Consider the following 72089-nt stretch of genomic DNA (forward strand, 5'->3'; position numbering starts at 1 on the left):
ACTTTTCCTAATGTTTTCTCGACGTCTGTTTCGTTTCTCTTGATATAGATGATATATTATATTGGGGGTATTTGTTAGAAAAAAATGATCTGAATGCGTTCCCCCTGCAGCATAAATAGAAACACACTGTTTGGAGGCTTTGTGCGTCTGTTTCCAGTTTGTTTGCGTCTCCTCCCGCAGATGTCGCGCCTTGGCCACTGAGCGGCGTGGTTACCGCGGGCTGACAGCTGAGAACAGGGGCCCTCTGCCTTGGACTCAGTTTGAGCAAGTTGAGCGCAGGACAAGCAGGCAGGCAGCTCTGCAGTTTGATGGGCGGAGGAAGGCAGGGCCCAAAGGCACTGCGGCCAGGAAGCGGCTCGAATTGCACTGGGGTACATGGGTGGGAGGAGGGGGAATGACACCCACTAGAGTGAAGGAGGAGGGCGGTGTGTGTGGAGACGTAAGGAGGAGGAAAAAAAATCGAGTAAACCTGACAAAGCGTCTGAGAAACAGTGTGAAGACAGTCGGAGGAAGAAGAACGAGAAGGAGCCGCTAAAGACGCTCTTTTCCACCGGGGGAGAACGCGCATGGATGGATTTTATGACACTTTTGCTTCGGACAACTACCCTCTTCTACCTTTCCAACATCGTCCCGCGTCCGTAGTCTCTGCGAACTTTCTATTTAGTTGACAAGTGCGCTGCTCCGGGAACACTGGGCATGTTCTGCGCCCTGGAAGAAACTTGGTGACGGGGAGGAAAGTTTTCGGAGGGGGACAGCGATATGGTTTTCAGAGCTGTTTTCGAAGGATAAGGCGTGTAAACTCGGATTGCTTTGCATGGCACTGGACTACGCGGCCAGTCGGGGTTGGAATATATCCTCTGATCTGAGTTGATGCCGGTTGATTGTGGAATAGTAAACTGAAAATAAGGCAGCGCCTCTCAGATTTTCTTTCTTTTTTTTTTTTTTTTTTTTGCTGCATTGTGGTGTTGGAGACATTCCTCCCTCTGGATTCAGCTCATGCTCTCTCCTCCCTTATCTGTGCATGCCAAAACACAGATCTCCACGATTTTAGTCCTCACTGGTAAATATTTTTTTCTGTTTACGATAAAGCTCAGCTGGGAAAAAGTCTAGAGCTCCCTCAGTCTCATCTGTCAAGTTTTCTGCGGCGTTAGTAGAAATGTTTTCTGCGTTTGTTATTTTCTTACGGCTGCATGAAAACAATAATGATTTAACTTCTTACAGTTAGAGTTAAAGACTTTTCAGAAGTCAGAGAAATCCATAAAGTGTGCCATTTGTGTCTTTCTGTAATTTACATCTAAAATGCTGCTTTGCGCTTTATTTTTTTCTCCATCTTCTTTATATGTAAAAGTTACTTTAGTGAAATGTCCCCTTGTTTGCTTTAGAAGGCGAAGAACCACACAGCACCTTGCACCATCTCTTTAGGGGCCCATTAACAAGTGTCCTGGTAATTTATTACTTTGCTTGATTTTCTACATCGCATTTATGGTACCAATTACCCCGTGACCGCACTTGTTTTTTCACCGCTTGGTGCCGGAGCCCTAAATCACTGAGCGGCTCCAAATGAGCCCCATTGTGGAAAAAAAAAGAAGCCAACTGATTTGAATTTCAATAGGAGTTCAATCAGTGCCAAGAAATTTCATTCAAAGCCCGCAGTTTAAATGAAGGCTGCGGTCATGTATGGAGCAAAGTTCCTCGCGTGCCCAAATGTCATGTCATCAGCAACTTTAAAAGTTTTGTAATGAACAGCGCTTCATATCAAATTCTTTAAACCTTTTTCTCTTTAGGTTTTTTTTTGTTTTAGACTTTTAACAAAAAAAACCCTCAATATATAGGCTATATATATGTTCCCCCCCGCTCTCCCCCGTTTATTACTGTTTATATTTAATAGCTAGAGAACACTATTTCTTATTGTGCTCCAGAGACCTCAAATGATGTAAAAGAAATGGAGGTTTCTTGGTAATTCTGCTCCCTATTCGTCCTGCAGAAGTTTTTTAGACGGTGGTTGATTGATGCGCTGATTGGCTGCATTCATTATTCATGTGTGTGAGCTGTCACTGTGCGGAATTTGGTGCCTTAATTGCAAAAAAAAAAAATCCAGCCGGTGCATTTCTCTATAAAGTTAATACGTCTGAATAAATTCAGGGACGCACCTCGGCATGTCATGTGCGCAGCTCCGTGTGGCCCCCGAGGGGTGAATTAAAGATAAATCAGCATGTGGGCTCTTTCAGCGTGGCCCTCTAAAAGTCAAATTACAAGTGTCTTTGCGGGTGAAACCAATCGATACGTCCAGCTGGAGGAGAAAGGAGCGCGGGGAAGCGTGACTTCAGCAAACCTCCAGAGACTTCAACCGCAGATGTCTGGCTAAACAGACTGACGTGTGTGTCCCAATATTTGCAATATCGCATTTCAATTAAAGCTGTGCTGGTCGCATAATCAAGTCACGGGACTGCGATAAAAGCCATTTATGTATACAAATAACAGATGCGGCAACAGGTTTGGTGCATCTGTTGCGCACCAGAATAAACGATAATTTGTTGCTTATCCTGAGCCATGCACTTTTCAAAACATGTTAAAACTCATCAGTAAAGGAAAGATTGTAAGATTAATGTGTGGAAGAGATAAAAATGGTACAAGTAATGAGCAATTTTCCACATCACATCTGCATGAAATCAAACTGATCTTTGAGCTATTTGACAGTTTTGTGACTTGTAAGAGACACAAACTGGTTTGACTGTGAACACAATACTTCCACAGCTAACATGTGTGTTGATTGGTTTCTCTGTAATATATTTTAATGCATATAATTATCTGAAGAAAAGGTAGATGCAGGGCGGTTGTGTGTCACCTGCTGCTGCCTCACAGCTTTGGTATGTCTGTGGCATGGCTTGTTTGACAACATTTTGAAACACTGTTGGAAAAAAAAATAACGTAAGGGGGAAATGGTGCTGAAACAACTTCTTTGACTTCAGATTAATTATCTTAATTTATATATTTTCTTTTTTTCTGTTTTTTTGCCGCCTCAATTCACACTTCTGTCTACCTCTTCAATCGTCACTCTGCCTCTACCTTCCCTCCACTCTTTTCTCCTCTCTTCACCTCTCAGCCCAGGTGATTGGGTGAATTCCAGTGAGTGACAGGCCGACCCGGCAGCAGTTGATGGTTGGGCGGACCCCCTCAGATGGGATCAGTGTCCAGGGGGAGGTGGAGAAGGGGGATATGGGGAGCGCTGTGCCCCACTAACGGGATGGCCTCTTGGGCCTGGCTGCTGGCCGCCGTCCTGCTGTCCCTTCTGACCGTCAGCGTGGCCCGGCCGCCCCTCACCGCCACCAAGGAGGAGGATGCCACTCTGGAACCTGAAGGTAAGCAGCAGTAGGGGTGCAAGAGGGGTCGGAGGAGGGGAAAAAAACATTTGTTGGTTTTGTTTTTGGAGAGCAGGTGAAGGTCTGCCAAAGTTGTGAGAGTTGTGGTTGAGTTTTGTGTCATTAACTAACACTTAAGTGGATAAAAATCCACAACTGGCCTACAAAACAATTAGAAATTTACGCCATTTCAAATATATTTTATATATGTAAATATTTCAAATAACTTGGGAATGAATTCTCTGTTCGGAAGTTTTACTGTTTCTACTATTGTACATGTTTTTGAGTTTGAGCCCTTTAAGTCCATTTAAACTTAACTAAAATCTTACATGTAGAATGAATTGAGTTCACATACATTTTTGAACTAACTTTGGTATGGCGAGCCTCTTGTTTTCCTCCCTACGAGGTGTGTGAATCACACTTTTTCGTTTTATTTCTCTTGCTGATGTCTGTGCCAGTTACTTGAGTGTTAAAGCCAGATTTGTGACCCTGTGTGGGAGGACAAGGGAGGGCTGTGAAGGAGGGTGGGACAGTGTTTATGCTGGCATTTCTCACTCGTGCCCTTTTTGCCTGGAAGGAAGCACAGAGAGTGAAGGAGAAAGGAGGGAAAGAGTCCGATTTGCAGTTCTAGCCTTTGCTAAAAAAGATTGTGTCGCGCCTTCATCCCTTTTTCTGCAAAGTTTGTGCAACAAAAATCTTTTAAAATCAACCTTTTATGAGAGGCCATCTTTTATTGCAGAAACAGCTTTTTAATTTTGGTTTTATGTTAAGCTTTTCTATTTTCTTTGTTTCCAGTCTTGAATTCTGGTCAGAGACAAGCTGATTAGTTGTTGTGATGGATGGTAACTCACATACCAAAGCCCTTTTGTTCTCAGGCTTTAATCAGCATGCTAATTCTAAGTTAGGCCAACAACAGAGCATCACTTTTTAAGCCACCAACCCCCACCTTCTTGTCTACACACACACACACACACACACACACACACACACACACACACACACACACACACACACACACACACACACACACATGCTGTACCTTGCCTTGCCCTTCGCCCTGGATGTCAAGTATCGTTCTTACATACCTTGATGAGAGGCTGCCGGAGCCCTCCTCCCCTGTTGTTTTTGTTGTTCGGTCTCAGGCTGTTTGGCTCCAAACCGGCGTGTTCGAGACTCCACATGGCCGGGATGCCACGCTGCACGGCCACAGAGAGGACACCGAGTTTTCCAGAGTTATACAATCCTCCAGGAAAATTCTTAGAGGATTTGTGCATATTTGACTTCTCCTTTAGATGGAGAGATTACAGAGTGCCGGGCAGCGGTGAAGTCATGTGACTACAGATTAAGTGGCTAGACCTGGAAAGGGGGGGGGTCACATGATGAGGGATAGACAGTGCACAAAGAACCTGGGCTGCTTATGTGATTCTGAATCAGTTTCCCTGTTGCATATGGACAGCACAGATTTATTTTCCTGCAGCTGAATCAGTGTGTCCTCAGCTCCGGTTGTCTCCTTCCGCTCACAACTCCTGACTGACCTCACTGGTGTCACCTGTAGGACACGGATGTTAGGGAGACAGATTGGCTGGTCCTGCCCTCTATGTCCTAATAACACCCCCTGCAGAGATGTAGTGACTTAGCACCACCCCCGCCCCTCTAAATGCCCTGCAGCCCTGGTCACACCGCTGCCTTCAGCAGTGGGAGCAGTAATTGCTGTCGATTCGTCAGATTGCATATCAGTGTTGTCTCTGTAGAGCCCACGCCTGCACCCCTGGTGGCCCTGGTAGTTTGTTTACCTGTGGCTGCTGTAACAGAAGAAGCGGAGCGACCGCGCTGGTTAAGGCCTTCACAACCACCCTATTGTTGTCGCTGTAGCCACTTCAGTATCTATGGGAGTGTTTACCTTGTCCAGGCGCTCTCCGTTTGCGCAGTGATTAAAATAGTCTGACAGAGCTGAATAACAATGCTACTAAACATAGGTGTGTGTGTGTGTGTATCTATGTGTCTTTAACATTGGTCTTTTCTGCTCTGTGGTCTTTTTAGGCCCCTTTTTTTGCATATGATGTAGAATAAATGTGGCACCAGGCTGAATGGGAGTGCACCTCATGGTTTGGCTGTATTTTCCTCTAGTTCCTGCCAAACTCTGCTCTTCAAAAAAAATATGCTCTCATCAGCATGAGGCAGCACTTCAAAATAGTTTTGTGGTTAAAAAAATAAAGGCTCCATTATGGGTCAAGGATGAGTCTTTCATGTTTAGACGGACGGATGCTTCTCAACAGCAGACAGGTTTTACTCCTTGAAGAGTCTCCGGCCACAGTTGGATTATAATCACAATCTTGGCACACTGATTTATTTGCTCCTCCACTTGTGCCCTTGTTATGTCAGATATATAGGCAGCTTTTATTAAACAGAAGAGAGATGGTTGTTTTCAGCATACTGTGGGTTGTTAGTGTGTGTTTGTGTGCGAGGTGAGAATGTGAAGGGGCTGCAGGCTTATTAGCTATCTGCAACACTGTGCTATCTACACAGTGGGAGTACAGTTGTAAAAGTATAAAAGCGTCAGCTGGCAGCTTAATGACCTGGAGTGTGTGTGTGTGTGTGTGTGTGTGTGTGTGTGTGTGTGTGTGTGTGTGTGTGTGTGTGTGTTTCTGAGTGTGTGGCGATGGCAATGGAACTGAACTCCAAACAAACCCAGTGTGACAGAGGAGGGGGCAGTTGGACTGAATATACGGCTTTCACACAATTACTTTTATTAGCCTGCCGTTAGCTGGTTTTAATCTTGAACTTCTGAGCGTGTTGTTTGCCTTGGCCGAGGTGCCAGAAAATACCTCGTCGCTCCAGTGCTCACGCTCGTCCGATAAGAGACCCGTGAAGAGCTGATACCTGTGCCAGCTTGTGCCGCAGGTCTCAGTGGACTGTCCGGTTTGCAGCAGGAGGCGGGCGGGAATCTGAGCCAGGACGGGTGGGGTGGAGGATGATGGAGGGAAAAGGAGGGAAAACACTGAAGAAAACTACTGAATAAAACAAAATGTAGATGAAGAAGCTACAAAACAAAACCAGAGGGATTGTCCTCCATGGAGTTGACATTTTCAAACTCATACAGATCCTCAAATTCTGCGATATTGCAGATTTGTTTTCATTTTTAGAAAAGAAACATTTTAACTTGATGCTGTTGCACCTACTGTACATACACTTTTAGAGTCGTGAAGTGTTTAGGATAATAGATCTGAAAGGTCACTGATTTGATTCCTGCATTAGCCCTCAGTGTGTTATTGTCCATGACAGTTAGCACACTGCTGCTCTCTTTTCTGGAAAAAGATGCCACCTATAAGATAAATATAAATACAGTAAAGCCTAAACAATTAGGGAATTATTTTATAAGGTTATCAAAACAAAGGTAATAAGCAGCTCTTATGATAATCTATTGATCAATTCAGCCAGTGAGAGTAGAAAGTAGAAATTTTGGTTTTATGGCAGATTAACTGACGATTATAGTAATCAGTAGTTTGCAGTATTAGCAATACAGAAGAGAGGATAGTCTTCTGACTTAGTAGTACAATCTCAGGATTTGTAAAGAAGCGAAAACAAAGTAGCACTTCTGAGGGTCAACTTAAGAATATAAGGGGTATCCAGTGGGTTAAAGGGGTCGGGTGGGGTTCAGGGAATGACCCAATGAGGGGTAAAGGGGGCTGTTGCCATGGACGCCAACAGGAGCCAGTTCATGGAGCTGCTCCTTTGTCACAATAAAAAAAAAAAGCTAAGGAGGGATTTGAATGTGAAAGGACATCAGAGACAAAAAAGCGGAGAAAAGTCCTGGGATTTGACTACGTGAGGAGGTTACAGAGGAAAGAGGAGAGGGGGAGAAAAAGGAAGGATAAGGAGGACAGATAATGTGATTTGGCAATGTGTGTGTGTGTGTGTGTGTGTGTGTGTGTGTGTGTGTGTGTGTGGTGGGGGGGGGGGTGATAGTGCCTGTTGGTCTGCATGCATGCATGCTGAGTGTGTGCCTCCGAAATGGCAGTCATTTCATTTAGCACGGAGAAGTTTCTGACGATAGACTTGCAGACAAGTGTCCCTCTCTGTGAAAGTAAATATATAAAATCAATAAAAGAAAACTTCAGGGCTGTCATAAACTTTCATGCTTGGCTTCCTCTAACGTTGCTGATGCTTGGCTCTTGCCAGTGTGACAGACAGAAAGACAGACGGCCGAGCAGACATGAAGGGGACTCTGGTGAGAATCGCTGGGTGCATTTTGCTGCAGGCACTCGGGCTGCGAGACTAATTATTGCCAGTCAAGATGGTGCGAATGAGGACGAAGAGATTGCGAGGAGAGGACGGGCTGAATCTATCACACCTGATAGACACTTGTAATAGCCGTCAGAGATGGAGAGGGAGATGGATTTTGAAATGGAGATGTGTTCTAGGACAAGAGAGGGAAAATGATAGTAATGATAGAGGGTGGGGAAGAGGAGAAAGCTGTTTGATAGAAACTGAGAAAAGGTGTTTGTGTGTGTGTGTGTGTGGATGATTGAAAAGCCCTCCCCATCCCCCATCCCTGTTGTGTAGAGGGGATGAAACTCTGCAGAGATGAAAAATCTGTATTTCAACTCCGCATGCGTCCATGGACTCTTGTAAAGTCTCTTCACGTGGAACACAGTATGTGTGCCGCTGGTTACGACACTCCTGGTGTGCATGTGTATGACAAATGCCTTTTCTCAGTGTGGACAAGACTCCTTTATGTCCTTAGGTGTTTGTGTGCGTGCATGTGCTTGTACGACACAGGTTCCCATGAACAATTGGGCATGCTGGAGGTGTCAACAGGTTTGGTGAAGGGTCAGGGTCAGGTCAGCAGGGTCAGGGGGAGGGGGATGGAGAGGGCCAAGTGGAAGGGGAGGTGAAAGAAGACAGAAATGACGGAGCAGCAGCAGGAGGAGGAGGAGAAGGAGGAGGAGGACGAGGAGGAGGAGGAGTTGATGGAGAGGGACAGATGGACACAGCAGAGATAAGAAAATGATGAGGACAGAGCTAACACCTGCATGCTATCTTTTAATCAGACACACCATTTGGAAAAATCCCCCCATCCCTTCCTTTCCTTTCCTTTCTTTTTGTACTTATTTTCCCTCCTTCCATCTCTCCTACTTTACTGGAGCTCTCCTTGCCCACTCATGCATGTGTATGAATATCATCTTTCTACGAAGCATTTCAGTACCCCCCCTTTCTCTTCGGTGTGCTGACAGATGCTACAGTCTCTGTGTGTGTGCGGTCAGGTGTTGTGTCGTTACGTCAGCCTCATCGAACATCCCTCTGTCTTGAAGTTGTCCATACCCACACTGCTTTGTATCCTGGTAGCTACAACATCTCTGAATCACTGAGTATATGCCAACTTAAAGAATACGAGGGGAAACTAAAGCCAGTAATAATGTCAAAGCGAAGGCCTCCGGTGCGGAAAACCACGTCGTAAAAAGGTATCGGAGACAGTACGCCCATCAATCAACACATGAGCTCCACCTCTCATCAGACCACACACTCGGTCCTGGGTGGCGAGGGAGGGGTTAATTATTTCCGGTTCGAAGCAGAGAGAGAGGGAAAAAAAAACAATACATAAACTGTACGTATGTGTGTCTACTTGCCCAGGGGGAATGTTTAAAGGTCTGCACACATGCCTCAACCGCTGGCTTGTGGCGGAATGACTTTCCCTTCCTGTCGAGGTTGGAGTGTGTGTGCAGGTATACTTTACATTTAACACACATAGGGAACACAGTGGCTTATAATGGGGGCGGGATGTTGTTGAACTGGTGCATAAAGGTAGAAGAACATCTGGGAGTGCCGCTGCCTCTATAATTAAACCTATCAGACTTCAGCTCTACATGCAGTCCCATCATCACTGGCTTTTTTTTGTATGCTTTACCATTGTTGCTACTTTCCTCCCTCAAATCTTTTTAATCCCTCTTTTTTTATGTCGTTCTCTCCCGAAGAAAACGGACACACACACACACACATACACACACACACATACACACACACACACACACACACACACACACACACACACACACACACACACACACACACACACACACACACACACAGAGTTTTGGACATTTTTGTACTGCTGTAAAGAGGCAAACTTTCTTTTTATCTCAGAGAATGGTTACAAAGAGTTTTACGAACTATCTCTGTTTGAGCTGAGTGAATGTACACGTGTGTGTGAATGTGTGTGTGAAGTCTGCAGAAGCCTCAGGCTGACTGGAATTGGCCTCGGTATTCACGGCAGAACCCAGCTTGTATTTCAGGCAGGTTTTCCCCCTCTTGCTCAGCATTCAGTCTCAGTCTTGGGTTTTCATGTATATGGATAAAATCCATCCTCACGTAGAAGTGCAGTCTCAGCTATAGTTATTCAGAGTTGCCTTTTATATATTGTACAGTCACCTCAGTCTGTCTGTGCAGTTGTACAAGTCAGAGGACACGGCGTACACACACTCACAGGCAGACTTGGTCTTCCTCCCAGAAGTGAAGGTTTTATGCACTTTGGGAGCAGAGCGCTGAGTTTCTTGCTCTCTGCCTTGGCAGGCAGATCCTGTGCAGTGGTTGTAGATCCTCCATGGCTGTTTTGTGAAAGAGAACACAAGAGATGGAAAAATAGAAGTGTCCGGCTACCTTCAGTTCAAGGTTTTAGGTGCAGTCAAAACCAGAGAAATACCCCCCACCTCCATCCCGCCCCCTCTCACTTTGCCTGCCTGACAACCGTTTCCATCCTGGACCTTTCTGGCTGCTTTCCTTTCTGATGGGCAGACATGGAGTTGTATCACCTTTTTTTTGTTTTTTCGGGCTGCAGAGATCTTTCTGCACTGCTCATGTACTCACCCACACACACTGGCTGCCTGGCATCTACACCAAGAGGGGATGGGTGGTTGGGGAGTGATGTCCAATTCTCGACTGCTCGCAAAGCATACATTTTATATATATTTTTTCTACACATACTGCTCTGGCCGTAACTGCATGCACTGAATCTATAAATGCCAATTCCACTGCACACTTCGTAACGGAACGGGGTTTCCAAGGTTTCCACTTAAATCGACTGACTGGGAGTTTGTGGTAATGACATGATGGTGTGACGGTGTAAAAAATGGGCCTCCTCTCTTCTGTATTGCTACTACTGCATAAATTGATTTAAGTGCATCCATTTGGGGGTTATGTGGTGTTTTGTTTCTTACACTCTGGCTTGTTTCTTCCTCTCCCACCTCTCTTTCCTCCTCCCTGTGCACCCTCTTCCTACTTTCAATTCACCCCAACCCTCCCCGCCCCTCCTTCAACTTCACCCGACTCCTACCTCCTCCCCATTTGCTCTGCAGAGGCATCGAACAAATACCAAATTTCTAAGCCCACGGTGTGCTCAGTGCACCCAGGGGAGGTGCTGAAGCTGAGCTGCCCTCTGCCGCCGACTGGGACCATCACCTGGACCAAAGACGGCAGTTCTCTGGGCACCAACAACCGCACGCTGATAGTGCAGGAGGTGCTGCAGATCCGTGATGCCACGGCCAAGGATTCGGGCCTGTACGCCTGCACCAGCGTGGGCAAAGACACGGTCTGCTTCATAGTCAATGTCACAGGTGAGTCAGGGAGTAGGCAGGACAGGACAGGAAGTTTGGACATTTAGGGTTGGACTGTGTCAGGAGTCCAGGAGGAGGCCATGGAGCAGATATGGTCAGGGATGAACAGCCTGAAATTTGTTCTTTCTGGTGTCTTCTGAGAGTGTGCGTGTTAAATTACAGTAGTATACCACCAGAGTAATAAAAAAATGGCCCAGAGTGTGCCAGCATGCAAACGTCTAAATACAATACGGACTGTGTGTGTATGGGTTGCGAAAAAGGGTGGCAGTAACTGTGGTTACTCTGTGCAGATGCCATCTCGTCGGGGGATGATGAGGACGATACAGAGCGGTCGGAGGACACTGGGGCGGATGGAGAGCAGATAAGTGAGTATGGGAGGAACAAAAGAGGGGATGAATGAGTTAGAGATGTGCTTGGCTCCCTCACCAACTCCCACAGATTAGGTGCACTGGAGCCAGACAGTTAAACCAGAAACCTGTAGGTGAACGGATCTGACATTGTCCACTCTGCAATCACTTTCTCTGACTGTTGAATGTTTCTATCATGAACTCAAACCTCAAATTCCGAGCAGCCACTGCAATATACAGCAGCATTTGGGAGATAAAGGGAAATATAATGAAAATTTGGAAATTAAAGCAAAGAAATGCACAGCCAATCATTGTGTATGTCTCCATTTTGATACACATTTTTTCATGTCAAAATAAACCATGATCATTTTAAAGTAGTGTATCTCCTAACATTCAAAGCTTGAAAAAGTCCTAATCAGGGGCTTTAAAAGCTCGGATGCGCAGTGCTTTGAACAGCGGTCTCATAAATAATGAACACTCCCTAACTGCTTGTCAGAACATAAGTCTGGAAAGCTGATTGTGATAGCCAAACACTCACAAAGGCTCAATCCCAAAGCAATATAATCTACTTAGCTTTGTCAGTGTTTATTAGTGCAGTTCAGACTGTGCGATTACGATGGAGGAAGGACACAAAGCGGATGGTCTCTATTCTTTCGGGATCAGGAGGAGACAGCTGTTAGCAACACCAAAACTAAAACATCAAACCTGCCCTTCACCCACATCTCTGCTAGTCAGTGCCTTACCATTCCTGTCTAGGCCTATACTGTGAGATTTCACAGTTTGTGTGTGTTTGTGTGTGCCTCCCAGGCTAGGTGCTCCAGGGAATACAGGGATTCCTGACATTCCTGTAGCTAGTGTCTCCCAGGTAGTCAATCAGCTGGGCTCATCCATTATGAAAGACGCCCATCTGGACCTAGTTACCCACCTGATGGGCCTGTGTGTGTTTATGTGTGTGTGTGTGTGTGTGTGTGTGTGTGTGTGTGTGTGTGTGTGTGTGTGTGTGTGTGTGTGTGTGTGTGTGTGTGTGTGTGTGTGAGAGTGAGAGAGAGAAAGAGAAAGTTTTTACCCAAGTTTGTCTATGCATTGGTGAGCATATGGGGGAGGAACGTGTTTATGCAGCCACATGCTTTCACATACACACTCACAAAAAAAAAGGGGCTGAAGCAAAGATGAGGACTTCCACATCTTGTTAAAATTCTCCACACGCATTGCGTCTCACTGTGACTTCTCCTCCTCCACTTTTGGGCTGACTGTAATTGCCTGAAATCCATTAAATATGGGGGAGAAAGAGGAACTCAGCAAGAGAAAAAAAAAAAAAAAAACGGGGGAGAGGGAAAAGATCCAGCCATTCTGGTGGTAATAAGCTGTTTGAAAACAAAGGCAAAGCTGTTCTGGCAGTACAGTTGCATTTTCTCTCCGTGTGTGTTTTTGAAAATTCAAAACCGAGATTATTATTAAAAGAAAGAGGGAAGAAGAGGAGGAGAGGGAAAAAAAAAAAAGAGGCAGGGGGGGAGTGGGGTGTGTTGGATTGGTACCAACGCTTCTCGGAGCATGGCGTGGAGCCTTGGCCTCGGGCCGAGGCCTGGAGTGAGGAGGAGGAGGAGGAGGAGGAGGAGGGTCCGTGTGGGCGTGGGAGGGAATGGGAGTGGAGAGTGTGGGGTGTCGTTTTATTTTTTTTCTGGAGCACTCACAATGGTTTGGGCATCAGGCCACTGCAAAACAGAGCATTTTGATTTAACTTTGTGCCGGAGATTGAACGACATAAGCCATGGAAGAAGTTGAAAACGGGTCCAGAGTGTTTGTCTATCGTCAGCAGTGGGTGGTGTTATTGAAGGAGACATGGAAGAGCCTCGACCAGGGTTTGTGAGCAGAGCTGTGTTCAGGGTGGGGGGGGGGGGGTGGCACTAATGTCATGATGAATTTAAAAAGCCACGCGGAGCTTTGATTTTTGTGTTCAGTTATTGATTCTCTGTCCTGTTGACAGTTTTACTCATAAATATTTTGATCTTATCGTCATTGTGCCTCCAATTTTATCAAAGCTGCACATATTAGGATTTTTACAGAAGCACTGACCCATCACACCAGCAAAATTTAAGATATGACTAAAAGATAAGACTCACAGCTAACACACAGTTTATAGAAAACTGTTCAGTCTGTGACTCTTGACTGTTTAACTTGAAGTGCAATTTATAGAATAAAGCTTTAATATTATAAAAAAAAAAAACAAAACGATAAAGACTGTCATGTTATGAGAAAAATGTAGCATAGGGAGTACATTTTTTGAAAACCCGACCAATTTTGTGGAATATTGAGGTGCGAGGTAGCAAAGTTGTTATTAAAAAAGTAAAATTGTTTCCAAAAACCTTTCAAAGGCTGTGAAAACCCACATTCAATCTTCTTATAGTTTTACAACAGTAATTAGGGCCCGAGCACGGAAGTTGCGAAAGCCCTGTTGTTATTTTAATATTTCATTTAGTCTGAGATCAGATCACTTATTTAAGCTGGGTGGGACAGGATTGGAAAAAGGTGACCAATCAGCAATGCCTGAATCAAAATGAGATGACAATTAATAGGTTGACACCTAATGTTTCTTTGACTGTTGACATTTATTAATCAACATTTACTGTTTTTTCGTATGACAAAACCCTGCCATAATAAAAGGTGGGGCTAGTCTTAAAGTCTGAAGTTCAAGATTTCCTCAATAAAAACTTCATCATAGATTGCTGTCCTGTGAAAACCATGTCTCCTGACAATTAGGCAACATTAATTTGTCTGAAAAAGTGTTTGTGTATTCAGATAATACAAATAATAAATTAAGTTGCCATGCCAAAGATGCATGTTTTTTTTACAGGACAGACACGGTTTAAACTATATAAAACCCAGCACGAGTTCATCCACACATGAACAAAGCTGCCTTGTTCAGCTTGCATAGATGACCAGTAAACAGAAGGATATCCCAGCTTAACAAGAAACCATTTCAAGAATGAAATACTACTTTGGGACACGGATGAATTTTTCCTCTCCGGAGGAACTTAGAGAGAAAAAATCTTGACTCATAGCGCCAGGGTTAGATAACCTCAGCTCACCCCAGGCCAGCTTAGGATAAACAGCCGTGAGTGGGGATCCGGATGCACGGGGCTTTGGGGGCAGTGGGGGTTCCTGGAGGCCACAGCAGTGGGCCCTGCGAGAGTTTGGCTTCATCTGGAGAGAGGTCTGAGGGTCGTCTCGTTTGAAGTGCTGCCCCTCCGGACAGAGAGCATGGGAAACAGCTCCGTTCACCTTTCATGCCCCCAAATCATCCTCCAAACCCCGGATGCCATTGTGGGGTCATAGGTCATTTTAGGAGAGACGGCCTCGCGATGGGCAGGTCTCCACCTAATCTGTCTCTGTCTGAACGAACGGAGCGATGACAGGGAGAGTGGACGGAGAGAAATGGAGCGGACTGAGAGGTGAAGATGGAGGAAGAGAGGTACAGATAGTGAGAGTGAGGAGGCAGGAGAAAAGGGGGAGTGACTAATTATAGTTTGAGCACTTACTGCATGCATCCATTCAGGAAGGAAGAGCGATGTTTACTTACTTTACTATCCAAGTATGCTCAACTCGTCCGGTCGTGCATGCCAGAGAAAGTGATGGGAGGTGTCTGACAGCATGCAGATTGGACAGGCGCGAAAGAAGACGCTCGAATAAAAACACTCTCCCGGGACATAAACTTATGTTTGAAGTTGACACTAGAGTCAGCAGTGGTCTTATCTGTGGGTATTCCCTCCGCTTCTTCGCCTATATGAAGAGGAAGTGATGGAGTGGAAGACCGTTTGGGTTGTTGTTTGACTTTGAGTTTCTCTTCCCCTCTGAGTCCCATCTGCTTAGGCAATCATACTCCCAGGTGCAGAGAGAAAGGACGGGTGGGGGTGGGGGTGTGTGTGTGTGTGTGTGTGTGTGGGGGGGGGGGGGGGTGTGTGGAGGTGGAGGAACATCCAGCTGACTGAGAGGGAGAAATTTGGGGGGAAAAGAAGAAGCTGGGAGAATGGACAAAACACAAGGAAGGTGACAGATTTCAGTGGGATAAATGTTTGGTAGTTGAGCTTTGATTTTAAAAAAGAAAAGAAAAAAAATTCCAGGCAAAAGTGTGCGACGGGAACTCGAAAATCCTTCGTTAAACGTGACATTCATTTTCTCCCCCTGACGGCACATAATGATTTTCCGAAGGAGCGATAAGCATCCGTGGCCCTGCCGTCCATATCTAGCCAAGTGACGGGGCAGATAAACAGGGTAGCTATGGTAATTGGAGGAAGTGGAGGGAGAAAAAAAAGCTGCTAAGTGGAATGAAATGAAATTGAATGTGATGGTCTAGTTACCCTCTTGGCAACGCCCAGGCACATTTTCTCCTCAGAGCTGATGTTTTTTTTTTTTTTTTTTTTTTATCCCTTTGCAACACCCCGTCGAGCCTACGAGGGAAAGTGTGTGTTTTTGTTTAACTGTGTGAGTATGGAGCTCTGGGTTGTGTTATGCAGACTGTTGGGTCAGCCAGTGTTGCGATGGGGGGTAGGGTGGGGTGGGGGGGGAGGGGTGTCTGGGAGTGTTAGGACTGGTTCAGGTTTGGCTCTCCTGCAGTCACGCTTCTACATACAGTATATCTGCCTCAGCCAGCCTCAATGCCCTGCAGCCAAACTGTTAATACTGAGGACATGATTAGGAAATCTCACCCTGACTGAACACCAACTGCTCTCCGGTTGCAGGCGCTCCGTATTGGACCTCATCAGCGAAGATGGAGAAGAAGCTGCATGCGGTGCCAGCTGCCAACACAGTCAAGTTCCGCTGTGCTGCGGGAGGCAACCCCCGGCCCAAGCTGCGCTGGCTTAAAAACAGCAGGCCTTTCCGCCAAGAGGACCGCATGGGAGGGTATAAGGTAGGATAAACAGTAATACATCGCACTTTTTTTTTTTTATTACGAATGTCAACTTCTCTTGCAATTGTTTTGACTGCTTTCTGTGCGACAGTGCATTTTGTGAATGTTTTTACGAGGGGACGTCAAGCCTCGCTCCTTCCAACCACTCTCCGGCTATCCTTTCACCCCTTTTCCACCCTTGGCTGGACAGACGGGAGGAGAGTAGACAGAGGAAACGAGAGCAGGGTTTCTTGCTGTGAAATTGGAATTGCTCATCCGTGTGCCTCTTCTCACCAGGATACTTTGCAGAGCCTCTCACTGTAACTTGAAATGGTTCTTTACTCCCCCAACAATTAGGAAACGTAAGCCGGGGACTGGCGGGTTAAACGCCCTCAGACAGTAACGTATGGAGAAAGTAGGTACCGTCAGGGTGGAAATGAGTTCAGAATGTTGCGGTAACTCAATCAGGGAGAACAGGTCGCACTGGCTTCGGTCAGAGACGAGTGTGTGTTTCCAGCTTGTGATTCTATTGTCATGACATGTGATTTACAAACACTAGTGCTGAGCTGGTTGACGTTTCAACTTGGTGTCTCTGTTAACACATTCCTGCTTAAAGAAACTGACTAAAAATTAAAACTAGAAATGAACTCTCTGATTCTGGTTTCGTGTTTAATGATTATCATTTTAATTCTATGTTAGTTTCAGAGCTTTCTAAGTTATTTGTGCCCAGTTCTGCTTTGTCATGGGAGGATTAAACTGCTGTGATTTGTGTGGAAAGGCCTGTAAACAGTTACAACTATCTGCATGTGAATTCCCCACCTGTGACAAGCTAGTATTTGCATTACATTTAGTTATTTTGTTCATAAATTCCTCTCTTCGTCTCTCCAGACAAGCAGCATTTACTGTATATGCTAGAACCGCACTGACAGAGTGGAATAACAGCTTAAACAGACAGTTATGAAATTCATTTATGAAAAAAGCCAGGGATGCTGAACGAGTCCGAGACTCCTGGTTAATGACTGATGTTTTTTTTTGAGGAAACGCATCTCCCTGCCAGGAAAGTTTAGGAGCAGATTATGTTGATGTAGCTGCTAATGTCGCTTCCCTTTGGCTTTCAGCGGGCTCGGACACAAAACAGCCCGCAACGAGACGGAAACGATACAGTCAGATACACTGCAGACAGTTCGTTTTTCTCCTTTTTGTCAACAAGCGTGGGACAAAAGCCGTACCTGAGCCCAGCCCTGTGCCATAATGTCTCCTTTGTGTGAAATGTAGGCCTATACAAGCAGTAGCTACAGTCTGCAGACGGAAACTCTATTGTTAGCTCACACCTGTGGATTCCACACACAGGTGAAACTATCCCTGCAAATAATTATGAAAAACTGCGTGTTTGAAGCTACAGGTGTGGTTTACGACATGAGATGGCAGGGACTGACAGAGGACCCAGGACCCAGGATTTTTCGATTTTACTTTTCAGAACTCTCAAAACGACCCCAAACTAATGATGTATTCATCATTAATCTGCAGGAAAAAAGAGAATATTCTGGTGTTGGGAGTCGTTCTGGTGGGATCAGCCTATCATCAGCCTCTATATTGTTTACCAGCACACTACATCACCTCTCCTCTTTCACACCTCCGACCAAATCCCCCCTGTCATTTTCTTATTTCATTGTTCTCATTTAACACCAGCTCTTTATGTCAATTTACTGTCCCTCTATATTTATTGATATGTGTATTATATGAATGTTTCCCTCCACTTATAATAAGAAACCCCACTTGTACCCAGGTCCGCAGCCAGCACTGGACCCTGATCATGGAGAGCGTGGTGCCATCAGACAAGGGCAACTACACCTGCTTGGTGGAGAACGAGTTTGGGTCCATCAACCACACCTACACCCTGGACGTAGTGGGTCAGTGCTACGCACAAAACACACACTCGGACTGTACAGTACACCTGTGAGGCTAACAAAGAAAGAGTACAGGGATGGAGGAAGGGGAGACCAGCAGAAAGAGTTCTCACACAGTGTGTGTGTGTGTGTGTGTGTGTGTGTGTGTGTGTGTGTGTGTGTGTGTGTGTGTGTGTGTGTGTGTGTGTGTGTGTCCTTTTTGATTGCGCAGGTGCACTGTGGATGCAGGTGGAGGTCAAGGAGAGCTGCCAAGTGTGTGAAAGCTTAAGATGAATATGTCATCAGTTTTAATGTCATTTTCATTAATTTAGGTTAGAATATTACATTTTCATGGAGTCCTGCTTCATTGTGTTCAGTCAAATAATTGAAGTGTTTTAAACTACTTAAAACACCATCGGGGTGGAGGCTTGTCACACGAGGCTCTGACAGCTTTGCAAACTTCTTTTATTTTCTTAATCATTCATGCTAAGCTCCTCACAGCTTAATTTCAGACAGTCTGTCTATTTAAAGTATAATGTCACCCAAATCACAGAAAAAAAAAAATCGTAATTATCTTAATTGAACTACTTTTACGAAAGAAATATTTCTCGAGCCCAACTGATACTGGATTTTTGGGGCTCAAATCAATACTATTGAGTAATAAATTCTAATATCAAATACATCGGCCAATATTCTTCTGACTTATACTGTATATACATTATGTATAAACACAGTTTTTGCAATAATCCCCAAGTGGTTTTAACAGAAACCTTTGACACTTGTTTCAAAAGTGGGGCAAGGTATTTGACAGTTAATTCTCCACACTGACATTAGTGCATCGAAAGAGTGAACAAAGCATCTTTTTCTATATTGTGTTCTGTTAAAAAAAAAGAAAAAAAAAAAGGGTTTGTTTTGACACATTTCGCCCAACATATGTGCCGATACAGATATATCTCCGATAGGCCAATATCAGCCAAAATTAGCAGGTTGGTATATTGTTTGCGCTCTCTTCATCAGAAAATTGATGACAATTATGTCAGGAAATATCTATATATATTTGGTAGAGGTTATTATTTATGTGAAAATAAAACAGAGTTCTTAAATGCAACTATAATCCTAGCTAATACAGCAGAATCTATTTGTTTGGTTCGGTACCACATAAAGTGGAAAAATCTGGGGTGTGATTTGGATTAACTGACCCTTTAAGGCTGATTCATTGAGGTATGACGAAGACTTAAACCGGCAGCGGATGGTCATTTGATGTCACTCTCTGAGGACACAGAGTGCTGACCTCAGCACTCTCTCAGCGAGTTCAGAGTCTACTCAGTCAACCCCCTCTTTCTGACCTTTGGAGTGCAGAGAGAAAAGAGTGTTTTTCTGCTCGGCGTGCAGAATCAATAGACAGCGGGGACAACAAGGAGAGTGTGATAAAGATAGTAGATCGATGTGTGCTTGTGTGAGAGCGTACACCAACTTTGCTCTCGATTTTGATGCGGACCCACTGTCCTTTGGCCTCTCTTGAACCACACTATAAGCAATTGGTACACATCAAAGTTGATCTGACACAGTTATACCTCCAAAGCCTGGTCAATAAACCACAGATAAGTAGGACAGACATGGAGCTCACAGAAGGATATTCAGGGGCTACCGGTCATCCATGCATCTTTAGTGTGTCTGTATGTAGAGTAATTCCAGCTTTGAGCAGACTTACTGTTATTACATTCCTACACTGTTTTGTGTGTTTCCATGGCAATAAGGAGTATTATTTTGATAGTATCAGATGGAGATTGAATATCTGGCAGTTTCTGCACAAAATAAACATATAGCCACATGCACACAAACACATGTAGGCCGCCACATGCTCCCCAACTCAGGCCCCTTGCTCACCTCCCTCTGCAGTTCGCTAAAGCTCGCCTTCAGACTGCATATTTCTGTTTTTGTTCTGTTTTATTGCAGAGTAGTAAACCCCCTCCACGTCTGGCTCCGCCGCTACTGCCCCCTGCAACCTCTTACTTCATTTTGCTCCTTTTTAGTGGGGTGGACAGAAGGAGGGGGGGAGACAGAGAAAAGGAGAAGAAACAAGAGACAGAAAAGGCTACTCTTATCAGGTTTTTTTTTTTGCCCAAATGACCTACAGGATCAGCCATTAAAACCAAAAGAACCAGACTGTTCTGGTTCAAACTGGCCTCAGGAGAAAGAGGCCACAGCCGGACATCCACGAGTGGACAAATGAGGAGTTAAAACAGAACTCTTTTCAATCAGAGACGTGGCACTTTTGTGGGTAGCCCCACGCCGTCCTGTGCCATACTGCGTACTTCCAGTGCCTCCACCCCTCACTGACCCTCAGGTCTCTGTGTGCCAAGCCGCCAGGTTACCCAGAGTTCACCGGTCTTGCATGGGACACCACGGAACGCCCCCGTTGTGTCTCCTGACGCTTCTTTCTGCCTCCGTCCCACTACTGCTGCCATCAAATTACTCCACTAATGACTTAATTGATAAATGGATTTAGTTTTGAAACAGGTCACTACATGTTGGTCACAGCAAAAAACACGCCAAGGTCTGCTATTTAATTTCAAATTATTTATGTTTTGGGGACTTTCCAAAAGTGATGCAGGATCCCACTGTGTGAGCAGATTTATGTCCCCATAACATGAGAAATGCATGTAACACACACACACACACACACACACACACACACACACACACACACACACACACACACACACACACACAATGTTCCTTTTTCTAATTTAAGAAAGAATTGCTCCACTAACTTTTATTGTGTTGGGTTCTCTCCATAATCATGATGTGGCCCATTTTCTCACACCACACACACACACACACACACACGCACGCACGCACGCACGCACGCACGCACACACACACACACACACACACACACACACACACATTCTGTCATTTGGTCTGAGTTGTCAGCTCTGCAGCTCTGAACGCTGTACCGAAGGTTTGAATACATTTTTTATAAAGCGGCAGCTCCAACAGTCCTCTAAGTTGCCAACATGTCTTTCTGTTTACGATTGTTTCAGTTTTTGAAACCGTTTCAAGGTTGACTACTTTTTTCCTTTCGCTTGTTTCAGGAAATTATGTTTTGGTAGGTTTTACTAAGAGAGCACCGGGCGGACGATTGTTAGATTCGAGTCGATCACCTCTCTCTGTCCGAGTAAAGATTTGAAAGGGTGACATGTCTTGTGAAAGATAGAGGAGGAAGAGGAGAGAAAAAAAAAGGGGGGTAAATAAAGAGAGACAATACAATAAACAAGGCAAACCCTAGGAATGTGCAGAAAGGAGGAGGGAGAGAGGAAGGAGGGATGGGAATCATCTGATGTGACAAATTTCAGAAAGATGGAGGAGGAAGACAGACAGAAAGATGTAAGGAAGAAGTCTCTGCCTTCTAGTTTCTGCACTCTCCATCTGTTGGTCCCTTTTCTTCCCTTCAGTCACCCTTCTATTTTTTTTTTAATTTATTCTATTTCTCCCTTTTTTAGTCGTCCTCCTTAAACCCTTCCTGTACTCTTCATCACACAGCCTCACCCTCTGACCCTCACCCATGACCCAACTCTAGCCCTACACACACACACACACACACACACACACACACACACACACACACACACACACACACACACACACACACACGCACGTGCACAAATCAATTCACTGCACCTACCTTAAGGCTTTGTTTTGGAAAGGCACTGCAGAGCTCCAGGCTGAGTGATGTCATTATGTGTGTGTGTGTGTGTGTGTGTGTGTGTGTGTGTGTGTGTGTGTGTGTGTGTGTGTGTGTGTGTGTGTGGTGCCAGCGGGTGGTGGCTGTCAGTGTGGGGGTTGTGAAGGCCGGGTGGTGTTTGAAAGGGGGCATTGTTCCACAGGTCTCACTCTGTTTCGATACACAGCCAAATGTTTGCTTGTAAAAGAATGCAGATAGTTGGAGATGTTCGGGGGGTACGATGAAGGTGTTTCACTTTTCCAAGACTGGTGCAGAGTTTAGCTTTTGTCTTTACTCTCTGTTGATGCATGCACCCCACTTTATGGAAGTCCTCCTCCACCTGAGCTCTTTGTCTTGTCGAGATAGATGCTGCCGCCACTTTGTTTCACCTTTTAAAAGCCTCTCATAGGAACAAGGCAGCGCAGTCCTGATTTCACCTGTCAGAGCTGCTGGGAAACCTTCACACTCTCAGCACATGAAGTTCTGCTTCAGCAAAAATAAACCGTCACATCCTAAAATATCAGATTTGACGAAATTATTTTTAAAGGGAACATTTTTGAGACGCTTCCTGAACTTTTCCCTCCTTCTCAACAGAACGCTCCCCTCACCGGCCCATTCTCCAGGCAGGTCTCCCGGCCAACACCACCGTACACGTTGGGGAGGACGCCCGCTTCGTCTGCAAAGTCTACAGCGATGCCCAGCCTCACATCCAGTGGCTGAAACACATCATGCAGAATGGCAGTCGCTACGGCGCCGATGGACACCCCTACGTCAGAGTGTTAAAGGTACATTTGTTTTATCCTAAAACAAATCCTTTTTTATTTCTCTCCAATATTGCAGCTTTTTCAGGTGAATTTCTAAATGAACTAATAAAATTCCCTACTCTTATGAACTGAATGTTTTTTTTTTTTTTTATCCACGCTGGCTCTTGGTGGTAATTCCTGCTCCCCCCTCTCTCCAACAGATCCACAGCTGTAGTCATGATGTGTCTTATGAACACTTTTACCTGATGTTGATCTCTAAGTGTGTGTATGTGTGGATTGCAGCGTTCAGGCATTAACAGCTCCGATGTGGAGATGCTCACCCTCACCAATGTGACCGAGGAGGACGCTGGAGAGTATATCTGTAAAGTCTCCAATTATATAGGCGAGGCCAACCAGTCGGGCTGGCTCACTGTCAATCCAGGTAACCCTTGAGACCCGACCCACCTACCCTCCCTCCCTCTCGGTGTGGCTTCCTGGGCTGCTGTGCTGTGGTGGTCCTGCTGGTGGTCATGGGGCTCACAGACTTAATTTCTCCTTGATGTTACATCTTTGTGTTTCAGCTGCAGAGACCGGTGCCGCCATGGAAGCACTGGTCAGACCTGCACACCCAGACACTGAAATTGTCACAGCTTTGCTTTGTCTTCCATTTTTACACCTCTTTCTGTCTTGCAAGCTGTGTCAAGGTGGTGTGTAGTGCTGCAGTGCTCTCCATGCTCTGTGTTTGTTCATGCATGTGTCCAATCCAATGTGTGGATTAACCTCTTTTAGCAGGTTCTTATGGTGATGGGAACCTTTTTGGGTTTTTGTTTTTGGTGTACTGGTTCTATTCTCTCATGTTTTGGTGGCATTTGGGCCCTCCTCCCTCTCACCCCTGGGAACTCCCAGCATCCTTTCCTCTAGATGGGACCTCAACGATGGACGCCATCCAGATCCTCTGATTACTATCTTGGTGTTGTGGGTCTCATTTTTATTTCCTTTTCTCTCTCTGTTCTCCCCCATCTTTCTCTGTGGCTTGTCCTACTCCCTGTTTCTTCTGTTCTTTTCCACTTTTACCTCCCCCTTTTTCTCTTCCTTCTCTTCCTCCTCTTCTCCTCTCCCAGACCGCAGGTGTTAACACCACAGATAAGGAGATAGAAGTTCTCTACTTGCCCAATGTAACATTTGAAGATGCTGGGGAGTATACGTGCTTGGCGGGTAATTCTATTGGGATCTCCTATCACACTGCTTGGTTGACGGTGCTTCCAGGTATATACACTCGTATACTTTCCTCTCTTTTCCTTTTTTCCTTTATTATTCTTGTTTAGAAAGGCATTTCAATGACCTCTGTGGAAGGCAAGTCCTCCCCCTGGAGTCCGATTCACACAGCTCCAATATTAGATTACTGCGATGAACCTGCTTGGTCAACATCCAAGACAATGTGATGCAAGCCGGGAGCATATATTCTACAATATTATCTGGATTGGGGAGCTGTTGAAAGCTCAGAGCAGATAACGGGGTAGTTTACCAACGACTTATTATAACTCTGAGACGGTAGTGGAGCTCCCAGAGCAGCTCAGGTGTCTCCAGACTCCAAAAGGTGGGCAGGGTTTGTCTCCCGCCTTCTCTTTTCTTTCTTCCTGTTCTCTCTTTCCTGCTCCTTGGGGAAAGTCTTTCAGTGCCACACTTAAGTTCTGCATGTCAAAGAAATCTGTATTTTACTCTCCACCTCCTCTCTGGCTCTGATAAGTGGCTTCTTTTAAGATCTTTATTTCTCCTTGAAATAGAGATCGAAAGGTAAAGCTCAACACTCGCTTCACGTTGGCTTGACTTTCTCAGTTATCAGGGCCAAACCTCTCTGCCTCTACACAGTGAATGACTGATGCATGTGGATGTTTGTCCATTTGTGCATGTCCTCATTTATTGACTCGTTTTATCCTATTTCTGTCTGTTGCTGTACGTCTGCTCTGTAATTATGCATAGCAAAGGATCAAATACATAAAACTTTGTGTCAGTGTCTGCACAAGTTCATTTCAGGTTAAACAGGCAATTGTTTCTCTTCAGGTTCTGGCCAAAAGTACATTGGGCTTTAAATAAGATTGATGTGAGAAGTTGACTGCCTGCTGCCCTCAGCAGATAGCCAATATCAAACCAACCCTTAACGTTGTAACACGATAATGGCTTTGCTTGGTCTGTAAACAATACAGAATAATGATCACAGGCAGGCCACTTCCTCTGGGAGTAATATGCAATATGTATTGCCCTCGATGAGCTCTATCTGCACTGCTGGCGCCTCCGAGGCTATGACTTCTGTGTGTGCGCTGTGGTTTTTGGACCAGTAGAATCGAGGCACACAGGAGAAAGGTTCCTACATGTTAGCTTCACCTCCAGCTGGCAGACGTGCCGTTTGGTTGGCCGTGCTGTACAAGAGCCTTGTTTGTGGTCTCGAGGGCTATTGCATTATGGAACAGTTCGTTTCTATAGCACACACAAAAACTCAGCCCATTTCCTCGACAGGAAGTTCAGGCCATATGCAACCACGAAGGACACCGCTCTCCCTTGTTTGCAATCTAAAGTGAAGCGCGTATTGTTCCATCGTCCGTGGGTGTGTGTTTGTGCTTGTGCTCGCGTGTCTCCAACATTAGCACAGCATGCAGACATACGCAGGCCTGGTTGTTCTGGCTGAGTCAAGATTTTAAATCTGTTTAGACTCTTGAGCCCTGTTAGAGTGAAAAAGAAGCAGGTGTGTTGGTGCCCTGGGAAACAGAGAGAGACGAGGATACTACAAAATAATTTCTTTTAGTTTGCCTGCCGACGGTGATTACATTTACACGAGTCACCTCCAGAGCATCTGTCTCTGTGTTTGTCTGTCTAACACCCATGTGTGTGTGTGTTTAAATGGTGTGTATGTGTGTGTGATCACTGACAGCCTTCCTTTACCTCTCTTCGCCTGACCTCCATCTCACTGATGTTCCTTTATTTTCTCTCAGCCCTTGAGAAATCCCTGGGGCCCATTTCCCCAGACTATGTGGAGATCGCAATATACTGCACGGGCGTCTTCCTCATCGCCTGCATGGTGGGCATTGTGGTGGTGTGCCGCATGAGGAACACCGCCAAGAAACCAGACTTTGGCGGCCAACCGGCAGTCCACAAACTGAGCAAGCAGATCCCCCTCCGCCGCCAGGTAACAGAAAGTAGATAAAGAGTTCTAATGGCATCTAACACCCCTAGAGGAGAAAACCACACACTGCAGACATGCAATGAGACAGCAAACTCCAGATAATATGAGAGTATCATCAGGAACAAATATAATAAAGATTGCATGTTTTATACATTTTTAAAAACAATGATTACTTGGATTTTTTTTTTTGCAGACAAGATAATTCCACACACTGTAGCATGGACCATTGTGGTATTTTAAAGAATCTACCTCCAGCCTCATTTAGTTGTACATTTTTGTGCATGTTAGCACTGCTGCCTGATACTGCAGCCAGATTTCTTTTTTTCCTGTATGTGAGCCATGGTTTTCCCTCAAGGGAAACCAGAAGGTACAAAAAGTGTTGGATTACATTCTGCGGCGAGACTGATTCCTGTGTGAAGGTAAGGTTAGGGTGGAGAGCAGAGAGATGAGCCCCGGGGACAGTGGCGAAGCTGAGCGATTAACACATGACCGTTGTTGCTCATCTCTTAATCATCACTGAAATGTAATCTCTGGCCTCGAGACAGACTCTTATAATAATGTTGAATCATTATCTATGGAAATTAAGGATATATAAAAAGGTGCTGTACTTACCAGCAGTAGTGTTAATTTCAATAAAAGTAGTTAATTACACATCCTGACTCCTCTAGTGATGCCTTGGAGCTCTAAGTGACCTATGAACCTAGGCCGCGGTGATCAGCCAATCCTTTTCATCCTGTAGGTGTCGGCAGACTCGAGCTCCTCCATGAACTCTAGTACGCCGCTGGTACGCATCACAACGCGGCGGAGCTCGGCCCAAGATGAGCCGATCCCCGAGTACGACCTTCCCGAGGATCCACGGTGGGAGTTTTCTCGCGACAGGTGAGAGCTGTCAGTTCTTCATGGTCAATTTCTGCCTTGTCCTGTGACGTTGACCATCTTTTCCTGCTGGGTATTGCCTGCTCACCATCGTAATGTCCTCATAACATAATTTATTTAGCATCAAAAATGTTTGAAACTTCATGGCAGATTTTTAGTTGTTTTGATTTGTATGTGAAAAAAGATTTAGCGACTCTGCTTTCAGTGACTCATGCCGATGTTTTGCATTGAAAATAGTAATTATGACCAATAATTGCAAGTTTTATCATTTTACAAAATGCTAAATACACAATTATGTAAATCTGATTCAGCTACTGCAGAAAACATATAACAGCTGAAAATGCAGATTTGCAATCCAATTCCACTTTCATCAGAAAGAGGTGTTCATAATAATGCAAGCAGGATCCAGAGCCTGCATACTGTACCTGTTTTAACGGTATGCACGACTGCTTCCAGCACTACACCCTCAGACCTCGTCCTCAACCCCAGTACAGCTCTGTTTGGCTAACGGGATGCATTTCAGTAGCCGATAGCACGAGCATCCCAACTCAAAGAGCATCACTGTGATTGTATCTGAGCTGCTAAATGATCAGATAACTACTGTTGCAGGTGGAGAGTGCCGGCAATAATGACTAACTGGTGAATAATGGCTGCGGTGGCTGAGATAAACGCTTCTGATTCATCTGTTGGTGCTGTAGTAAAATGACCTGAAGTTGGCACCGTGCCTCATCACTACAACTGCTGCTACGTCACACTCACACACACACACACACACACACACACACACACACACACACACACGCACGCACGCATGCGCGCTTCTGTTAGTAAGGAGTGAAGCTGTGCTAATTAGTGGTTCGCGCTCGCAGCTTTCATCTGCGTGTTTGAGCTAGGAGTGTTTGCTCGGTTTCACACCAGAGGAATTAGCACAGCTGAGGTTTCGGTTAGTCACAGTTCCAGCGGCCAGTGATAAGCTTTAGGGTGGATTTAATAGGACAGAAAAGGTTAGAGTATTTTAATACCCACTCGAGGCCTCAAGTTTTGAAATAAAAGGGAAAATCCCAAACCGTAAACATGATGGCCTGTGTTCTGTTAAAATGGCTGTAAAAAAAGAGCTCCATCATACATTTTACCATCACTCATCAGTGAGAAAACACATCTGATGTAATGCTAGACTCTCTGTGTGCCTGCTGAATGGCACTGTGATGAAAAGTTTTGATTTTAATTGATGAACTAACCAAAGGGGATGTTTAGTCTGGGCTGAATAAATCTCTATATGCCTCTCTGTTTGGATCTTTATTCCCCGCCTGTCATCCCAGCGCCTGAGGGATCATGTCGGGATTGCAGAACGCAGAGGAATGCTAACGTTTGCGGTTTGTGTGGAGGAAAAACAACATCGATTATGTGTGGCTGGACGGACAGAATGGTTACCATTGAGCGTGGCGAGTGTGTGTGCGTGGACAGATAGGGGATTGTGTTCCTTGGGCAGGGCGCCGGCCTCAGGGCCTCGGGGCCTCGGGGCCTCGGCTTTGCTTTGTGCAGTGAGGGTTTATATAGCCAGGACACTAGGCATCAGGGGGTGGGGCCAACACCTGTCAATCAAATGAAAAAGCACCGGGCTACAATCCTAGTTCAGGGGTAAGGTGGGCACTGCAGCCCTGATCAAGAGCTGTGAAAGAACATGTGTGAGGAAAACGTCTTCACTATATCAATCAGTGTAAAAGAGTTTGAACATAACGTTTAACAGCAGCTATCGTGACATGGCTTACAATAAAATCATACTTAAATTTCCATCTGGTATTGCATTCAGGCAGAAATCTATCTGTCACAGGCTAATGTGTCAGAGCTAAGGTAAGCCCCGGTGTAATGACTTGTAAAGAGTGTATACTGGAACATGCCAAGACAGGGTAAACAGTTTAGAAATGAGTGCTTCTCCCCAGCTTTATCAGGTGATTATCGTTGCCATGTCTGCTTTCCACCTACTGCCCTGGCACAGGCTGCAGTCACCGCGCCAATAAAGCACTCACACAGACACAATCTCATTGAAACAGAGAGAGGGATCTAGTAAAAAAAAAAAAAGAAGAAAGATAGCGTGAGGTTGAGAAACTGGCTCGGAGCCTGGTTTCATTAACTCTGTCTCTCACATTCGATCTAACCTGTATATTTCTATGCAGGCGGTGAGACGATGCAGCAGTCAGATCAGTTTTAGTCTGTGTTTCAGCAACTAATCGACTTTCTGTCTGTTTTTCTTGTTTCCCCTTTGTGCTGGCTGCAGGTTGACCCTGGGCAAACCCCTCGGTGAGGGCTGCTTTGGCCAAGTTGTAATGGCAGAGGCCCTGGGCATTGATAAGGACAAACCTAAGGAGGCTGTAACGGTTGCAGTCAAGATGCTGAAAGGTAAGTGAGTCTCCTGCTGCTGCTCAATCACAGCGATGTTGTATTGTCAGGCGTGTGACTTCGACCGCTGGGATGAGATGCACACTACTTCATTGTGTCTTTTTGTGCGAGCTGAGAACATTTCATCGGTGATTTATGCTCCAGTGAGGGTTCAGCGAAGGTATAAGGTGGAACCTGGGGCTGTCGTTATTATTTGTTATTGGTGGTTGCTGAGTGACGGCCAGAGGGAGGCAGGTTGGGTAGGTAAGGGTTAGGGGCGGTCACATACCTGACCCCAGAGCAGCAGCTGGCTGGAGCTCAGTCAGCACCCATACAAAGAGGCAAGTCACACTAGCAGCACTGCTGTGATTAATGAAAGCAAGTGGGGGGGGGGGGGGGGGGGGGGTTCTGGGTTGCCGGGGGTTCGGTTAGATCAGGTACAGCAGCAGGGTATTGGACCTACCTTGACAATGGGAATCTGCTCTTTAGAATGACTCCAGATACGGTAATGGTGCAGAGGAATGCAGGCAATGCCAATCGGACTATCTGGATACCTCAGCTGGCTCAATCAGCTCCATGACAAAAGGAGCCTGTGCGGCAGATAATGAATCCAGATCGAGCATCTTTAATTCCTTCTCCTCCCTCTCCCTGGCACTGAAAGGATGCCTCTGTAGTCTGTTTAAGGAGCTTCGCTCGCTGCTGTAACTTTAGCCCACATTGTCTGTCAGCCGCACTTAATCAGAAGCACCTACAAAACAAGGTGTTGTCTGACAGAGCAAGCCCTCAGTCCTGAGTCCAAGGGTTAAAAGGAAGACAGGACTGGGGTGTGTTTGTTTTGCTAACCTTTTCCCAACAACCTTCAATGTAACTTCTTCTGTTGTTAGATGATGCCACTGAGAAAGACCTGTCTGACCTGGTGTCAGAGATGGAAATGATGAAGATGATTGGCAAACATAAGAACATCATTAACCTTTTGGGGGCCTGCACACAAGACGGTGAGTTGGAAGCGACATCATAAGATCCCACTTTTAGAAGGAAAACCAGCAATACACACACACAAGATTGTATCATTTGTAGGTTTAGTATTTCATGTCGTGTGGTGCTTTTAAGACGCTCTAGAGCAGGGGTCTCCAACCAGTAGATCGCAGATCTCTAAGGAAAAAAGGTTGGAGACTCCTGCTGTAGAGGCAGCTTGATTTGCCCTGTTAAGTTTCTGTATACTGCTGTACTAATGGTGGCTGCATTGTTCAACAATTTCATAAAATATGTCATCAGGCCACACTAGACAGCCAGTAGAAGACATGTTCTGCCTTTTGGGAGCCATTTGTACATCTCAGAATAGTTTTAACTTAAATTTGACAAGAGTCGGTTGTTCTTAGAAAGTCTTATTTTTCCTTTTTCAGGAAGATTAATGAAACTATGATTGATTGAAAAATAAAAATAAATAACATGCACTCTACCTGTAATTATAGATAGATAGATAGATAGATAGATAGACAGACAGACAGACAGACAGACAGACAGACAGACAGACAGACAGATAGATAGATAGATAGATACTATATTAATCCCTTAGAGGGACATTTTTACGTTACAGCAGCATACACAGGGCAAAGCAATACAAATGACAATAAAAAATAGAGGTCGTAAAAATGCCTGTTTTCACACTGACGCACACCTGTTGTTCAAAGGAAAACCTTTATGTATCAGTTCAAGCACTAATTCGGCTCTCGTCTCTTGTGCAGGCCCCCTCTATGTGATAGTAGAGTACGCCTCCAAAGGCAACCTTCGGGAGTACCTCCGAGCCCGCAGGCCACCCGGCATGGAGTACTCCTACGATATCGCCCGCGTTTCAGACGAACAGCTCACTTTCAAAGACCTGGTCTCCTGCACCTACCAGGTGGCACGGGGCATGGAGTACCTCGCATCACAGAAGGTAAGAAGAGGACACACGCATACACATTTTGCATACACATTTTGCCGTTCTCCCATCAACCTCCCACCTGCTGGCTGCCCAGACAGACCTCTGTGCCAACACACGGAGGATCCGATGAACTGTATCCAGGAAGGTTTTACACAGGAAGCTTGTTTGTGCGTCACTGTGGGAATATTGTCTCCTAAAAAAACACAACTCTGACCCCCCGCCCAATCCCCGCATTGTCTCTCATTCCATGACAAAAGCCCCTCTGTGTGGAGGAATTGTGAAAACTTCACAATGGGGGTACAGCCATGTTGGCCAAACGCAGCCCTCACGCTCCCTCTCACTGTTGGAATGTGACAGAGCACACTGTCTCACAAGCACACACGCTGCAGTGCGTACGCACGCACAGGCTCGCACATGCGCGCTGATGCACAGACATGACTCCCACCATATATGTGGCAAAAATATGTGAGGAATCTTTACTTATCCAGGCATGTTGGTGTTTGTGTAGTCAATGTAGTGTCATGTTATTCAGTCGAGCGCTGCCTTCTGCACTGGAGATTTCTGGATGATTACATGCACCACAAACATTTTAACACCCGTCCAAATTAAGTAGACACCTGCTTCAGAGTTCATTTATTTATGGAGTGAGTGAACTTGTCTTATTTTTCTCTTACCCTTTACTCTTTTCCACTCTGTGACCTCCCACTTTTTTCTCCTTCCCCTTCATTTCTCACTCTCTCCATCCTAGTGTATACACCGAGACCTGGCAGCCAGGAACGTCCTGGTCACAGAGAGCAACGTTATGAAGATCGCCGACTTCGGGCTGGCCAGGGACGTCCACAACATCGACTACTATAAAAAGACGACTAATGTAAGTTCTCGACCTGCTCGCCTCACGATCAGGGATGTGTGCTTTTAGGGAGTGGAATATTTTCACGAGTTTTTCAGTGTGAGATTAGCCCACCTTTCCCTCTGCTCTTCTCTAATTCCCTCATCTTTCTGCTTCACTCTGCTCCTCTGCTGGTGTCTTGGCAGAAGCAGCAGGTTCCCAGGCAGCCTGTGAATGTAGTTCTTCTGGAGACTCTGCCTTGTTTACCCCTCAGCCTCTTGTCCTTTTTGGTTTCATCGACACTTATACAATTAGCCCAAAAAGAGAGGCGGAGTGTGGGGAGGGAGGGGGGGGGCGAGAGAGAGAGAGAGAGAGAGAGAGAGAGAGAGAGAGAGAGAGAGAGAGAGAGAGAGAGAGAGAGATGGGGGGGCGGGGGGGGCTTAAACATAATTGACATCTCCATGGTGGGCCAGTGGTGTCTCTCTTTCCCACCGCGGAGCAGCATTGCTCCGCACATCCTCATTTAATATGCATGATTGCCTTTTCATCACATGCACAATCATGCTGAGAACTAGCTGACAAAAAAAACAATAACAACAATATTAGACGATGATTAGTACAATGACAGCAGCGACTATGATGATGACTTATATTAAACCAATGTAGACAGAGCTATCGTTGTTGTGTTTCTTTTTTTTACTTGATCGGAATGGAACCATTTACAGCAGCTGTTTTTATTGTTAAATAATCATAAGTCTTTATGTAATAAAAACATTTTTTTCAAGTATTACGATGGTTTTGTGTCATGCATTTAACTTGTTGCTCTTTTGTATTTACAGCAGCCGAAACATTTGTTGTTACTTATTTACTTTGCTTATTGACCACTCTATTTACTAATTCACTGTTTGATGAGATTATTTTTGCCATTAGGCTACCTCACAAGGTCGCCTTGTCAGCTCTGCTTAGCTTCCCGGCCAGTGTTTAGCGATACATAGAGATAAACTCTCCTTTATCTGTAACCCTGTTTATCAGCTCTATTGCTTTGACAATGTAAATGTTCCTCTGGGAAATCCTCCTCCCAGACAGTCACTTCTCCAGCGTCTTATTCCCCAGACTACTTTCATGTATCGGCATCTTTCCAGGGGCAATGAGATCTCCCAAATTTTAAACATGCTGATGAAGCCAGAAATGAACGAGCTCAGGGGTTGCTTTATGAGTGGGTTTTATTTGACCTCTCATCTTTTGTGTGTGCGTGCGTGTCTTCAGGGTCGTCTCCCGGTAAAATGGATGGCTCCAGAGGCCCTCTTTGACCGGGTCTACACACACCAGAGTGATGTGTAAGTATTTAACAACGTGTGTCTGTGTCCCGCAACAAAATAACACAACATCCATTCACACACATCAGAGATACAAATTCTCTTGAAGTCAAACACACAATCACTGCTGTTTCCCGCAGTTCACATTCAAAGGGCTGTTTTTCAGGAGGAGCAGGAGGTGGGTGGGTGAGGTTTTTTTCTTTTTGGTGCGGTGTTGGTGAGTGTTAGGTGGGGGATGACTGGCTGTTGGGGGGGCCAATGCTGGCCGGTCTGTGGCAAAAGTGAGGATTTCACGCTAGACTTGGGGCCAATGCCGTGTTACTAATCTGACCGGCTTCAAAGGGCCTAGAAGGAGCCCGGAGCCCACCAGCACCTCCCTGCCCCCCTTTCGATTCACCCCCTCGTTCCTCTGGCTCTGGCTCGGAAGTCTCCCCCTCCTTTTTTCGGGCCTCCACACACTCGTCTGAATGGCAACAGTCCTGCAGGCCCCTCCACCAGGGCCGGCCTCATCCTCCACCACTCCTGCCATCCCCTCTGCGCTCTCCTCTCCTCGTCCAGTAGCACTTTGAACATGTGGCTCATTGTTTTGGAGCAGGTCCATGATCAAAATAAGCACACCCCTCCCGCCCTCACCCCACCGCTCTTATTTTCATTCATCTGGTATGTGAATTGCTGACCCGTCGCTGTCTCTGTCTCTCTTTTTAAGATCAAGAGTACTCATTCTAAAAACAGAACAAAGGCAGAGCGTCCCTCTCTTTTTGGTGTTTGAGTCTTATGCGTTCTGACAGCGTTTTGAAGTTTCTGCTCCAGACACTAGCGGCATAAAGTGTATGTGGCAATTAGATAAATGCCTTGCATGCTGACCCTTGGGAAAGGAGGTTTCGTGTATGTTTTTTTTTTTTTTTTTTTTTTACTCATACACCAGTAGCACACTAAATATAGCACTCATCCAGTTAAGCACTTGGATGGAGAACTTCTCTTCTGTCCATGTCTCTGTGTGCATAAATAATATGTATACGTACACATGATGCCCTTCATGTTCCAAAGCGCAGCTCCGATCAATAACCTGGGGGAGTACAGGGAGGGTGCATGCATGAAGTGCCCGCTGTAATCCTCTCTATCAGCTCTGCTAATTACAATTCATCACTCACGGTTAGTAATTGGTTTTTTCGCATAGCGTATGGAGGAAGAGAGGTGGAGGGTGTAGCAGGGCTTACTCTCAAACATCCCCAGTAGAACGGGCACAGATCCATACATGACATCAGATTAAATGAATACATGAATTCCAATGAAACTCGCCCACTGCTGTTTTGACAAATGGGCCCGGGGGGCTCAGCTCTGGGTGGTGTACAGTTGGTAAGAGGAAAGAGTTGTAGCTCAGTCTCGGAGACAGAACCGTGGCCAGGACTCGGGCTCGAGCTCTCATGCTAATCTTTGAATCTTTGTATTGTAATCTTGTATTTATTGACTGGTTTTCTGACATTTATATTCATGTTGCTTTCAGTCAATCGTCATAAGATTCAGCAACAGAAAACGTACCACATGACTGCACGAGATATGAATGTAGCGAGATACAAATGACTCCAGGATCTTGTTCATCTACAGTCATTTACTGATTGGTTGCTTTGCTTAAGTATAGTAGCTGTATCTAGTTGGCTGGAGTCCATGAGTACTCTTTTGTTTGGCGGAGCATAAGGTCAGTTAAAGTGACCCTCATGCCTGGTTGGTTTGCGTGTTTATTTGGTAAGTCACGGCTGGTTGCAGGTGGACACGAACCTGCGCAGCCCGACGTGTTGACAGGCGCTGAGAGATGGTTACAAAGTGACACAGAAAGGAGAGATGAGTGTGTCAACAAGTGCCGAGATACAACGCAGCGATAGAGGGGAGAACAAACCTGGCTGGCTGGTTGTGTAAACAGATGGAAGAAGTGATAAAAGCCCAACCTGCCTGTCGTCCCACACTCGCCTCGTCAGGCCACTCATATGGCCTGTGGCTGCCTGAGAGTGTACACACATATTGTGTTATTAAATGTGTCTGCATGTTATAATGCAGCCTTTGTATGTACATGAATTAACCATGCCGTCACTACGGGAATGATTCATTTGAGACACTTGTTAATATAAACATGCAGTGTGACAGCGATGGAATCAGCAGCATGGAATCAGATATTTGACAAGCGGAGGCCGTGATGAGGAAGTAGTTAATGATTAATAGTCACTGGCCGTCTCTAGACTTCTCCCCTTTTGTGTGCTGTAGGTGGTCCCGTGTTTGTTTTGGTGTGGTGTGACCAAACAATTGCCAGCCTGTGTGACCGGCCAGCCCGGCACAAAAGCCATCATTGAGATCAGGGCCAAAGTAGCACTGGCAGTGGGTTCGCACCACAAGTCACTGGATGGCAGAAAGAGGGCATTGACACCACCGCTGTCACACTGTGGTAATTTTTTTTCTAACCCGCAGCCAAGTGACTCAATGTAAATGATCTGTAGAGTGAAGGAAAGTCACACTTATCGGGCCTCATGTAGGCTGGGAGTTCCTGAACACTATTTACAGATAAATCCTGCTGTTTGCCTTTATTATTAATACTTATGTCTGTTTTTGTCTCACCAGCTGGTCATTTGGGGTGCTGATGTGGGAAATCTTCACCCTTGGGGGCTCACCCTACCCTGGCATTCCTGTTGAAGAGCTCTTCAAGTTGCTCAAAGAGGGCCATCGCATGGACAAGCCCGGCAACTGCACCAACGAGCTGTACGTTTTTGCATCTTTCTCCACCGAGCTGCCACCCAAACACACATTAGCTCGTCCAGCGAGGCTCGACGCCAGCCCAGTCTCCATCAGATCCATGACTCCAAGTGCTCAGAGTCCACTCTGTTGGGCCTCTGCACAGCTGTGACTGTCTGCTATCAGTGTCATCATTCACAATACGACCTCTGCAGACAGAGGACAATAGCGCTGCTCTGCCACAATGAGGAAGACGTAGAGGCAGACAAAGAGGCAGTGCATGACACACACATTACAGTATTAAAAATAGCACCAAGAGGCATGTTTTTGATCAGCAGCAAGGCCATCAAAATGCAGGAAAATGAGACGGTGTCAGAGAACCCCTGCTTTTTTTGTATTTATTCTTTTGATATGGAAATCAATACGGAAGTCCAGAGGCAAAAATCTCTCAGCTTGCAAACTTGAAGACAAGGTAGATGAGGAGTGACATGGCACGGGTTTGGACAGATGCCCCTAAATTATTCCGTTCGCCCCCCCCTTCATCCACTCGTTTACTTTGAGTATACTGATTGTAAATTTCTCTCTCTCAGGTACATGATGATGAAAGACTGCTGGCATGCCATCTCATCCCAGAGACCCACCTTCAAGCAGCTAGTAGAGGATCTGGATCGTATCCTCACCCTGAACACCAACGAGGTGAGGGTCATTCTTAACACAAACTCTCATTCCTTGATTGAGGGTGGTCAGATTGATGCTTCACAAACCCTCCAGCATCTCATAACACAATGATATGATACATACATGTTTCTAAATCCAGCTGCTAAAAGCTTTTGGAGAATTAACAACCACGTTCCTGACTCAATGCCTAAATGGTGACCAAGAAAAAAAAAAAGATGGCTGGATGATTCGATCCAGGCCCAGCGTAGCCGCTACGGCCCAAGTTGCCCAATCATCACATCCATGGCTCACTCGCTATTATGGCCCACGTTTTTTTCCATTCCCCTTTCTGTCTTGTACGATATCCGTGTGCCGGCCTGAAAAGAGGCCATCAATGGAAAGCTGTCAAGGCTCGTCTGCTCTGGAGCTGGAACTTCATAAATTTATGCCAAAAAAAAAAGCCCAACTTTGAGTTTGAACTTTTGAAATGTAATAAAGCGCCTTGTTTCTTTCTTTCTTGCATTTTTCTGCCCCTCCTTTTCCCTCTACCCCAAACCGCTGGCAGATGTGTAGATCTTAAGTAATACGAGCCTTTTCGTGTTGAACTGGGAAAATGGAAGCCAGTGCTCATTTTCTACAAAACCCCAAGAACTCTTCCTTCTCACAACTAGTCTTAATAACAGCCATGAAAGACAAGAAGAAGGAGGGGGAAAAAAAGGGGGACATGAAAAGAGCAAAACAACACTGGACTGAGTCAAAAATTAATAACAGGATTTCTTGAGGTTTTCATCTTCATTTTTTGGGGGAAGGTCAGCTGTGTTCTGCCAGCTTCTTTATTTATTTCTTCTTCTTCTTAGTGTTTATGTGAGGAGTTTTGTGTCAGATACGAGATATTTAGACTGAACTGAGACTGATGTGGTAAGATGCTGTGAAGGCCAGCGTGCCACATCTCTGCCACAGTTCTCTTCTATCCTATTTTCCCAAACCATCCTATAGTGGACCAAAACCACAACCAGGTCAACTCTGCTGTCCTTGAGCTCTGCTGGATCAGACAGCAGTCCAACATTCAATTTATTACCTGTTATTACTCCAAATATTTTCATACAGTATCCAGTTAAAGATGATTTTTTTTCTGTTCCATTTCTTAAATCCTCTCAGGGTGATTTGGTTCAGATGAATATCATAATAAAGGTGATACTCTTCTCTGGAAAGTCCCCTGTTCTTGTTGACTGGGTTTCAGCACTAAATTTATGTTCTTCTGTTTGTTCTTGGTCTTTTTTCTTTCTTCAATATGTCCTTCTCTTTTGTCTGAGTGTAAATGATCTCACCCAAGCTTCTCTCTTCCTCCGTCTGGGTCTGCAGGAGTATCTGGACCTGTGCGCACCAGCAGAGCAGTATTCCCCCAGCTTCCCCGACACTCGCAGCTCCTGCTCCTCCGGCGACGACTCCGTGTTTTCCCATGACCCCTTACCGGACGAGCCCTGCCTCCCCAAGTACCAGCACATCAATGGAAATGTCAAAACATGAGCCCTTGACGTCGCCCTCTCTGCACCCTGATTGACGATCTTACCCCTTCAACGTCCCCAAAACACTCGTGGCGCGGACGCCTTCTCTGAAATCCTCCCTCCCCTCCCCCCCATCACCCTCTGGGGCTCCCGGTGGACTAATGGACCCAGGCGGGACTGGGCTGGTGGCGGCGCTGCTGTCACACACTGCCATGCACTCACACCTACATACATGCTCACATGAGGTCTTAAAGGAAAGGACCCTACAGAAGCTATTTTATACTGACTGAATGAATTGACGTTCCCGGGGGACCCTCTTTATCCTCCTCCTCCTCCTCCTCCTTCTCTTCCTCTCTCATATAAACACAGATTTTTCCTTTTGGTTCTCATGTTTGTACCCAGACGTTTTGTTTTTTTCCAACGACGTTACTTGTTTAGCGATCCAAATTCCAGCGGCTGGCATTCAAAGACTGTTCTTTGCTCCTGGAGGAATGTATGGACTGACGTGAACTTCACAAACAAGGGACAAGGAGACGAGGACAAATAGGAGACGGATTGAGAGACAGAGCTTCAACTAACAACACAGAGGAACAGGAGGAGAGCAAATATATATATATATCTATATAGATAGATATCTAAATCTATATAGATATACTATCTATATAGATATAGATATAGATATAGATATAGATATAGATATCTATCTATATAGATATATATAAATAAAAACTCTTCTCCTGTTTATTTTGTAATATTGATGCATTTCTTTTTTTTTAGCTCTCTTGATAAACCTTCCCAATTATTCTGGAGAAACATACACAGTATAATGTATAGTGCTGGGTATATTTGTAAATATATTCAAATATGTATAAAAATATATTATATATTTACAATGAATTATTTTTTGTATGGACTCAGAAATAACCCCAACCCCCCCACACCCTACTTTGAGTTTGAGGCAGGTACGCTAACAGGTTATGTGTCCTATATTTCTCCTCACACACACACTCACACATACAGAAATGGATACACACTTTTAATCCACACAACCACCTGTCTTACTCTAACTCAGTAACACAGTTGGGTATTGGCTTTCAGGGACTGAGGTAGCATGTTAATTTATTGACTTACTTTTTTTTTTTTTTTTTTTTTTTTTTTTTTTTTTTTTAATGAATCAAAAAAGTATAAAAACAATATGGCAGAAATGACATTAATGATGCTGATAATACATAAATAATCCATTAAATGTATGGTAATTTAAAATGATCTTTCAGCATTAACAGAAAAGAACTATTTTTAGTGGGTTTGAAAGATCCAGGTTTTGTAAGTTTTATATATGAATGTGAATATTAAGTTAAATTTTAAAAAGTGTACATTTTATAGTCAGCTAATCCTTTCTTATGTAGATGTTGATGCCATTCCTATTCAGTCTTTCTTATCTTTGCTTTAGGAAATGAGATTTCTGGATATTTATATATGATTGAAAGAAATAAGAATTTGGAAACACCTACTAGCAATCCGCACCCTCATTTCGACGAAATATAGACTCCAAATTTACTTGACAGAATTGAAAGCTGAAAAACAAAGTATTAAATCATTCAAGTGTTTTTTTTTTTTCTTTGTTTTTTGTTTTTTTCTACTGGACCAATTTTAAGATGTTGTTTTGCAAATGCTCATGTCACATTTGCAAAATAAATGATGGAAAAATATATTCCTGTCCGGATCTTTGGCTTTGTTGGATGTTTGAGTTGCACTCTATGGGAAGTTGGTGCATTTTTGCAGTGCAGTGGCAGAGATAACTGGCTGAGTTTGTTTTACTTTTCCAAGATAGAAGAATGTGTTATCATTAAACTGCACATTCCTCTGAGCTACATTTCTTGTGCTTTGTATCTGATATGGGCGGAGATGATTCAGCTGCCATTACTGGTGGGCTTTGATTCTTTCCTTACAATGCAACAGGAGGGATTTTCCACCGTAGCTGCAGTTCATTCAGAGAGACAAATCTGTTGGGGCTCGACAAGCAGGCGGATGATCGTTTGTGACAGAAGTGGTGTAATTTTATATACAATCTTACCATCAGCTGTCCAGATACAAAACTGCTCAGCTCAGGACAAACCCAGAGTAAACTTGATCAGATTAGATACTTACTTCATGCCAGCGGTCCAAGCAATTTGGTTAATGAACAGGGAGCTCGTCATTGTCATGATAGTACGTCTCGATCAGTCTGACTGTGATCAGCCAAACAGTCTTTGCTAGCCTCCTAATAGGGGCTCTGATCATCTGATTGATTTCCCTTTTTTCTCTTATCAGAACAGATTTAATTCAACAGAGTGAGTCGTTGATTCTCCTGATTTGATGTAAGTTAATCAAATCTGATCTATTAGCCAGTGTGACTGATAGCGGATGTGGTTGTATTTAGCTGGAGTGGTAGCTTATCAACCTCATACAACATAGTGCACCAATGAGAGACCAGGTCTTGACGTTAGGCAGAGCAGTTGGACTGACAAAATTCACTGAAATATTCCTTATAAACATTTCTCCATGGCAGGTTTATGCAGTGAAAGGCGTAGATTTAACAATGTTAGCATGCTAACATGCTACACAAAGTGCAAATGTCAATCTTCACCTTAAAGGTCAAAGTTCTTCACAAGTTGAAGTGTTGACCTGATAGTTTTATTAAACATTAAGACATCAATGTTACTGCACTTAATTTTGTGGCAAACATCAATATGTGTAGAACATTTCATTGGAATCCCTTCAATAATTTTTACAATATCTCCGTCCAAACCTCAAATGTCTGGAGGAAAAGTCAGAAGATCTCGGTTGTTTAGGAATAAAGAATGTCAATACTAAATGTTTTTGGCAGGCGATCTAATAATATATGTCGAGATCACTGGATAAATGAGTTTGACCTGCTGGTAGGACAGATACAAATTCAGTGCATCATAGCAGGGTTCATGCTCTGGGCACAATGAATGTCACTTAAATATTAATCTGCAATACATATTTGGTATATTAAGTTAAAAAATAAGTGTCCTTGGACATAAACTTCTCCTTAGAATAGCAAGCTTCAACTTGTTATGAATAAACATCCACACACAAGTTCCGAGTCTTCCTCCGATGGACGTGTCGTCTCATGTCTCCGGAACCTGAAAAGGGCTTGGAGGGAAAAGTCAGTCAGAAAACATTCCTCTTTTTCCATAGAATAAGGGGGGAAACAAGCACTGGAGGGGGATTGGAAAGAAAGAGTGGCAGGATAAACCACAGCGACATACACCCTCATTAAAAGGGTAGAGCAGAGAGAAAGGCAGCCGGATATCCACACGGGCTTTTGCAGACTTTTATCAGAATGACTGCCTATTGTGCTGTAGGCTGATGGCACACACAGGCAGGCGGGGAAGCAGGGAGGGGTGAGCTCCATGGAGACCAAATAGAGGATTAGATTGTTCCATCTTGACAACATGCCCACTGAGATGTCTCTGCATTTTATGTGAAACAAATACACCTCATCTGATCATTTATAGAGTAAGTTTTATTATCAGTTCTGCTTACATAGTGATAATAGTGAAGGTCAAAATACATGTTTGGGTTACCAAATAACCAAATAGCAACAAATTGTAGGCAGAAAACTCACCAAAAAATAAATTTATGACATCAATTACATGATGTGATTTACAATGTATTTAGATTGTAAACATAGAAAGTTATAGCTATAGAAGGTGACTGTACAAATATGTGTATTTTGTTTAGACTGCTCTATATGCTGCAGAGTTTTCACAGTCAAATGCACCATGCACTGATGGAGCAGCGATACTTTCTTGCCTTTGGCTGATAAACACGGCTTGCCACACTCAACCAAAGCCCTAAATGAGTTTTTCATTTGGAGGGCTTTTGGTTGCCTAATGCCCTGAAGATTAACCCGGTGACCCTCAAATATTAGCTTTGGATGACTATAGGCTGACCGGGCAGTAGTTGGGGGAAAACAAAGGGACCATGTTCAGTATAATGAAAGTATGAAATTGTAAGTGAGGGACAAATCCTTTCTTATTTTTTTTTTGCTTAAGAAAAGTTTGACAGGACACATCATTTGTTATAGGGCACAAATTTAGGCCATCTGGCAGCGTGACAGCCTGATGAATTGCTAGTGTTGCCTGACATTTTGGTGGTAAAAGTAGTTTTCATTCTGATCCTTCTTTTTTTTTCACCCCCTGGTCTTCATCTGCGTCCTTCGTCCTGGCCCTGCTCTCCCTTGCCCGGCCATCTGGTGGGCCCTGGTGTGTTTGCGCAAGGCTCGGTCCTCTGGAATGTCAACATGAGGCTTTGTGTGAAGCCAGAGGAGCCCACATCTACAAGAGATAAGACCCCACCAAGCCCAGGGGAGGAGGAGAGGCCTGGGAGGTTGGTGGGTGTTGTTGGAAGGTGACTTAAAGTTTAAGAAAGCTGCCGTGTGACCGCTGGACCCACGGCTCAGTCTGCAGCATAAGACACTAACCCAACACCAGAGTCCAGCTTTGCCAAATAATAGAACAAAGGAACTCAATTCTCATTTCCAGGGCGAAGACATCTGCACTCCACCACCACTCTAATCTTATTTTATTCACTGCATTTGAAGCTGATATCTAACTAAAGTCTTACCCATTGACCAATGAGGTGAGAGAATGTATCTGTCAAGGCTGTCCCCCTCAACCTACCATTTGACTTGAGCAGCAGATAATGAATGGTTCATTGCTAGGTCAGTGCTCACCAGAGGGAGGGGTCTACTTGTGTTTGATTAAGGGCTTGAAAGGCACCGTGTCTAGTTCTGCATGGAAGGATAAACAAGTCGAGTGTGTGTTTGTGTGCGTGCATATGGATGTAGGACGTGTGTAGTTTGTTCCCCCGTGGGATCTTCTAAACATTCGCTAATGGCACAATTGTGTCTGAGCAATTGCAATTCATAGATTCCACTTCCAGTCAGTTTATACGCTGACTCTTCGATGTGTAAAGGTCTGAGGTAACAGCTCTTGGAGTGTAATCAGTGGAAAAAGAAGAGCTGAAACTAAATTGTTTAGAGGAAGATAATGGGGTAGAATTGGCAGAAGTCAAGGACAAACATCTTTGAGCAGAGTTTAGACTGCTTTTGTTTGTCAACTGATTGTCAGGGGAATTAAGTGTTTGGTCAGATTTAAGAGGGTTGATTATATACAATAGAAAATAGAGCTAAAGTTCTTATAAACACAGAATTTCACATTGCAAAATTATGTTGAACTCTTAAAGTGTTGAAGTTTGCTACACCGGGCTAACATGGCATGTTTTACAGCTCTGGGTGTGTTCAGTAAATGAGCTTAGTCATAATGTTCCCTGCCCAGTATTGCCAGTCTCAACACTTGCCCCATCGGTCAGACATATTCCCCCGTGTCTTGTCTTGCAGTAATGATGTCAGTGGTGACATCAAACCTATAAACCCTGACGTGTGTTGATGATGTCCAGCCAAGGTGTCAAACGTGGGTTTTCCAATGACTTTGTAAATTCTCTTTACAAACAAAATGCTTAATGTTGTAAAAAAAACAAAGGAAAAACACCCCATTGGTCTTTTGTGAAAGCAGCAGTTATGTTTCAAAGTTAAGCCACCTCAAGTGATCATATAAATAATGACTATCTGGTGATTCATCATCAAATGACTTTTGACTTTATATTTATATATAACCTGTCAACATCGCATCACTGGAGATATGATGTCATCTATATAATGTGAGTTCTTCCTTGTGAAGAGAAGGCTGGTTTAGCGGATGGTTAAATACAACAATGGATTCAGGTCTAGAAGACTGGTGTTTACTTACAGTTTCCAACCTCAAGTCAGGACAATGTTTTAAAATCACATTTACCATTGCCATGACGATGATGGTTGTATAATTTTAAGGAAGTAGAGACTTTAACACACAACATGGTTAAAGACATCATTTTAACTCACCTTAAACATAACCAAGTGTTTTTTGTACCAAACCTAACCAGGGAAAATACTTTAGGAAGCAAACAATGTATGTGGTCATATTGGAGAACTTGTTCTTACTTCACAGAAACTGAGCTGAATAGAAAAAGCAATATATTACTGACAGGAGGTACAGAAAGGTAGACAGTAGGCAGTCTGTTGCCTCCTCTGGCCTTCGTGACAGGAGACAGGCTGGATGGGGATATATGGCAGTGTGTACGCAGGACAGTTAACCACTCCAGCAGTGTTACTGTCATGAGTAAACACAGGCCAGGGCAATGAAAAACGCTTGTATAAAAAAGAAAAGAAAAGAAAAAAGAAGTGCCCATAAATGATGTTTAATTGAAAGTGTGCAGGAGGGTAGTTCGTCAAAGCTATGGCTCCCACGAGTCCACACACGCACATGCGCACGCACACACGCACACACACACACACACACACACACACACACACACACACACACACACACACACACACACACACACACTGATGCTGGGGAAAGGGAAGCACAAGACGGAAGAAGCAAAAGGGGAGGAAGAGCAGGAAGTGGAAGAAGGGAGGTTAGGATTGTTTTGGTCTCTGAAAGTAAGGCTAGAAGAGTAAATTGACAAATGCATGATTCAGAGCCAAAACTGCTTCCTCAGGAGGATTTACTGTTTCAACGTTTATCTCTTCGTCATCCTGAATGAGATGGATAGTTTCCTGGTTACATACTATACGCAATAGATCGAAGCCACGTTGTGTACTGAATAAAATTTCCCACCAGAGTTCAGGAATTAAGTGTGCTCATACTCAGCTGCAAACGCTGGCGCCTACCTTTGTCAGGTGGACTGTTTTCACAACCCTAAATGACAAATGATCACCATGACAATGCCATGGTGACAGACGTGGGAAATAAATCACATGGGAAATAAGTCACCGCAAGACCCTCCTCCTCCTTTCACCTGCATCACTCTTTCCAGTGAACAAGAAGTCCACTGTTTCTCTGAATGGCAGCAGTTAATTTCCTTTCACCCCCCTCAACTCAATTTGTCAATTTCAGATATGCTTTCAATGTTTTGTTGGTTCTTTTTCCCTCTCTGTGTTTGTGTCTCCATATTCCTAACCCCTTTTTATTCTCTCCCGCCTCTCCTCCTGCCTCCATCCCTCTCTGACTTTCTGACTTATACGGCTGGCTTGGGTGATTGCGTGCTGCTGAAAGTTTGGGGGCAGGTACAGGGAAACTTCTCTCTCTCTTTCTCATTCTTTACAGTAAGGAGGTCATTAAATAAAAGTGTGCAGTGAGTGATGTGCCTCTCTACCTGCCTGTCTGCTCAGAAACAACAAGGGCCTACTCTATCCTGCCCAGGCACGAAGAGATAATTATAGCCCCTGACTTAATCACTTACCTCAAAGCCCTTTAGTTCTACAGCTTCTTGCCTTTCGGCCTCTCCGTGTTTCTCTTTTTAGGTTTACTGCCACCTGCCAATTGTGAAGTGTTGCAACATTATGGGTTACTGCTTTTTTTTTTCATATAGAGACAATGATGGGCGTCGGCACGGTGTTTCCATTGAAAAGATGTTAAATGCACACAGAAGGGCAAACAGTTCAAGGTGTGCTGCCGGCTTGAACTCAGACACACTGCGAGTTCACTTGCCGGTTAGCATCCATCTCCTCCAGGCTCGACACGATCCGTCCATTTCTCACATTTTCCAGTAAATCTACAACACTAAATCTCACTCTGCGTCATGGATCAATATAATGCTGATCAATAATGTATTGCTCTTGTGCCTCTGGCTCCCCTACACACTGAACTTGTCTATAAACTGATTGGAGTCTCAGTCCGTCTGTTCCAGTTGAGAACATACGAATCCGAAGGTTGAACCTCAGCCCATTTCTGCGGTGAATACATTCCCTCCCAGGCTCCATGAGGTGGTTGGACCCTGGCTGAGCACTGAGAGAGGAGAGGGGGAGAAAAAGGAGAGAGGGCCCCTGAAAAAGGGCTTTGTGCTGGTTTCGAAGGGCCTTCGGCTTTTGCCTGTCAAAGGTTGTGGTTGTAGGCCAGCAGCCAGGCCTTCAGACCCTCTCGCTGGCACACACTGAACTACCATCTGGAGTGACGGGGCCCTTCCTGAACTGCTCCGTGAGCTGCACAGAGCCAGGCCGGGCTGAACTGGTTAGGCCAGGCTGTGACACACCACAGAGGGCTGCAAAAATAAACCATTGGTGCTTTGGTGAAATTCCTTGGCTCCGGAGCCTTAACTCTGAAGATCATCCCCATGGGAGAGTAGGCGAGTGGCCTCACACTTAGCTGCAGTGCACAGCACTAAACTACTTTAGAAAAGCTCACCGCATCTACTTCTGAAACTAATCCACGAATGTGATCTGGCTTGTCTTGGATGATTATGATGATGGTAATGATGTTTGTATTGCACTCAGAAATCTGCTCAGGTTGCATTTGGCTGATGTAGAATTTCTTGACAAATAATGAAAAGAAAGAAAGAAAGAGAAAATGGTGTGAGATGAGTCACTGATCAAAAGTGATTTATTATGTTTATGGAAGTCTGTGCCCTGGCTGTCATCAGCAGTGGCAGGTGGGAACAATGTGCAGACTACGTCTTGTTGCAAACACATTTAAGTAAAGCTTCAGAGACAAAGGGACTCCTGACTTATTCGTTTAGTGGGTTTGTTTACCTTTTGGATCCAGACCTATATAATGTAGGGAAAGTAGGTCTGTCAAAGGAGCGTGAAGCATAGAGTGCACGATCGACAGAATCTGTGTGGTTGGCAGCCAAGACTCATAAGGGCTCAGATTTGGTCTGTAGAGTGCACATACTAGAACTCACTGCTGTATTTCAGCCACACTACTACACAAGAGATGAAATCAAAGTTCTCCCCTTCAACTGAAAAACAATATAATTCATGGTACATTTAGTATGAGGGAGAAAAATGAGAACCATATTGTGTCGGGTGTTTTAGTGGGGCGGGTTTCTGTACCTCCCCCCTCATCCCCCAACTCCTGCAACAGAATAAAATTCCTCGGCCCTTCTGGAGCAGGCCCAAGCCAAGCAAATTATGGACCAAAATCTTTTTATATGAACCTCTGTCACGCAAAAACATCAGTAAGCCCCATGTCTAGCTCTCCCATCTCCTGGAATGGGTACTGTTTTATCCCATTCCTCCAAGCGAGGCCATTATGTTGAATCCTTGAGGCCTCCCTAATCGAAAGACAGAGAAAACAAACAAAAGAGCAAAAGCCCTGCAGAGACCACTTCAGAGAATTTCATGAAAAACAAAAAACAAGCAAGTTCATTGATGGGCCTGGACCCAATGATTGATCAATATATCAAAAAAGTATTTGGCGTCAGAAACCTCACAGCAATCACAGCTGCAACCCTCATGACATCCAAAATTGATCTTTTTCTCTTAAACCGTTACCGCTACCAATATGTTGGATTTAGGGGCTCATCTGGAAGAAATGGAATGTAATGTATTAATGATTTTGTTTTTATTAGTGTATAATCACTTTAATCTTCGTGTTTTCGTAAATTTAAAATGAGCACTTCACGTCTACAATGGGAGTCCTCTCTTCCGTGGAGTGTGCTATGTTACGCCGCCATGTTTCTACAGTAGCTCACAGAGGATGAACCAAACACTGGCTCCACAGAGGGCCTTTTGCATTTTTACCTCTAGATGCCACTAAATCCTGCACACTGATCCGATCAAGATCATGTCATTGCCGTCATTTGTACAAATGATAATGACTTTGTACTCCCTCAAGTAAACTTGAGGTGCCAGCTGTTGTGTCATCTTGTATCCTCTCTATAGACTCCTGGTGGTCGTTTTTAATTGATTTCATTAACGTTACAGATATATTCCGGTGACATTTTTTATTTCTTTTATTTAAACTATAATATTATAGCATTTTCCTGCCCGACATTATGAACAGAGCTAGAAGTATTTTACTTGTGAATAACTCAAAATCTTTAGAGGCATAATACAGAAAGGTTGTCAAAATTGTATGAACTGGAAGTTATATTGACATGAATAGTGTCTAATCTTTCATCATAATTAGTTTTGCAATCGATTACATTTTCCTTCCACAATACAACCAGACAAACCAGCAAAGCTAACAAATCCTAGCCTACTGATGGTCACATGACCTTCGCTCTGCAGGTCGTAGCAGTCACAGCTTTCACCTCTAAAGTTCAGCTCGGTGTGAACCACTCAAATGGCCCTGTTGTTTACAGTAGTGTTAAGTGCGTGCCCCTCCAGGATCAGTCAGAGCCATAATCCCCTCTTCATTCCCACTGAGGCCCAGAGAGTGTGTAAGTGGACATGGGTGATGGCAGACAGGGAACGGCTCACCAGCCCACCCATTCAAGCCAGCCACGAGGCTTCAAACACACATGCAAAAACACATGCAGTGAAATCACATATTCATTCTTGGACACACAAACAAAGTAAAAGCACTAGTGCAAACAATATGGAAAGAACAAGAGCAACTGAGAAAGGTTTTCATCTTTTTTCTTAGATACTGCGCAGTACTTTTTCTGCTCTCCCTGTGCTTTTATGTCATGTCACCTTGTAAAATGACTTTATGGTCTTCCCAGGCCTCATGGCTATGAGTGCCGTGAGGTGGATTGTGGGAGCTTTAAAAATCCTCCAGGACCAATACTTAGTGTGAGTGACAAGAGAGCATCTCCAGAGTGCTGCTGGGAAACTGTTTTATCTAACTTCCTCTACTTTTCTTAATTTGTACTTTTACAAGCATAGGATTACAGCCAAGCAAAGACAAAGAAGCAGTTTACTGGAAATGTAAAGCAGAGCCATGGGAGTATAGAGGGCACACATTATACACCAAGTATTTTGTATTTAGGGGATACATTTGATAAAAGGTAGATGTTAGAAATGACTGTCTCACTATTTATTTTGATAATATAAATCAAAGTCAAACCAAAGGCAATGTGACCCTGCCGACCTTTTTTTAATTTCTGACAAGTCTCCGTCATTAACATTCAAATAAAACTGACACGATTTCCCAAAACAACCTCTCAAAACTACCTCAAGTGTCTTGTTGTACACTTGCCAGGACAGACCACAGGCAAGTCAACAGTACCATTAGTTTTATTATATATTGAATTCACCTGTGGCCCTAAACTTGTTCCCACTTGCTCCGCTGGTCACACAACACAGTACAGCATTTGCTACTGCAGCCATTTATAAGATGTGCAATATAATATAACTGTCGAAAGAATTCGACATGAGGGACTGAATGGGAAATCCACACGACAGACAAGAGAGACAGGAGGGGTTTTGGTTGTATGTTAATCTAATCAGGTGGGTGTTACCCATAAAGCACTGAGGTCTTGTATCAGCAACTGTACAGTGACTTCTTTATACCCCCACCTTCACCCCCCTCCTTCCTCTTCCCCTCCTCTTTCTATTTTCCGGTGCCGGTGCAGGTCTGCCTGTATAATGTCCACACAAAGTGTGGGGCCTCTTCGAGGTGTTCAACAGCTATGCTTTAAATCATGCAATTAGTGCTCAGCTGGGGATTTATACTTTCTGGCAACAGCACTTCTTTAGTTTATATACGGCCGTGGGGAGACGACCCTGTAAAAGGAATGTAACAATAAAAACACCCCGAGAATCAGATTTTATATTACATCGCACACATTACTGAAAACAATTTAGTGTATGTATTTTCGAATGCATTTATAACTGGACATGTGCACGCATATGGACAGCAAACATTGTAGCTGCCAGACTAAAACTGACCATATCAGTTTAGTCCGCTCTCTACAGTCTCAGGCGTCAGTCTGACCAGCTCTATGTATTTTCCCGGGACAAGCAAACAAGCTAAAATGAACATATCGAACATTGAATATGACTCCACTGCTTTAAACTGCTGTTCCCGACATGAATGTCGTCACAAAAGCAAATAGTGTGTTACTCAACTTTGGACAGAAATTTAGGCCGTTCGCATTTTAATCACGGATATCTGCAGTATATACACACACACACTCAAAACAGAAACCAAATAAACAGTGGATAATACAAACACACACTGCCCTGGCTTTTCACCAATGCCCTGGTGTGAGAAAGCTCCAAAAACAAGTGTGTAATAAAAGAGCTGACGACAAATTCCTGAGTGTCCAGTCGTCTGCTGAGGCCTTGAGTCTAAGATCAAAACCACAAAACATGCGAGACCACAGAAAATGCTGCAAAGGAGTCCACAAGACACATGATACTGCACACGTACACACTACCTACAACTGAAAACTAATGGGACTTCTCTTTGTCTTCACTCACACACAGACAGACATATCTATTAATTTACAGTGCAGAGCCACAGAGGAAGAGACAGAGTCCTTTTGTGGAGGCAAAGACAGCTGTCACACGAACACATTCGGACCAAATTGAATCATCATAATGATCGTCATCAATCACAGTTGAGATAAATAGGAATTTGTGCAGGGGATGAATCATGTCTGATAAATTGAATCCATTTAATTGGGCAGGCGTCCCAAAGATGAGAAATGAGTTAAAGACATTCCCCAAATTTGATTTCCCATTAGCCCGGCGAAGTGAAGAGGGGCAGTCACAAACACCACGTCATCTTTGATTGATGTGAAGTTGATTCAGATGAGGAGCAACATAAACGCTGCCCGGAAAAATTAAGCAAATATAATCAACTAAGTTTGTGTTTAAATGTTAAAGTGGTAAATGGTAAATATATGTTGTTGTAGAGGGTAAACAAAGATAGTAAATATAAATGGTAAAATTATAAATATTCTCTGTTGAAATGAAAATCTTAATCTTTGCTTCTGATATACGACTCTCTCACTCCCCTCCATTTCCATCCAACCGTATGTGTGTGTCAGTGAGTGTGTGTGTGCGCGCGTATGGTTTCCTGTGTGGCATATTCTCCAGGTTGTGCTCTGGGAGAAAATTTACGATGGAGGATGTTTGGTCTTCCTCTCGCTCCGGGGCAGGAAAAGTTGTGAAATATGTATAAGCAGTAAAAGAAACCAGCGTGTTGTGTTAAAACAGCGCAAATAGAAACATACGCAGGCACCGTATGCACACAGACACACGCAATATGATTGTCAGTTAAAGAATTATTGATCCGGACGTGTGATGAAGTAGAAGGAGGATATGCAGAGAGAAGTGAGGGTGAGAAAGAGGCATTGGGAGATTAGAGTTTGTGCATTTCTTGGCGCTGCGTTCGCACCCTGTTACATTCCTTCCATGAAAGAATGCAGAGTATAAAAGCCATTAACTGTAGAGGTTGTCCAACAACAGGCTAACCCATTTACGACGCTATAATTTACCGCCTTGTTAATTATCTGGCTGCATTAAAATGCACCATTTTGACCAAAATTGGGACTGGAGTGTTTGGCTGTGGTTTCAGCTCTGTATGAAAGAATTATGGCGCAAAATAGCTATTAAAGGAGTGGCTTTTTTTTTTTTTTTTCATTGGTCAGAAACGCATTCCTATTTTAGGTGTGAGGTTTTGGGTTCTTTGCTTGTCATCCATATTTTTACAGAATGAGAAAAATTTGAAAAAATAAATTAATGTGTAACACTGATTTGGTTTGACAAAAAGTAAGTCCTGTGTACCAACACACACACACACACACACACACACACACACACACACACACACACGTACGTACGTACGTTTCAACTTCAAATGTGATCTGACATCAGCATGATATTGCCTCGTGAAAGCTTGAAAAGTATATGCACGCCCGAACATTTATCTCCCTGCTGCCCGACGTTGACGAGGTAATGCTAACACACTGGACCCATTTTTTATTTCAGTAATTGCCCAACTGGATGAGCTCCAGTGAAAACAGAACGAAGGACGAGATGGTAATCTATTCACATTTTGGAGTTGTAGGGCTCACCTCAGAGCACTTCTGTGGGGGAAGCCATTAAGCACTTTCTCCAGCCTAATGGCAAAACCATATTTTCAGTTGAAGAGTTTCAGCTGCTTTTCGAAAGGTTATTGATCCAAAGCCACTGATCATATCGAGGAATGTTGACCTGCACTGAAACTTAACATTTGTGGGTGAATGAATGACAGCGTGAACTCAGTAACGCAGCTGAAATCCTGTAATGGGACTTTTGGAACCACTGTTAATCCCCTGTTCACCCCCACCTCTCTCTCCCCACATGGCTGATGTCTCCACATTGTGGTATACAGTAAAATTATGGCCCAATTAAGTTGGGGGTGAGAGGAGGGAGGAGGGTGCTGGTGGTTAAGTTTCAGGGTCTAACTGCTGCTGCTGCTTTTGGCGTGATGCTATCTACCAGACTCAGGGGACCAAGATCTAACCTTCATCCCCCCAACACACACACACACACACACACACACACACACACACACACACACACACACACACACACACACACACACACACACACACACACACACACACACACTCCCCTTTAGAAGGAATGGGTGCAGACAGTTTGGTGCCACGAGGTCCGGAACCAGTAATGGACCGAGCAGTGGCTAATGAGCTCCCTAACACACAAATGAGAACAAGTGGTGTGTGGCACATCCCCCTGCCTCTGCATCAGAGCTCACTGAGGTATACTTATACACATAAGGGGCTCGGACAGCCGCTGAAGATCAGACTGCGATGCAGGGATTGGTGCTCGAACTTGCCAAGATGCCAAGTCCGTTTGTAAAAATAAAAAGACTGAATTATTAGTTGCTACGCTGGAATTTCTGCAGTACGACGGTCGACCTAAAAGTTCCAAGACTGTTCCTGTTGCACACAAACTGAGTGCAACAGAGTAATCTACATGGAGCAGGAGGAAGCAATGCCTTTCATGAGTAGATGTTTCTAGTTTTATTGCTTTAAATTTGCAACAGACACTCTTGAAATGCTTCAAAAAGCCAACAACATTGAAGCCACGAGCAGGGCAAGGAGTTTAAAAGGTCATTTGCATTTCAAGCATGACTGTCCAAGACCAAAGGTCAGGAGTGCAACCCGGTTGGTTTTCCTTAGCTGCGTTCCATACTTTTTCTTTTTAATTTTAGAACGTATTATAGCTCCTTTTACAAAGTATGGACTGTTGCATGTAGTATGTATGCACATATACCAATGGTAACAAAAACACATGCAACACAGGTGCTCATGCTGATCAAGCAACCAAATCACCACAGTGATTGTGTTATCCTGCTCGCACAGCACTATGTTGCGCTCCGTTCCTGCGCAACAGGAACAGTCTTAACACATGATTTCTGCCTCTTCCTTGGATTTTCTATCAAATTTGTCTCGTTATTGCTGCACAAACCAGCCATTCACTGTAGAACCAAAATGTACAATGTCCACCTCTCATGAGGAGAGTATAGCTTGAACCACAGCTGTGTTGCATAAATTGGTCACAGAGTTGCAAAATTGACATTTATTTATATGGAAATGTTGCGCATCATTAGAAGACAGAATTCATTTGCTTGCCAAATACAAAGAAGAAAGTCCTCGATTGTCTGCTCCACCACTTCTTGGCAGCCCTCGGGTGTGTGGTTGTTAGTCCTCAGATAAACAAAGAGTTACAAAGGGATGTGGACGTCATGTAAACGTGTGTGAGCCATTTGTTGTATCACTGACACCCACAACAAACTAGTTCCTTCATCATCCCCCTCCTCGATGGATGTTTTCCACAACCCCAAACACATCAGTTCGTTTCTGACACAGTTGTGATAAATTACAAACCGTTCCAGTGTTTGGGGGTTCAGCCCGGTCGCGTTGGTGGGAGCGCCACATGCAGTGTGTTTGGAGATGAAGGGCCAATGAGAGCCAAGCTGTTGTCAGAAACAGACATCACGCAGCTAACAATGGAGTTGAGAAGCACTATTGTCCATATGGTGACAGCTGAACTCATTGACAGAATTACATTGTTTAATTTCATATATGCCTGCTTAAGAAAGAAATATGTTTACTTATCTAATGGAATTTGGATTTGTGCAACGGATAAATATTTGCAGCCTAGATGAAAAGTCATTTATCAAGTTTATGATGGGATGAGGGGAGTTGGATCGGAATAGCCGGTGGGATTTCTTAAACAGAATGACTTATGAAATATAGTGTATTCAGGCTTCATCTTCCCTGTTCATTTGCCACTGATGTCACTGTCTTCATCACTTGTGTGAGTGTGATCACCCTAAAGTACTGTCATACTGGTACACCTGTGAATTCGGGACATGCATCAATGCAATTAAAATGATTTCAGAAATTGCATTTATTTGCAGCTGAACCTGATCCACATCAAATTATATACAGATGCTGTATGAAGCAGGAGCACACTGACAGGTGGAGGTTTGCAGCAGCAATATATTAGGTTAGTTTTAGGTTACCAAGTAGATGATTCTCCGCTCAACTAACAGAGAGTTGATTCATTCCAGGGGTAAAAGGTGATCAATGGTCCATTGCATCAGATAAGCACCTGACTGGGTGGCTGGATGGATCCCCTCTCAGGAACTGAAGGCAAACAATGCGGCCCTAGAGTCACCTAAAGGCCCTCGAACATTAAAGGACAATTACAGCTTTTCACAGCAGGCAGCGAGGTGAATAGGCCGGTTGGTCGGGGGTGGGGAGGGCAGCAGAGGCAATAAAGGCTCTGTGATTAACATGAAAATAACTTCGCTGATGGATTCGGTGACAGCGATCAAGCGTGTGGGCAGTTAAGATGTCGGAGCAGTAGTATCGCTGGGTTTGCATTAAGAGGGGAAAGACAGATACTGTTTGGCGTTATTGTTGATGGATGATGTGATAATGGATAGAAGATGGGTTACAGATTGAACTCCAGATGGAGAAAGTGAGGGATGCAGCATGAAGAGGAGGAGTGTGGAAGACAGACACCGTCTTTGCTACTCGATGCTGTAATGTCTCCCTCACGAGTCATGATATCATACGGCTGAGCAGGAACACCTGTTCGGAGCTGGCCGCCTCTGTGGCACATTGATATGTGGCTGCAGAAAGAGAAGACAAGGATACTTGTAATAAACATCTGTGAAGCTGCAATGCTGTTGAAAAATAAAATGCAGTGATGTAAAGTCACATTAAAATGGCATCAATTAAACACATGAATGTGAATGAGCTGACATGGCATGATAAAAGCCTATGCAAAATTAATTCAACATTTCTAGTCCGGTTAGTGAAGTGAAAGGAAGAGGAGGGGAGTGTTATGATGACGAGTATCAAATAGAAATGTATCAGGTTTTAATCAACGTGATGCATTTTCCATTATTGTAATTACTGTGACTCTATGGGTCACACTTTGTATTCTCCACCTTTGTTGTAGTGGTTTGAGGAAACATTTTGTCAAAGTAGTGTGTGAACGGCGCATATCAAGACGACTGACGAACTCCCTGCAGCTTTCCATGAATTATTTTAAACATTTCTTTCAGAGTTTGACCAAACATAAACACAGAAATTTGCCTTGTCACCCCTGTGCAGAGGACAAAAGCTTAGTTAGCATGTAGCTATTTCAGAGTCTTTGGACAAGCACAGGGTTAACGTTAGCCTGCTAACATGCTTCCAATGATGGTGCTGATAATAGTGAGATATTGTAAGGGTGTATGACTTATTGTCTTGAGACCGGAAATGTATGTGCAGAATTCATAAAATACTTTACTTAGTATATTATATACTTAAGTTCCAAATATTTGCTTCCCCAATACTTGTTTAAATATGCTTCTTCAGAAGCAAAAAGGTTCAGGGTTCGAATCCGGTCCTGGGCCTTTCTGTGCGGAGTTTGCATGTTCTCCCTGTGCTTGCGTGGGTTCTCTCCGGGTTCTCCGGCTTCCTCCCAACACCCAAAACATGCACCTCAGGTTAGTTGGCGCTGCGGTCGTGGCAGCCTGTTGCAGCAGCTCCCCCTCGGGATGCTGCTGTAGCAAAAGAATTTCCCCTCGGGGATTAATAGAGTACAATAAAATAAAAAAAAATAAAAAATAAAAAAATATAGAGAAACAATTTGGTGCTTAATAGATTTTCTCAAATATTTGTATTTACTCAAACGATTTTTATTGGTTTGCTCCTTTATTCATACATGTTTGCATACGTGTGTACAAAGACATTTGTCCCTTGTTTAAGTGTCATTGTAATGTTTACATTTTTATTCCTGTCTTTGTATGTGGGTAAGGAAACGTATAATATAATTTTGAAGTTATTCATTCCACTTTTTCTTGTTTCATTTTTGACTCTGACCTCTCTTTTCCCATTATCTCATACTGTGAGGTCACACAAACCTTTAAAATACTAACACCTGCAATGTAGCCACTGCCACACATCTACATAAAATGTGTGTTTCTCACTTTAGCTAAGCATAATCACAATAAATTCATGATTTAAAAAAAATCATACGTCTCCTGTTTCTGTTGTGTTTGGATGTGCCGAGAGCTCTGCTTCTTTTTTCATTGCAAGGTGTTGGCAGGGTGTGTGAAGACCACCATGGGCTAGTGGGAAGACAGTAATGTGTGTCACGGTGTGGCCTCAACTTGCATTCTTTTGTATTAAGTCCTTTCTGGCCTACGGCAAACATCTCTACCCTTGGTAACACACAAAAGAAGAAGAATACATCTCAGAGTGTCCCACGTTGTGTTTTCAAGTATCCTTGAAATGTTGGGCTTCATGTGAGAGTAAAATCACAGAAACCAGGCTTATGGCCATATCAGAGTGGTCAGATGAGGGCGACGTTCTTGAGATGAAGGACAAGAGGTCAAGCTGCCTGTAAACATGGGAACTTGGTCTTTAATCTTGATTACGGAGTGACGACCAGATGGAGTTCAGTTAAACCAACAACCGGCTGATTGGTGGGAAGCTTTATTGACTTCCCAGTTTCAGCGCCTTCAGACGTCACTGCAAATCCTGCATGTATTTCTCCTGTGCTTCTTCAATGATTACCATTTCACTCTCAGGACATGTTTTTGTTTTGTCTCCCAGAAAGCAGCCTCTTCGTGCCTCTTGACCAGAGCCCTGATGTTTCCAGTTAACCCACAGTGGAAGTCTCTCATTTGAACAACAGCAGTTTTGCTGCGGGAGCTTTGGTACATCGGGAGGAGAGCTGATCCACATGAAGGCTGACACTGGCAAATTAAACTTTTACTGATCCCACAAAATACATGCAGTCTCCCCGACTTGATTTACACCCGTGCCTGTTGTCAAGATGCAACAAACCAGCTGCACTAATTGATAACAGTGTCGTTTATGAATGTGGATCATCACTCATACTTCTTGTAAGTGGTTTAGCAACTCTCAGCAGGGTAATGTGCTTGAGTGTGCAGGCCTGTGTGTTCCCCATTGTTTGGTATTATTATTTGTGTGGTTTCAGAAAGGTGATTGAGGTCAGAAATCACCATTCCTGGCAATGAGTCTGTTAAAATTCACAATGACTATAAATCTCCACATCTGGCGACAATGAGAAAGTCTCAGCAGAATGCTGTTGTGTGAGATCAGAAAGCCGATGATGTGATGAGGTGATGGGTAGCTTATGAAGACTGTCGTTTGTTTAACTTGCAGTAGTAATGTGCAATGCCACTGATTTCTGACGTGATCCAATACCAAGTAAAATGTGGCCGGATATTGCCGATACGGATCTGACACTTTGTACAAAAGCTTTATGTGTTCAGAAAAGAGAAATCATAAACTATGTACGAAGCCTCTCAAACTCAGGCAGCATTGGAGCCGGTGACAACAACAGACTTAACAAACTGGTTAAGAAAGCCGGCTCCATCATCGGCTACAAACTGAACAGCCTGGAAAAGGTGGTGGAGAGGAGGACGCTGAACAAACTATTGTCCATATTGGATAATCCTGACCACCCTCTCCACCACCTGCTGCAGGGACAGAGGAGCACTTTCTCCAAAAGACTCCTCCAGCTCCGCTGTCACAAGGACAGATACAGGAGATCATTCCTGCCGACCGTAATTAGACTGTACAATAACTCACCTCTGGCAAAATCCATCACACAACAATAACACTGTTGTCTGTGTTTCTTGGTTGTTTGTATATAACATATATAGATATATACTGTACTGTATATACTGTATATACTGTGCATTTTATATTTTTTACTGCTATTTTACTGCTATTTATTGCTTTTCTATTATTCTATTATTATCTTATTGCTTCCTGTATGCTGCTGTAGCGAAAAAATTTCCCCTCGGGGATTAATAAAGTAACTACCGAACCTAACCTAACCTAAACTAGCTACTGTAGAGGAAGACGAGAGGAACTGACAGGTTACTGAGACTTGCTGTTATTTATAGAATACTATGTTGAAATAAAATAAATAAATGCCAAAATAAATATATAGATCAGTCAATATATTTTGAATAAAAGCTGTCAGCTGTCAGTCAGAACCATTGACTGTATGTAAAAGTTGCCGTCGCTTCCAAATTTTTTTTAAACTGAGGCCATGCAGAAGTGCCTGAAACTGTAATACCACGGTGGGCCACTAGGGGTTGGCAACAAAAAGCCCCCAGCTCTATAGACTCCCATTCAACTTCAGTCACAAAATTCGAGGCCAATCATTTTTTCCCCAAGTTATTTTGTTTTTGCTTGCTAAAGTCACCTTATTCGTTTTCTGGCGGTTCATCTGAAAATAATCCCGTCATTAATCATAAAATAAGGCTCACTGTACAGCACTGTCTTTAACTGCTGTGGTGGATAACTGTGGACATATCCTGTGTTGATACTCTGATACTCAACTGTTGTATCATAACAGTAACAGGATTAGTCTTGAACATGCTTAGAAGACAGGTCGTGTACAGTAGCCAAATGATGCTTACAGCCAGGCAGTGTCTGGATGCAGACATGCCACATCTACACACCGCTCACACCAGCATCAGGCTAAAATGCAGCACATATAATTTCTACACTTGTGCCAAGTGCTCTTGACGGAAATCATATCCCTCAGTGTGAGCCAAAGGTACCTGGCTGATGAAAATAGCAGACAAGGGGAGGTGAGGGATGGAGCAGGAGAAAAGTACAGTGTGAGAGGGACAGAAAAACATTTTTAATAGCCTACACAGTAGATCACTCTCACCCGGGGGTGCAGTCAGGAAAGGTTCGGCTGCTTTATTGATTGCTTGGCAGCTGGCTGTGTAAGGAAGGGAGGGATGGAAGATCAGATCATCCTCATTTGAAACCGTTATAATCCAGCAGGAGTTACAGCCCCTGCTGGCCTTAGACACAAAAGTGGCAGGTGAATTTCAAGTTGAGTGATTGATTACTGAGTCAGCGATTGGACCTCACAGCACCAGATATGGTCAGTATTCATAAAAAAATTAACCTGCTGAGACTTTAAACCATCCCCCTGACACCCCCCCCCCCCTCCCCACACACACACACACACACCTTTACTTATTGGAGTATTCCAACATTTGAAATAAGGGATTTGTGGTCACATTAATGAGCAAAAAACAGACATAATAAAAACATTTTAAAACAGACTTTTCAATACATTGATTCATCCATTTTCTTCCACTTATCCAGGGGCAGGTTGCGGTGATATAAGGGCTTAGATGAGGTTTGGGGAGAATTAATGGGTTTTTATAAGTTCATATGTTCAAAATATCCTAAGGCATGAATGTAACTGACATGCCATGCCAATTTGTTGAACACAAGAAATACAATTTAAAAAAAAATGCATTATGAAGAAAGTTTTTTGCATAAATGATATTACCAAGGGGTAATTACCTGAACTTTGACAAAAATTCTTTCCATCAAGTCTCAAATCCGGCCAAGAGAAATTTTGCAACATGCGGCCATTAAGTCTTGTTGACTCCAAGATGGCTTGCCATTCTGAGCTAACCTAAGTATCTCTGAACGAAGCAATACCGGGACCACTATTTGAGACACAGTCAACTTAGCACCTTCCCCCATGTCACGTGGTTGCCATTTTCTCATCAAAACCTTACCTCTCTTAATTCAACAAACCCCTCTGACGTAAAGGGCTTAGATTCATCTGGCACCTCCTCTTTCACAATCTGTGACCAGAAGTCTACCAGTCAGGGGACTTCTACTACGATTTTAGAATTTTTCTTCATTAGAAATGTGCCCTTTTGTGTGGCACTAGTGACATTTTACTTGACTTGCAGGGGCCATTTTCAGAGTTGGAGAGGACCCTAGTTTAGAGATTATTGAGGGTTTTATTGAAACACTTTTGACATTGGTGCTTTGTGATTTTGATGGAAAGGTGGACTTGTTAGTCAGGGAAAACTCTTCGGCCAGAATTGCAGCTTTTACCAGATTTAGATTCTTGTGCTTGTTCAAGTATGAGGTAACTCTCATGTACACAATGCTTCAACAGAATTATATTTTTCAGGTCATTCAGATCTTTGACTGCATGGCCTACACCAACGCTCAAAAAGATTCTGATGTTCTCTTGCAAACTCCACGCGAGTCTAAAACCCAACTGCCGCAGAGACAAAGTAGGGCTCTTTTGGGTACTTGAAAGGATGCTGTGGGAGTACAACTCCCGCAGTCGGCCACTTAATCTGTTGAAATGATAGAAAACAAAGGAATTCGACCCAAACAAAAAACTAAATTGGGAGTCCCCTGGAAAGGGGAACAGAAATTAGGCTGGCTAGAGGTAGCAACCTTGTACACTGTTTGCAATAAAGAAAAAAAAAAGAAAAAAAAAAATCCTTTCACACTTCACCCCCCCCATAACCAAACACACCTCCAACCAGAGAGCCACCTAAAGGTGTTGACCCTCCAGAGAGACACACACACACACACACACACACACACACACACACACACACACACACACACACACACACACACACACACACACACACACACACACAACTGAGCACCAAACCTCTCAAACCAGGCTGATTGCCACCAGGTGAGGGAGAACATCACAGGTGCAGCAAGTTGTTCCTGACATATTTTGTTGTTAGCAGTGAGTGAGCCTGTAACCTTGATCTGAGGTTCCCTCTGACCATAACAGCTACAACAACCATCTTAAATGGGTCTGAAGTGTCTGCAATTTGATTTTGGAACCAATAATGTGCACAAAAACCTAAACTAATGGCTGCAAGATGGTTTCCAGTAAAGTAAAGAATAACAGCAATGTCTTCAGCAGTTTAAAACCACCATCACAGTATTATGGCTGCTCTTGAAAGTGCAGTTCTTGCATATTTTGTCAGATGTTCACCATGAAAGCAAACACTGAGATAATCTGCCTCTTACAAAGTGCGATACTCTTCCCCCAACTACAGCCTATATATGCTTTCAAAGCCACTTCATAACAGATGTATTTGTTACACTGACTTTGATGTGATTTTATTGCATTACCCCTTTACATTTCCCAACCCCTTTATTATTTCTCAACAAGTAAGCACATGATGGCTCACCTTCCCATCAAAAAATAAAATGCCACTAAACACAAATGTAGCAGAGGTTACATATTCTTCATTCTAAATGCTGAAAAACTAATAAAAAGGTGCAACCTATGGTCCCGTTTTAGGAGGAGTCAAGATGTTTTTACCATCTTCAGTTCAAACATGGTGGTGAAACTAGAGGATTTATTTGTTACAATAAAATTGCTTCGCTACCCCCTGGGTAGAGGAGAGGATTAGTCGGTGTGAAGTATTCAACTTCCCACCTGCTCATTCTTACATCAAATTCAGTTACTCAACTCTTGGAACAACCCTTTTTAGCACCCAGAAGACAGACAGACAGACAGACAGACACACACACACACACACACACACACACACACACACACACACACACACACCACAAACCGCACTATGGTGTTTCAACTTGTTGGAGGACAAACAGAAAAGATTAACAATGAATAGTTGCTCCACACATCCACTGCAAGGAGGGATAATAACCTTGCCAGGCTGGGACAATGCTAAAAAAAGAACAACTTGAGTGAAGCTCCTCCAAGTGGTTTATTTATTGTCTCTAATTCTGCCCTGCAGCGAGTGTGTTTCCCTGAGAGTGGAGATCTGTCTCTCTCTTTCACTCTTGGCTCTTTGGGACCTGCCAACAAGTCCCAAAAACCGACGATATGAAAAGCCCGCCAGGCTCACGAGCACCCAGGCATCGTGAAAACACCCGGTGATGGCATGAAGTCATCCTGCAAGACTACACATGCAGGCGCACCAACAAACACTCACCTGGACAGGAGCAAGGCTTTCTCTTTCCCACTGATTAGACGTGCTTGAGGGGAAGAGGGAAACTTGGAAGAGTGGGTGGGAAAACTGTCGCTGCGTTGAATTGTCACTGAATTGTTGTGTTTGTAATAGTAAAGGGTCCCTTCAGGGTCCCTAAATCATGGAAATATATTTTCCACCTAATTGTTCTCTTAACTTAAGGCTTTAACATAGCTCTTTAACATAGCTCTTTAACTTTCTGTCAAGCAGCAACCAACAGTGACCTTAGCCATTGATTTGTGAACAGCCGTTATGAAGTCTTAAGATCGGATATTGGCTGTCTCGATGTTGCTAGTTCGGAGCCAGAAGTGACCATATTTGGATGAGCTGGGGGGGATCTGACTCGATCTGATTGGAAACCCAACAATACTAAGCTCCGTCCACCAATAGCTGTAACCTGACTGTCAATCAAACAGACACGCCACCAAAACCACAGCGTTTGACGCCTATTTTCCAAATAATGACAGGATTATTTTTAGGTAGACCGCCAGAAAACTAATAAGAAGGAGTGACTTGAGCTAGCAAAACCGAAATAACTGGTGGAAAAAATTTATTGACTTTGAATTTCATGAGAAAACTTAAATAGGAGTCTATGGAGCCACCAGCTGGTTATATTAACTTTGGTTAAAGAGTTTTTGTGTGTTCTATTACAGAGTGTACGGATAATCTACAGAGCTCACTTTTATATTCAATCAAAGAGGCAGGCACAAATGTTGGTCCTTATGTGGTAAATCCAGGTCTATTCAATCCTTTAACCCAGATAATATCATTGTATACTACACTATGTGTGCATACCACACAGTTATCCACTGTATTCAACCTCTGACATGCATGTGCTAATTTTTAGTGGCATTTAGTGGTTAATTGCAGATAATGGCGTGTCAGAGATGTTGTTCTCTCCAGCAAACTTGACACAATATCAGAATATTTCTCCAACACTACATCAAATAAGACACTCTGTCACAATAACCTGCGTGATGCAAAGCTATTACCACTTCAAAGAGAGGTTTTCTTTCCATCTTTCATCACAGACACTTATTGTGGCGTGAAATGAACCGACAATTATTAGCAGGAATTGAATACAAGGTAAATTAATCTGGCAAAACATAAAAGCAATATGCTAGTCATATGTTTGCCAAAACAGGGGAAGGAGACGATTTTAAGAAAATTCTGGTTGTGATGTCGATGTGTGTGACACTGTGTTGATCTGTGTGGATGGAGACCGGAGTTAATCGCTTCTGTAGAGCCTGTTTGGGTCACATGGGGGTAGCAGGTGTCTCCTTTATGACCAGGGTATGACAGTTATTCAAGACTTGTGAAGCCTCAAGGGAAAATCACTCAAAGCACGGGGATACACACACACACACACACACACACACACACACACACACACACACACACACACACACACACACACACACACACACACACACACACACACACACACACACACAAACACACATTTGTATATGAGTGCACACGCATCGACACAAACAAACAGTGAGTTTACAGAAAGAAGAAAGAAACACATTTCACACCAATCTAGCACCCTGAGATTGTGAGAGACGGTGACGACGAGTTTCAGACAGCACAAAGAGGTAAAGAGGGTGAGTGCAAAAGAGAAAGTGGCAGACACTTTAAATTTTTAGTGTCCTTACTAACTATTGAGCTCACCTAAAATACAATACAAACTCCACACATATATGCATGTACACCACTCTTGCATTCACCTAACGGCAGCCACTCGCTGCAATAACAGAAGAGGAGAGGAGTCCCAGCAGGCCCAGTCTGCAGACATAACAGTAACGGTATATCAATACATAAACATAATAATATAATGGACCCACCAGTGGAAGTCTGATGCAGTTTAAGGCCAACACGAAGCTGAGGGATTTTGAATTGCTGCAGATCCTTTTAAAGGGACAGATGTATTTACACTAATGCCTTGCTTATAATTTATTCCACTGAGGCCGACATGCTTTGTCTTCTTAACATTATGTTAGGGTGGCTGCAAGGGAAGCCTGTTTTTCAAACCCTCCTCTGTGGTGGAAAAAAAAAACCTCATTAGCCTGGAAATGTTTTTGGGAAAATTAAAACCCAAAAGTAAATCAATAAGCACGCATTTAGAAGAATAATTTAATTTGGATAGTTTCTGCAGCAGTGCCAGAAAGAGAGTTGATGGATGATTCTGCAAAACCCAGGAATAATGATAATGGGTTTTTTTTCTTTCTGATTCTAATTTTATTAAAATGATTTTGCAAATATGGTAATTGCAAGTCTGTGGCAGGACCTGAAGATGTACTACATCCACTGCCAGGTCCTCCACACTCTTATTTTCTGCCTCACTAAATGTACTGAAAGTTAGTATTGGTTAGAGAACAATTGCACTGATTCATGGGAGAATTGAGGATTCATGAGAGGTGGGAATTCCCAAAACAGGTTTTGTTGGCAACTGCACTATAATTCCATAATATGCTATCATGACAAATAATTCTCATTACTTCATTCTGCCACTGAGATGCAATCAACTGCTTCTAGAAGGTGTGAAATCTAATTTTCTTCTTGCAGTCATTCGTGTTTGATGACTTTAAACATACAAAGGCAATTACAGTGTTTACATGCAAGCTTTAAATAAAGCTTTCAACAATGAGTGTATTCAATCCAAAAGCAACAATAGACTAATACTGAACAATGCTGGAAGAAGGGAGGCGAGTATATTTATCAAATATACGACTACAGTCTTAGTTCATTCACAACCCGACCGCACGTTCAAGTCCACTTTAGGCAGAAAAATGTTCTTTTGGGTGGAGACAGCTTATAGAAAAACAGACATAAAGGAAGGGAGATGGACAAATGGCTTGTCTGGTATGTATAGTGTTTCTGAAGTCTGCTCCGGCCAAATCAGTCAGCTGCTGATGAAAAATCTCCTCTCCGCTCAGCCACAAAGGGAGCTCAAGTTACTCTGTGACGAATGCATGGTCCCTCTTATTTCCTACACCTTCTCCAGCCTCCTTCACTTCCTCTCATCTCATCTCTTTTCCTTCTCATTCAATCTTTCTTAACTCCACCAACAGTCTATCTCTGTCATGTGGAGCTCTATTTCTTATTTGTGTCAACCTTCTGGCTGGATTCAAACACACACCAAAGTTTTACGTCTTTAGCCACAACAGCACACGTGCAGATGGAGGTAAGTAAGCTTTGCACCTGGTTGGAAATGGGCAACTGTAAGGCTCTCAGGAGTCACTGAGGGGGGGATCTTTGGAGTTCAAAGGTGAATGGGATCTCTTGGCCCTGTGGGACGGAGCGATGAGGTGAATTAGAGTGCTGAAACAGACTCCAGACAGAATCAAGTATCAGTCCAAATCCCTGCTTGTTCAGATCCATCAACTCAGGAGAGTTTGGAGATGTCCAAATTGTTTAGAAATTATACATTTTCCTGATGTTCTGCAATCTCTCTTTTCCCCTCTCTCCCCAGTTGTATCTGTCTCTTCCAAACACAAACACACACACCCATTTGTCTGAGCATGTGAGGAACAGTCCATCATATTAAAACTTTATCCCACAACCTGCAAACTAACCTTTACGAAAACACATTTAGGATGACACATAATGATTTTATGCAGATAAGATAGTGAATGAATAATGAATAAAGAAAAAAACAATCAAAAACTATGATTAAAAACATCATAGATCACACAAAAATACCTTTAATTCAATAACAGATGTCCTATTGTTTTAAAGCCTCACAGCTCCTCCAAAATACAAAGAGGGAAGGAATAAAAAACTTGACACCACCTCACACATCTGTGAGAGTTACGAAAAATATCAGCCTCCCTGAAAGTTTCTTGTCATCAGTGGAGACACAAAGTTGGCAGAAACAGACGCTTCATCAACCCTATTCAAAAGAATATTAATTAAAAACAAACAATGACAGACATGGCAGATTAATGGGACCACACACGATGAGGAGGAGGAAGCATGCAGTGCTCCACAGCAGGGTTTTCTGCTGAAAATACACAATGATGTGAAGGCTTATGCTATTAGAGTTAGTAGCAACTTTTGAATGATATCCTTGGACATGAATATATTTTAAAAGTGCAGTAAGTTATGGTCTTACTCCACAGTAAATTGAATGATAAACCTCAGCCAAGTATCCTCAAACTGTTTCTCATTAATACGTCATTAATGTGCACACACATACATACTTTTGTCGAGTTGGGTCGAGCAAGACATTCAGCGTCTGAAGAAATTTGATTCATCACCATGTCTTTTAGTTTTTGTGCCAGTTCCGACTGCTAGTAAATCAGCTCTGCTGGATGCTTTGTGCAGGACTTTGAAACAAATCCCCTCATCTTCTTTAAACTAGTCCACATGCTGGGGAGGACTGTATGATCCCTTTCGTTTTACCACTTGTATCCATTTTCACATACTGAACCTTTTTTCTTCAGTTGCATATGTAACTATAATATTGAATATACATTTTTGCAGCAGTGTACATATACATTTCTTATAATCTTCCTCCTTTTATTATGTCTGTTCTGCACATTGACAAAAATGGGAAAATGTTAAGTCGTGAAATCACCTAAAATTACTTTACTATGTGACTTTGATTGAGTCCCAAAATCCTATGTTGTTAAATCAAATTAAAAGTCCGTTCCCATACAGTACAAATCAACTGGTTTTAAGAGAGAATGAAATCAACTCCATGGTAGCAGCAACAGCAGCAGCCAGTGTGAGAGTGTACAGTTTCCTCTTGACACAGGTGAGTACACTGCTTCCAAAGACTGAAAGTGTGCTGCTAATGTCTCATAATTGCTAGCATGTGTGCAAGAATGGGCTTTTTCAGTCGTCTTAGAGGTTTCACCTCCATTTTATAAGCAGGATATTTGTGCAATGACCTTCAAGTGTTCTTCAGAATGTGTTTGTGAAAGCAGGAAGCTTCATACCTGAAGGGTCTGAACTGGAGAAGAGCCCTAAATCAGACAGTAAGGAAAGTTTTAGCAACTTAAGTTCCCAATCTGAGCATATTTCCAACATGTTGAACTATATATTATTAACTGTTTAGATTTATTAATTCTTATTGTATTGCTTTTAAAGTGCTATTTTTATTATTTATTTATATTTATACCTCCTGGTGACTTTGGCATCCTAGAAAATTGAAAAAAAAAAAAAACAAATAAAAGAAAATATAAGAAATTGAATTATGTCACCAAAAATTCAGAATTCTTTTCTATTAAAATTCCAAAGGCTGATTTTCAAACAGAGCAAAATAAAGCATATGGGGGAAAAAAAAGAGTAAACTACAACAATATAATAACAAGTATCAACACAAAAAGGTATTTTGATCATTGACTTAACATACTCATACACATTTTTTTTCTTTTGTTCCTCTCTTTTCTATCTTTCTCTCATTTCTGGGTCAGAGTGAGCAGTAAATCCCAGCTGGCAGCGACTCTGACAGTTCAGCTCACGTGGGGATCTGTGGATAATTATCTGTGTCTGTACATGAGGAAGACATCTCTGAGCTTTAAAGAACTGACGTGATGCAGGCCAAACTCGACAGACCAGACTAATAAAAGAAAATACCCTAAAAAAGACGTTCACATTGTGTAGAGGGTACGACTCCATGCGTGTTGTCCAGTCCTCATGTTAAAGCAGTGAAAGGTGAGGCACAGGCTAAGTGCTTGAATGGGCATGCTGACTGTCAGAGTCAGGAATAATTACTCCAAACATTTTCTGTGTTGATGTGATGAAAAGCAGTGCTTGTATCAGGTGTAATTGAATGCCACTGGGTGAAAAGGCCACGTCAAGATAATTGTCAAGAAAAACACTGTCTTCAGAGAGAGTGTGTGTGTGTGTGTGTGTGTGTGTGTGTGTGTGTGTGTGTGTGTGTGTGTGTGTGTGTGTGTGTGTGTGTGTGTGCGTTTGTCCTATTTAGGTGTTTGTTTGTGCGGCCAGTTGTAGAAACCAGTAGCGTAACTTAATAATGAGTGTGTGCGAGAGGTGTGTGCGGTGTTACGTGTCACTGCTGTCTTGGGAAAGCGTTGTGTTTCTGTCTTCTCCAGGAATCCGAGAGTTCGGCTTTGTGAGCACACGGACAGCCAGCCGGGAGGGAAATCCTGCGATTGGATCAGAGAGTGAAAAGCAGCTCTACAGCATCAGCTTGGGTGACAGTGTACAGTTCTCCCCTGACACAGCTGAATGCACTGCTTTCCACATGCATCTCTGTCTCATACAGTAATTGCTGTCATTTCTGTACATGTTTGCAAGAATGTTTTTTTTTTCAGTTGTTACGGCAGCTTAAACACAGATTTCCAAGCAGTGCAGTGTCACTCTCAGGTGTCATGTGCAGGTGTCTTTGCTTGTGTTTAGCGATACGTATCTGTGCATCTAGGTCTATGTATGTAATTGTTACCGTCTCCCTGTGACTGAGCATGTTGAAGCTGGTGGCCCGGTCCTCAGCTGTGCCATCGGCGGTATGGGTAAGGCGATCCACCTGAGAAATGCCCAGGGAATTGTGGGCCATTGTGCTGAGGAGAAAGAGGGGGCCCTGCAGCGTGTGGCCGCTGAATAAGAGCCACTTGTGCCATTTTACACAACATACAATAACACCACCGCAGGGTGAACCAATTGAATCAACAGTCTATTCTTTTCCTCCTGCGCTATGACCTTGTGTACAAATACCTGCAATTATAACTTCCCAACCCACCTTAGCCAAGCTGCTAAACAATACTCAGACAAGCGATGAGCATCACATGTCATTGTTCCTCTCAGCAAAGACACGCAACCTTAAAAATCTATATTGTAGCTCAGCGTATATTTTGTAAAGAAGTAACTGATGCTTGTTTTTTTCAAACACAATAGATTTTTGTGTCTTTCTTTGAATGCAGAAGTTAGTGAGAAGATGCTGACGAATCACGAAAAGATGCAATTAAGTGGTTTTCTTCAATTTACCTCTTTAAAACAGAGATTACATTTAATTTATCTCACTTTCTGCTTCGCAAACTCAAGCACCCGTTGCTGTGGGTGGCCCCACTTCAGGCCACACAATGACTTTTAACCAAAAATACGAGCATGTGGGATCAAGTGAGAGAAACAGAAGACTTTTGGCTGAAAGTGGAGAATTTCTGTGCGACTACAGGTGGTTCTTCTCATGTTGTTTCTCTGGGAAATAAAACTGTGAGAAGGCGGGAAGGCTGAACAGCCATAGGCGAGCACATTCTCCGCTATTGAATTCCACATGTTTCCATCTCACACTCATCATGCATAACTCTACAGAAGTGCCGAGGTTGCATGTTTTGGTCCGTCAAGACGCTTTCAGGTATCAGGAGGTATGCTCGCTGTGATGATTTACAATCATCTTATAAATGACAAATAGGATCTAAGAAGGCTTGAGGAGGGGTAAAAAAAAGGTGTGTGGGGGTGAGGAGGGTCTACGGGCAAGACCAGACAGATATCTCGTGGAGAATGAGTCCCGGCAAAATACATCTTTGTGATAGTGCCAAACATCGATGCACACCTCATAAGATGCTCTAGAGATCCTCCCTGCTGTCTCCTGTCACCCTCTACAGCTACACAGGGGAGAGATGGAGGGGGCACTTCTTCTTCATATACTGTGACCTTTGTCTCACAGTCCTACCTTTGCAGAAGTGCCTGACAGCCAAATATAGACACAGCAGAAAGTGAAAGATGGAAGCAGAAGGAGGGAGTGCTGTTAATAGCTGCTGTACCCCCCTACCCGGCCCCTGCTGCACATTCCTCCCCCTTCTTTGCTTATTAGTCGTATATTAGCTTTTCCATTTGTCTCTGCTCACCCCTGACGGGCTGTGTGTTGTCATACAGGCGTTACGGACGGCCACGTGAAACCGTTTGAGATGTGGGCACAAAGGTAGCTCTGTTTTCCCAGACGCAAGGCAGCCGTGCAAATTGAAGTGTCCGAATAGACTCTGACAGCAAAAATGGGGCTGAGAGCAGGATGTGTGCATGTACGTGTGCGTGTGTGTGTGCGTGTGTGTGCATGTGTGTGTGTGTGTGTGTGTGTGTGTGTGTGTGTGTGTGTGTGCGTAACAGTCATCCACGCCACCCCCCCCCTCTAAGCAATCCAACCCCACTGCCCTCCCCAGCCCAAACCCAAGCCAGCCAACACCTGAAGCTTATTAAACATAAATCTTCACTGCTGCATGGATGTAACTTGAAACCCATATTGACTTTTAGGGGGAGCTTCATAAATCTTTTCTGCTTCTCTACTTCCTCTCTCATCAACATTTCTTATATATCCCCCACAATGTTGTTTCAGAATGAAAACATTTGCCAACCTGCTGTTGACAAAATATTTAAACTTTACAGGCGTGCTAAACAAATGTAGCACGTTGAGAGAGACGTTGCAGGAAAACGCATAAATATTGATTCGGCAGCGAAACTGAATCTGTGTTCATTAAAAGTGGCTGGTGCAGATGTCATGAGGACTTGCATGTGGAGAGAATATGAAACTGTCAATTTTGAAGGAATGTGTGAGCTGTTCTTATTGTAGTGATGAAAGGGACTGTAGTGTTAAAAGTACGCCAAAACGTCCATATGTTGTTGCACATGTAGATGCTTTTGGCTGGGGTTTGGAATTTGATAAAAAAGAAAAGTCTTAAGTATTTACTAACAAAATGTAAAAATTTGGAAGGAAAAGGTTATAATTAAAACTAAAGTAATTTGTAAATTCTTGAACAGGAAAAAACATTTATGAATAAAATAGGAGTACTTTGTATTTATTGTTAAAAATAATTAACTGGTGAAAAAAAAGAAGAAATTACAATATTATTTGGATAAAGATATACGTTTTTTACTACTCTGTAACCTTTAGGTTTTCTCTATTCTAGTGTACAAATTATGAGTGAATAATGAGTGAATAGTAACAGAAAGAAATGGTTTAAATAAAGTTATTAGTTCATTTACAGTGTTAAATACAATTCATTGTAAACAGTAGCTGATAGGGAAATATTTGTCATCGTAAAGATAGTTAACTGCAGTTGAATTACTAGTTTATAATACATATAGTATTAGGATCAATTACCATGATAATGTACAAAAGGGCACATTTATAAACTTGCATTCAAACCATTGTGTCTTGGTCATATTAATATATATTTTAAGTTAGATGTGATTGTTATGATATGTTAAAAGATAAAGCAGTTAAAACAAGTAAATATTACATATAATTCTTAGTAGAATATAAACTTAGTGAGCCACATATTCTGCTGAGAGGAGGCACCTACTGTTGATTCATGCTTCATATTTAAGTTAATGAAGCGAAGTACTTATATATTCATTTAGTAACACAAGTCAGTATTGCATGCCACAAAATGAAAGCAGCCCCGCCCATGGCTCTACAACACTCTTTAAACTCTACTAACTACCAGCTACCTTCGTTGGGTGTGACATATATTTTATTGTCACCACAAGTGGTTTCTGAGCAGGAAATGAAACAGTATATACGTGGGAACATATAACATGGTTTACAAAAAAAAAAAAAAAAAGAAGCAATTTATACCAGTGTGCTTTTTTGTAACATTGGGGAAAACAAAAAATTATAAGTGCTACAGAAGCTGTCCAAAGCTGCTGTGCTGTAGGTCGCCTCTAACAACATGAAACAACTTTAAAACCTGCTCGCATCTCTGGAGATATAAGTGTGAAGCTGGAAGATCCATAAATTCAATTCTTTATGTACTGTATTTGTGTAGAAAAGGATGAATTAAAAAAGCTGGATACTGCTCTCCAATATGTTGCTACAATCATACCTATGAAGCTTAATCACTGGGAGCATACAGTGGAAAAGTTTTTCTGTAGAGCGTTCAATGTGTCCCTCTGCAGCCAAACCTGTTAGAGCATACATGTTCCAGATATCCTCTCCTGAACCTTTAGACTTCCTGCTGAATGCTGTGAAAAGGATTTAATGACACAGCATTTAGACTTTACAAATCTTACTGAAAGGATCAAGATCTAATGAGAAGTGTCATTTT

General features: G+C 43.5%; 1 protein-coding gene across 2 annotated transcripts; it reads left to right on the top strand.

The window, feature by feature from the left end:
- The first annotated feature begins 295 nt into the window (after positions 1 to 295).
- On the top strand, positions 296 to 39642 carry fgfr2 (fibroblast growth factor receptor 2). 2 transcript variants are annotated; one of them, XM_069145105.1, is made up of 18 exons: positions 296 to 1060; positions 3104 to 3359; positions 10709 to 10966; positions 11257 to 11331; positions 16050 to 16219; positions 17985 to 18108; positions 22406 to 22596; positions 22858 to 22996; positions 25542 to 25735; positions 26472 to 26611; positions 28884 to 29005; positions 29869 to 29979; positions 30730 to 30920; positions 31657 to 31779; positions 33004 to 33074; positions 35661 to 35798; positions 36362 to 36467; positions 37791 to 39642. In XM_069145105.1, the coding sequence occupies exons 2-18, from the start codon at positions 3179 to 3181 to the stop codon at positions 37953 to 37955; spliced, it is 2499 nt and encodes an 832-aa protein (XP_069001206.1). In that variant the 5' UTR covers positions 296 to 1060; positions 3104 to 3178; the 3' UTR covers positions 37956 to 39642. The 2 variants fall into 2 exon arrangements, with proteins under 2 accessions (XP_069001206.1, XP_069001205.1); XM_069145104.1 differs by lacking the exon at positions 22858 to 22996 and adding an exon at positions 23676 to 23820 and having other exon boundaries at positions 299 to 1060.
- Positions 39643 to 72089: the final 32447 nt, after the last annotated feature.

The sequence above is a fragment of the Embiotoca jacksoni genome, unplaced genomic scaffold (genome assembly GCF_022577435.1).
Source record: "Embiotoca jacksoni isolate LCO1_2020_lvr unplaced genomic scaffold, fEmbJac1.0.p SCAF_12, whole genome shotgun sequence".
NCBI classification, from domain to species: Eukaryota; Metazoa; Chordata; class Actinopteri; family Embiotocidae; genus Embiotoca; species Embiotoca jacksoni.

Excerpts from the sequence above, each read along its gene's own strand:
- fgfr2 (XM_069145104.1), top strand. The coding sequence starts at position 3,179 with ATGGGATCAGTGTCCAGGGGGAGGTGGAGAAGGGGGATATGGGGAGCG. Across the intron at positions 18,109-22,405 it reads CTACACCCTGGACGTAGTGG|AACGCTCCCCTCACCGGCCC; the intron begins GTCAGTGCTACG and ends CCTTCTCAACAG. Across the intron at positions 23,821-25,541 it reads TTGGTTGACGGTGCTTCCAG|CCCTTGAGAAATCCCTGGGG; the intron begins GTATATACACTC and ends ATTTTCTCTCAG.